At 52.4% G+C, this 70,402-nt stretch overlaps 1 protein-coding gene across 1 annotated transcript; it reads right to left on the bottom strand.

Annotated features, from left to right (window-relative positions):
• Positions 1–4,673: 4,673 nt before the first annotated feature.
• Positions 4,674–27,075, bottom strand: Wnt4 (Wnt family member 4). Its single transcript, XM_041652990.1, has 5 exons — positions 26,397–27,075; positions 14,594–14,829; positions 8,326–8,457; positions 8,096–8,238; positions 4,674–7,523 (listed from the first exon to the last, which is right to left on the bottom strand). The coding sequence occupies exons 1-5, from the start codon at positions 26,471–26,473 to the stop codon at positions 7,056–7,058; spliced, it is 1,056 nt and encodes a 351-aa protein (XP_041508924.1). The 5' UTR covers positions 26,474–27,075; the 3' UTR covers positions 4,674–7,055.
• Between the last annotated feature and the right edge of the window lie 43,327 nt (positions 27,076–70,402).

Consider the following 70,402-nt stretch of genomic DNA (forward strand, 5'->3'; position numbering starts at 1 on the left):
TTTCTTCTCATCCTTCTCCTTATGCTGGAACGCTACTTAAACTGGGGTATATTGAGTATATCTCAGATTCTCGGAGACTATTAGGAACTGTGTGTGAAGTGCCATCATTGTCTGGCTATGCCCACTGGCCTGGGTGGAGGGAAGAATGCATGGCTCGGGAAAAAGAGAACTACTTACTGGATACCGACCTCTGCCTTTAAATTCTCCCAGTGGGAAGACTGAGACTCAACAGGAGCTAACCTGTCTGAGGTCACTTGGCCAGGGTGGGGATAGGCTAGAAGGGGTGCACACCCACATCTCTGCAGCAGAGGCTCCTAGGCTTCTCCTACTACTCTGAGCCTGTAGTTTTTGTTTGTTTTTGATGAAGGGTGAGTCAGGTTCCCTCTTCTTTCCCTTTCTGATTTGAATGACTGAACTTCTATGCTCAGCCTCTTCTTGATCAGTCAACTTCATTGCATCACTTCTCTAGACCTACTGCAGCTCCACAGTGATCCGGGTAGCTACCCGCCCTGCCCCACTGTGATAACCATCAGCCATTCTTGAAGCATCACAGGTGGCTCTACCTCTGTCCAAGAAAGGGATGTGGGAAGGAGTACATGTTGCAAGAGGTGCTGGAAGATAGGAGGAGGGATGAGGGGGTTCAGAGAAGGAAGACCCAGTGGGTCCTAGTGTCTGCTGAGCCTATGGAAACAGGCCTTACAGTGCCACCCCTCCTGTCCTACCACACACTTCTGACTCCTGAGGAAAGGGTCAGGATACTTACTGGCTGATGACTGTCATCTGGACCCTTTAGGGCCCTTCCCAATCTGTGTGAAGACTCTACTGTAGCCTGACTTGGTCTTCCCATATTAGAAAAGTGGAGAGTGGGCATATAGATACAAACTTTGGAAGACCCAGTTCTGGCCCTGCCTCTGTGGTCTTCCCGTTTTCAGGAGGGAGCCAGAGGTTACTGAATTGCTTCAGGTTCTGCAGGCTGCTGGCTGAGGAGCTGTCGGACAGACAGCCTGTCTCCACAACTCTGGTTAGGTGCTAGCTGAAGCCAGTCCTGTTGAGGGATCTGCTTGTTTATATGTGCTTACATAGTTTTTCAGTTTCCCAGTGAAAGATCTGTTGTGGAAGTGACCTCCTTCTTCGCATGAACTATCGGGGAAAGGACTCATCTCTTAGACCTTATTCTATGTTCAATGTTGTAGAGCAGCGGTTCTCAACCTTCCTAATGCTGTGATCCTTTAATACAGTTTCTCATATTGTAGTGACCCTCAGCCATATTTTTGTTGCTACTTCATAACTGTAATTTTGCTACTATTGTGAATTGTAATGTAATTGTGTGCACTTTTCAATGGTTTCAGGTGACCCCCATGAGAGGGATTGTGACCCACAGGTTGAGCACTACTGTTTTGGATCCAGGTGTTGTGTAGCCCAAGAGGATGGCATGGTGGGTGTCAGTGCCTGCATCCTGCCGGCACGAACCTGGGAGTCCACCTGGCAGGGTTGGAGCAGGCCTTAGAGTCTGCCTTGTCATCTGGGCGGGGACTATGGAGGGCTGTGGTGGGCTGCTCCAGCTTCTTCCCTCTCTGCCTTGAGGAGAAAGCTGTTTGCAGGTTCCCTCGTGGAGACAATCAAGTTCCACATAGCCATAGACACTGCTGTGTTATGGGGAGGAGGTGGACTCCAGGCTTTGTGGCCCTCTGGCTAGGAAGTGACAGAAACAAGTGTAGGGCATTGGCTGTTACTGGAGAGACTGCTGGGACTGGGCAGGGCCCCTGCTGACACATTGGCATCTGACCAGAAAGCCAAAGCTATCCTTAAGCAAGTGTCTTCCTTTCTGGTGCCTCATTCCTCAGCTTTAACATGCACATAAATCATACATGCCTCCGAGCTGGCCTGTCTGACAGGAAATCCTTATGATCAGCCTGTGTCTGTGACAGATGCAGGTAGGTGGTTTTCAAATGGGCCTGATCCACAGTAGATGAGGTGCTCTGAAGATGGCAGTGTTGAGTACTTGGTGATTCACTCAGTGACCCCAGGGGACCTGAACCATTCAGGCATGGCTGTTATTATCCCAGGTGGAAGCTCCAAGGAGCTCTTGTCCTCCAGAGTTTATCTGTAGCCTCTGTCTCTCACAGGAGCCCTATGAAGACTCAGTGGGTGAGGGATGAGAGGGTAAGGAACCAAATTGAAAGTAGAGGGTTTGGCGTCAAGAAGACATCCCAGGCTTAGTAGAACTGATGAAGATGGAACTTGTGTGGAATCAACAAGTGGGTTCTGAGAGGACCTTGTCTGAGCTGTCTAAACTGACAGAATACCCCTTACCTTACCCCCACCCCTGGTCTAGGCCAGTTTGTGGCTGTCCTCCTTGGCACCATCTCCATTTGCCAGGTTTTGGGTCTCCGCTTGTTTTTTCTCATGTACCAGCATGCCCTTCCCTTTGTCTTGGGAAGTCACCTTTAAGCTTACCAGGTCATGAGGTTTTGGCTGTGCTTTGGGATCCAGTCTGTTCCTTCACTAGACTGGTGATGACTTTTTGAAGGCAAGGGCCTGGTCTGACTTGCCATTTGGCTCCCAAGTTCTTCAGGAGCCTGCATCCTTGGGCCAGACCAAAGTGTCCTGCTCCTGTTGGCCTCGGTTGTTGGGTTGGCCAAGATGGCACAGGCCTTCTCCCTCACAGGTGGCATGGGTGGAGGAGTGTACTGAATCAGAATGCATGGCTCCCTATGTCTAGCTTCCTCTTCCCTGCTGGCCCAAAACTTGGGAACAGTGGCTGTCTTTCTGGGGCAGCTAGGGCATCTGGCCAGAGCATGCTCTGTTGGGCACTGTCAACCCTTCAGCAAGGCCGGGTCCTGCTTTTAACCTAGAGAAGGCCCTGGGTTACTGATGTTGTTCTTGGCGGACCACCGGGCCCCTCAGCAAACAGGGAGGCGAGTATGCACCCGGCCTGGGCCTGTTTGTGTTGGCCCTGCCAGGCGGGGGATTAGCTCAGCTGGGCTGCTAATTGCCTCCGAAGTGCTGGCCGGGATGCTGACAAGGGCCGGGCCTTTAGTCCCCTCCTCCCTAAGCAGGCACTGTGCCAACCTTGGGGGTCTGGCTCAGAAGGGCCCCTTCTCTCCTCCCCTGTCAACGCCTGCTTGGCCTAGACCCTTGAGATATGGGTAGGGGGTCATCAGTATCGACTCAAGAAGAAATGGGGGTTGTCTATGAAATCATCGCCTGGACAAGGCCAGGCCACAGTCCTCACCCTTCTCTCCTGCGTTCTTAGACACCTCCACCCCACCATGATCAATGCTGAAGCTCAGTGCTTTCTGCTCTGACCTAAGAACCTGCTGGGCTTTAGCTCAGCCACCACCCATAGGGTCTCAGTACCATCTCATGCTTTTCTTCCTCCCTTGTGTATACACACACACACACACACACCCGCCATTTCCTCACCCAGTTTCTAGCCCAACTTAGTACCCTCAGCCATCCATTTCCCTCTCTTCCCTTCTGCTTTCACAAGTCCCTTCTCCTCAGCCTTGCATGACAGAATTGACCAGACCTGCCTCTGGTGTCTCCATACTTCTGGGGAGGACTTATTCTCAAGGCGTTTTCATGCTCTCCCCAGAGACCATTGAGCCCGAGTTCCTAGGATGCAACCCAGCCCAGGGCCGAGAGCTGTCCACCCTTCAGGGCCCATCACTTGTTCGTTCACTCTGCAGTGCTGATGCTCCCACTTCCACTTCTCACCACACTCTTTGGCCCTGCTTCTTGACCACTGTGGAGTGGGGTGACTCCTAGCAGTCCCTAAGCTGCTCAGTGCTCTCAGCTTGCTAGCTGCTGCCCAGGTGTCTGGGCTTCTCTGCTCCCCGAATGTCTCAACTCTGGGAGACGGGCATGTTTCTGAGCCTTGGAAGGATGCCGAGGCTAGAATGCTGCCTCAGCCCCTCACCTGTTCCACACCCCTGCCTCAGCCTTCTTCATCTGTCTACCTTAACTGCCTATCTTCCTGAGAAATAGATAATGGGCACACTCCTTAGGAGTTGCCCTTCATTTAACTTTAAGTTCTGTTACATAACCCATATGAAGTGTGTATTGTGGGAAGGTCCTATTACAGACGAGGAAATGAACCCCAAAGAGGACAGTGAATCGGCTAAGGATCTGGCCACACACAGTGAGTTCTAGGAAGTGACTCGCATCCTACTTCCTCACATCTCCAGTCCTACTTGCCTTAGAATCTGATTTGTCCTTTTCTCCCTGTCCCTGACGTCATCTTGCCTGTTGGTCACAAATGCATGTTGTCCCTGCCACCCAGAAAGCACACTCCTTCAGCCTCTACTGTCAACAGGTATTTAGAAAGGCAGACACACAGCCTAACTGTTCCCAGGCTTCTTCACCTTCGTTTCATGTGAGTGGGGACAGGCTGTGAAAGGTGAGAAATTTACCAGACCTGGGGGGTTCCTCAGCTGAGGATTGTATGTGTGTCTGCCGTTGATGACTGGTTTCAGATAGCATATAGATGGCTCCTGGTGTAGGCCTCAGACCACTTCTTCCAAAGCAAAAAGGCAAGGGTGGGATGTTCCCATACCTAGAATTCACTTTATAAATACTTACTTAGCAACAGTACTGCTTTATCCATGTCCTTCTCAAAGTCTCTCTCTTCTCCCTATTCTATTAAAAAAAAGTCACAGCTACAATTGCCAGATAAAGAAATAACCATTTTATCGTGCATCTCAGACTACGCCATGGGGATGTCACAATGCCAAGGAGCCTCATATAAAAACTGGAGGATGGGGGTGGGGCAGCAGAGTCGGGTAGCAGCATCCAGAGCTGGTTTACCCAGCCCTGGCCTTGGAGGAATACCACTTTTGCCTTGTGACAAGAACAGTGGAGAGTGGTTCAGGTAGGATGCGGACCTTCTGGCCAGTTTCCTGGGTCCTTTGTGGCCCAAGTGTGTTGAGCTATGTCAGCCCTCTGCCAGCTCTTTGTATTTGAGACAGTTTGGAGCTGGACAAGTCCAACGAAGCTCTTTTTCTGTGGCTGTGGAATCCTTTGGCCTTGGCAGTGGTTCGAGCCTGTGGTCTGATTCACCTGGTAACAGCCTGCAGAACCCTGGGAGGATCATCTTAGGGGAGCTAGATACCCTCCTTCTTGGGATAGTGTCCATCAAACGAGTAAGCAGTCTGGACCCAACTGCCCCTGGATGGAGTTCCTGGCTCAGCATTCTCTGAAGGGACAGCTCCCCTCCTTTCTTTGTCTGGGGCGGGCCTTGGAGGGGGCCATATCTTCCCTGGTTCTGAACTAAGTCTACCAGAGGATCAGTGGGCCCAGCTGGGCAGCTGTGGGGACCCTTGGTCAGCTCAGCTTTCGTCCACATCAGAGACAGCCTGCCCAAGATTATCCCTGCATTTGAATGTGGTTCCAGCATCTCACTTGGTTTTGGCTGCCTCTTCAGATGGACAGTGAGCAGAGACCTTGGATGGGGGCCAAGGGTGTTGACCCTCTTCGTGAGGGAGCCAGCGCTAGGAGGCACAAACCACAGGGCCAGAGGAGAGTTTGTGCAGGCCCGAGCCCATATTCGGAAGCCTGGATTTTGCATTCATACCACCCAATAGCAAAGGGCTTGGGATTTCAGAGTCCCCAAGGGGATCTCAGAGCTGAAGACATCAAACCTGGAGTCCTGGACATGGGAGCAGCTTGGAGACCATGCTGGGAAGTTCCTCTGAGTATTGGTCACCCAACTGAGAAGCAGTTGGGTCTGTGTGTGTCCTGTGTACTAAACACTTGGTAGGTTCTTAACAGTTTGACTAGTGCATTGGGCCAGGCACCAGCTATTGATGTCCCTTGGGAATCTTTTGTCCTTATTCAAGGCCTCTGAGACCTTAGGTCTTAGATGTGGGGGTGCCTTAGATTCTGAGAACTCATTAATCAGCCTTTAACTGTTCCCCTTCTTGCCTCAGCCACTTAGCCCTCTGCAACCATATGGGTTCCAGCCTAGCCTGTGGTCTCTGGCTCCTACTGCCTCCCTGTACCCATTGCTCAGGCGCAAGGAGACCTGTCATATCTCTGTCTTTGGATACAGGGGCTAAGGACTAGCTCTGCCTCTGCTAAGGTCTTGTGAGGCTGAGGCTGACAGGCATGACTACCTGCTGCAAAGAGGGTGTGTGCCTCTGTATTTGTTCCCAGGATAGCTGTGGTCACCAAGGGAGATAGATATCCCAGGACAGGGCCTGGTGCATAGTGTTTGCTCAATAAATTTTGTTAAGTGAGTGAGATACCGCAGGGTGGGATCTCTGCACAGCCCTTCCCTGTCTCTGTGTGACATTTCCATTCTCAGCATCACAGAGGATAGCACTGTGAGGGTGACTCACATGGGGATGTGACTTGCTAGGCCCAAGCTAGGATCTGATCCAGGATGACAGCCCTATCCTGCCTAGGAGGGCCTAGGAGGAGCAGTTTCCCTTTCCAAGGAGGAGACTGAGGAGGAGGGCCTCAGGTGGGCTTCTTTTCCCACTTCACGTGTGTGCCTACCTGGAATCTAGCTGCTCATGGGAGGGCTGAGAGGAGCCCTTAGCCTTGGACCTGGTACCTGTCCATTCCCTTTCCAGGCTCAGATTACCAGTGGTCCCCATGTATGTGTGGGGTGCAGAGGTGCAAGTTCCTTTATTGCCGGTGATAGAAATTCCACCAAGATGGAACCTGCTGTCCCTGCCATAGGGCCACCTGTTTCCCTGGATGGTGGGTCCACAGTCACTCCTTGTTACCCACTTTTTAGTCTACATGTAGAAAAATAGACACAACAGCTGAGTAGTCAGCAGTGGTCATTGTGGACAGCCCGAGGCATAAACAAAGTCCCTTTGGTCAGTGGCAGCCACGTGTAAAGGCTCAGGCTTGGGGAGCCCCTTGGTGGTGCCCTTGGGGTTGCCTGCCTATTTTTGGCAATAAATAACTTGAGGACCCGAAAACCAAACCAAACAAAAAAAATAAAAATACAACCAGTATCTCTTGGGGTAGGTGGTGGGAGACTGTTTAAATTATTGGCCTTCCCCGGGCCACGCAGGTGGTGCTGGGCACTGCTGGGCACATCACCGGCATGTGTGCATCTCCACGAGCCGCTGGCACTGTCGGCACTTGACGAAGCAGCACCAGTGGAACCTGCAGCCGCAGCGCTCGGCCAACTCCACCTGTGCTGTATGGAAGCCACGGCCGCAACACAGCAGCTCGCAGCCATCAATGGCCTTGGATGTCTTGTTGCATGTGCGGCCTCTCGTGCCCAGCACACCACTGCGTATGTCCTGCTCACAGAAGTCTGGACTGGGCTCCAGGTACACCAGGTCCTCATCCGTATGTGGCTTGAACTGTGCATTTCGTGGCACCAGTGCCCGGGAGGAGCCCACACGACGTGGCTCCACCTCTGTGGCACCATCAAACTTCTCCTTTAGTGCGTGGCCCACCTGGCGGAAGGGCGGCACAGCTCGCCAGCACGTCTTTACCTCACAGGAGCCCGACACCCCGTGGCACTTGCACTCCACCCGCATGTGTGTCAAGATGGCCTGTCAGGGAGGAGGCAAGAGGGATGGTCAGGGACAGTAGGGGTAGGGGAGGGACCTCTGGGGACCAATACACGGACATACTGCATAACAGGACCCCAAGGCTGATGCAGAATCGAGGGGTTCACTGTCGTGCCTCCTTTGTATAAACACTAGCTGGGTGCTGCACTGAGCTGGCAAGCAGTGCTGAGGACAGACCAAGGTGTCCCTGTACTTGAGGCACCTGGAGTTGCTGGAGTCACAGTGAAGGGCAGTGTTCTCGGAAGCATTTGAGTGACAGGTGACATGATGGGAGCACAGTGCTGTGCTAGGTCTCCAGAGCCTTTGGGAAGTAAGATGGTGTCAGATGTGTGGGTGGACGAGAGGGTTCAGTCCTGAGGCAGGACTGGGTCCATTCAGATAGGTATGAACAAGGCCACTTACACTGCTGTATGACACCTACTCCCCCCACTCCCAGCCCTTGGCCTACAGAGGTGCCTGGTGACGTGAGCCTTCCCAGAGTAGCTGTAGGGCTATTTTAGGGACTCTGCCTATGCAGTCCTACCCCAGTGCCAATGGGATGGGTGCCACTCTACCTTCCTGCCGGCCTCGTTGTTGTGAAGGTTCATGAGCGCCCTGCTGGAAGAGGCCCCCTTGCTTCTCTCCCGTACGTCCACAAAGGACTGTGAGAAGGCTACGCCATAGGCGATGTTGTCCGAGCATCCTGACCACTGGAAGCCTGGTGTACGGAGGGCATAGAGAGTGCTGGGGTGAGTTTGGGCCTGGGCTTAGGCCCCTGCTCTCCCCTTGGAACATCTGTGCTTACCCTGTGGACTGACCCCATGCACTGTCCGGTCACAGCCGCACTTTTCCAGCTCTCCACTGCTGCACGCCCTTGTTACCGCAAAGGCCACACCTGCTGAAGAGATGGCGTACACAAAGGCCGCCTCCCGAGTCCCTGTGCAAGGCAGAGGGAGAGAAAGGCTAGGCCCTAGGGCACCACATCTGCACTTTCTTTGCATAAAGAAAGAGGTATAAGACGGCTGCCGAATGCTGGATGCCAAGGAGGGGCAAGGCAGGTGGAAAGCCTACATGCCAAGCACACAGTAGGTTCTTGTCACTGAACCCCCTTCACACGTGAGGACCAGTGAGGCAGGAGCTATGGTCATCCTCATTTTACAGAGGCTTGCCAGCTTGTCACACAGCACGTGGCAGAACCAGCAGACAGCCTGGCTTCAGGGCCCGATCGTTCATCTGTTCTCACAAGCTCCTCCAGAAGGCAAACGATAGTCGTGTAATTCTGTGACAGTCTGGGGAAGTGATGACTACAGTTCCGTGAAGGGGCACAGCCACACTGCGGTGGTTGAATTATTCACCAGGCTTTAAGTTTCCCCACTTGTGACCCTGACTGAGCTCTTTCTCTGAGGTGGGGCCTGCAGCTCACAATGTCTCCTGCTTCTTTGAGACTTGAAGAACAAACTATGGTATTGGCAGCTCCTAGCACTCAGCCCCTCTTGCTGACTGGGAGTGGGGGTTACAGTGGGTTGTACACAAGTCCTCTGCCCCTGCCAGCTTGATCTGTCCCCAGTGTCTAGAGACTAGCCAGCAGGTTCCTGGAGGGGAAGTTTCTCGTCCCCGTCCCACAGCCAGGAGGTGATGGGAGCAAGCCTCTGCAACACAGGTCTGCCGGCCTCTGCAGTGGTTGTATCTCCTGCCCACAGCTGCTCAGCAATTCTATTTTGGTGCCGGCCCTCCTCCCTTGCCTGAATGGATGTTTTTATCCTCCTAGGAACTGTGCCTGGGGGTGTAGCTTCTGTAGAGTCTCTTTCTCAGGGTGAGCTGGGGCAGTGTGTGAGCAGAGCGCGCATGCTGGCTGGGTGTGTGACCAGACAGTGGGTCTTACTCCTGTCCGAGACCCTGTGAAGGCCTCTGTGTGCTGTGACTGTCCTTCTGTCTCTTGATGTAGGGTCTGTGTCCACAAGAGTGGTGGGGCAGGCTTTGGCCCCTTGGTTGGCAATTACCTCTGCGACACCCAGGCTTGTGCTCCCAGCTGCCCTGGGGAGCAGTCACCATGGTCAGATGAGAACAGTCCCCTCCACTGTGCTCGTCTGTGGACAGAGGCAGCCCAGCCTGGGCTCTGGAGTAGGAGGCAGCTCAGCCCCCAACACTCGGGACACCCTGTTCTCCGTGCAGTCCTGAAACAGGGAGTACCACCCACCATTCCTTTCCACTGCCCACTCTCTGCTTGGCCATTTTGGGCCTGCACAGAGGGGCTTGGCTGGAGCAATGGAGCCTCGACAGTCTGGGATGGAACCTTCTCCAAGCTAATTGAGGTTAATAGCAGGCTCATGTTGGTTGGTTTTATGCTGTGGCCGCCCAAAGAGAGACAACTTCAGTTTCTGGTATTTCTGGTATTTCCAGGCCTGAACCAGCACAAATCTTTGCCCCAAAGACCAAGGGGGAAGGGAAGTCCCAGGAGGTAAGGCTGATGGGACTGGTGGGTGGCTTTAACTCTCTGCCCTTGGAGGTCCTATGCTCCTTTAGCTGCTTGGGAAGTCCTTGCCCATTTCTGGCTCCCACTCACCTCTGCCCCCTAGTGCCAGTGGTCTTGGGGTTACTAATCTCCCTGTGGGGTTGCTCAGGAGACCACTGCCTCGGTCTCTAAACATCTGTCTTCTTGGACTGAGGTCACCATAATGTCTTCATTTTCCGAGTGACTGAGGAAGAGGCTCTCCGAGACCATAATAACCAAAGCTCTAGCTCACAGACAGCCTACTGTGTGCAGGCCTCGTCTGAGCACTCAGCTCATTAGTTGAGGTGTTTCCCCCCCAATTCGATAGGAATGGATACGCGTCCTCACCTTACACAGAGAAGCGAGGCACTGAGCCACCAGTGTTACCCAGCTAGGATGTGGAGTAGCCAGAACTCATCCTTTTCTTACTGACCCTGGGTTCCAGCCATTTGACTCTAGTAGTGTGTATAGCTTTCCAGGTACCCAGGCTGGAGCCTCTGTTTCTGGAGGAAGACATTGCAGGGCCCAATTTCCTCAAAAGTGCATTGAGGTGGGTCTGGGAGTGTTGTGGTGGGGTGTCCTGGGGAGGTGGTGGATACTTCACCCTGATCATGCTGTAGCTGCAGGAGGGAGACATCTTTGCCTGCTCCCGTCCTGGGCCAGAGGAGAGCATAACTCTATAGTGCCCACCCTGCTGTCTTCTTCCCTCTCTACCCTGCCGTCTGCCCTTCCCACACCCACGACTTCCTTCTGCTTCTTTTCTTCCCAGACTACCCCAAGTTTTGGCTCCACGGATCTGGCCTCAATGCTATCTTCTCTGAGGGGCAAATGCTGCCTGGGGTTGGTGGTTTAAAGCAATCATATAGGTCCAATAGCCATTATTTCTGAGGACCCCTGTATAAAGGGGACTTTCCGGGTACTGACCAGGACTCAGCAATCTTAGATTGATCCCTTGGAAACATAAGGCTTGTCAGGGTTCTGCAGCAGCAATGGCAGAATGGGAGCTGGAGAGGAGCCTGCCTGACTCAAGGCCCGAGAGCACGTCACAGTGACATCTCTCCAGATGGTGGGAGGGAAGCCAATCCAGCAGAAAGGAGCTGGAACTGAGGAAGAACTGGCTGAGGTTGAGCTGGGTTGGCGGGGAGGCCCTGGGTGTGGTGACCTTTGGGCACGAGGTAGATGTCCCGATGGAGGCCAGGGAATGGGCACAGCTCCATCGTTGCCCTATGTACACTCCAGATATCTCAGCAGGTGGGCCCTCGGTTTGTCCCCACTTTCTAGGAAGGACATTGAGTTATAGAGAGGGCACGGACCTTGCCCAAGTTCTCATAGCTGGCAGGACTTGGATCTGGGTCATCACCACCCTTGGCTCCCTCAGACTTCTCAGCTGTGACTTGGGAATGACATAAACTCAGAGCTGTGTGAGGATGATCTGGGCTGGATAGCACAGGATAGGCCAACACACAACACTCCTTTCTTCACTGGCCACCGTCTGGACCCAAAGGGGGATCTTTTCTGTCCCCTTATATTCCTGAGGTCACTTCCCTAACCAGGTAACTCATGAATGTGGACACCTGCTGAGTTCCCCTCCTGAGACTGGGGCAAGAGGCCTTCCAGACTGGTTGTCACTGCTGAAGTGACTGAGGTCCCTGTGAGGCTCGCAGGTCAGGGACTGTATAGTTACTGCATAAGCCACTGAATGTCAACAACAGCCCTGAGAGTTAAGCATGAGACAGGTAAGGACCCGGAGGAATGAAGTCACCTGCCCTAAGTTTGCCTGTCTCTGCTGTCCTTCAATTCATGGGCCTCTAAAGCCAGTCCTGTGTTCCCAGCAGTGAGTCCCTTTCCCCCGGCTCCGCGGAGACTGACCAGGTAAGTGCGTTCCAAGAGTTTCACTAGCGAAGAAAACCAGATACAAAGTGGAGGAAGGTGGGTGTGTGCGATGAGCTCAGACTTATCCCCCAGACATGGCTGGTGCCTGCCTGTTGTGATTGGCCTGGTCTTAGGATGCCTTGATTTAGCCCCAAGGGGACAGGATGCTTGTCCAGGCCACTTGGACTTTAGAGCTCCAGAACAGCTTCCATTTGGCCTGGCAGGGTTCTTGTGTCCCCATAACTTGCTGATAGGGCTAGTCCCTTCCTTGGCTCCTGCCCCCAGACGGGAAAGGCAGACTATTCCACAGGGTCCTGAGGTCCCCTCCTAGCTTCAGGCTGGCACTCACCGATCATGTCCTCCCTTTCCTTGTCTTGATGAGCTGCCCATCACTAGCTGACACTACTGACTGTCCTCCATGCCAGGTTTCGGGGTATGCTAGGAGGCAGGCACTTGAGCCAACCCTGTTGCTTGGGGATGCAGTGATGATGAAGGGGGCGTGGGCAGGGAGTTGTTAGGCTTCAGTGTGAAGGTATAAAGACGCAGGGTGAGCACACTTGATTTCCATAAAAAAGGATATCTAGATACATAGTAGAGAATCAGCTATATTAAAGGATCCAGTGACTCTAATAATGAATATCTAGGAATTGCATCCTGCAACATGGAATCATATCAAAACAAAAAAATGCAAAATATACCCCCTTTAAAAAATATAGAGCCTGGGCCGGGCAGTGGTGGCGCACGCCTTTAATCCCAGCACTCGGGAGGCAGAGGCAGGTGGATCTCTGTGAGTTCGAGACCAGCCTGGTCTACAAGAGCTAGTTCCAGGACAGGCTCCAAAACCACAGAGAAACCCTGTCTCGAAAAACCAAAAAAAGAAAAAAAAAAAGAAAAAAAATATAGAGCCTGGTTTAGGCCTGTAAGTCATCCCAGCCCTTGGGAGGCAGTGGCAGAAGTTCAAGTTCAAGGCCAGCCTGGGCTACCTAGCAAGTTCAAGGCTAGCCTGCCTGTGTTACCTAACAACATCTTCAAAGAAACAACACTAGAGAGGCATAAATCCCAGAGGGACAGACTGGGGCAGAAGGAAGGCGGGGCTAGGTGGGGGCTGCTTAGCTGGTAGAGAAATGGTTGAGCATTTTGGGGGGGACACAGCATATGTGACTCCATCATAAGAAGCACACTGATTTATCTGTCAGTCTCTCTAGAGCAGTAGTTCTCACCCTATGGGTTGTGACCCTTTTGGGGTCACCTATCAAATATCTTGCATATCAGATATTTACATTACAATTCATAACAGTAGCAAAATTATAGTTATGAAGTAGCAATGAAATCATTTTATGGGTGGGGTCACTACAACACGAGGAACTGTGTTAAAGGGTCGCAGCGTTGGGAAGGATGAGGACTGCTGCTCTAGAGGATACATCCACAGTGTGAGAGGGGTTTCCGGAGAGCAGCACTATAGGAAAGCTGGCTCTGGGGCCTCCCTAGTGCAGCTCTGGGCCCTGGGCAGCAGTGCCATCCCCGCCGTGAGGCTTCACCACTGGACTGCTCATTGGGCATCTGTCTCTTTCTCAGAACAGCACAGTTCAGCAATGCCAAGTGTGCTCATGCCTGCCAGCCCCTGCCAGCTCTCAGGAGAATGGCTTCCAAATTTCAATCACAGTTGGTTTCCAACAGCATCCAAATGCTTTGCCACGAGCCTAGCAGCCGGGACTGGCCAGGCCCACAGGTGCCAAGACAAAGGTTGGCCCAGGCAGCCTCTTCCTGCAGCTCGAGCGACTCAAAGAGCCCCGTTGACTTGCTGTCAGCGTTGTCAGCTCTGCGCTCAGGAGGTGGAGAGGCAGCTGGCTTTGAGCATTCCCACTGAGGACAGGGGTTTGACCTCAGTGCCTCAAGGAACCCTCCAGTTCCACAGAACCTCTCTGCTGGGCCCTCGCTCACCTGCATTTAGCCTAATGCCCTCTCATGTTACCCGTCTCAGCTGGTCCCTGATCTTGGGAAAACCTTTCCGAGCACCCAGTATTGGCCAGGGGAGACCTCCAGTTTCCTTTCCCATTGTTGTGTTTATTGGCTGTGACGGTGCAGAGCCCGCCTGGGCACACATTCAGACCCTGCCATTCTCTGCTTCTGTGACCCCGGGCAAATCACTTAACTGCCTTGTGCCTCCAGTTCTGTACTTGCTACACGGACACCCGACTCAGAGGCAAATGAGTTAGATATAGTGTGTCCTACAGTCCTTAAAACAGTGCCTGGCCCATGGTCAGTGCTGCAGGTGTGGGAGCTGCCTCTGTTGTGCAGCTGCGGACAATCTGGTCCCTGCTGGACTGTGAGCCCTAGGACAGGAGCCTGTCACACGCGGAAGCTCACAGATGGGTTCCAGGACCCGAGGCTAGACGCAAAAGTGAAGTCTGATTCTGTTCCTGTCCTTTGAAGAGCCTGGGCAGGTCAGTCCCGTCCCTTTGCTGAGCCTCAGTTTCTCCCTCTGGAAATAAGGGCCAGCTTACTGGACCAACTGCACTTTCGAGTGCTTTGTGGACCACAGAACACTGCCTCGCCTCCCCTGGGTCATCCCCTATCTAGTGCCCTCAGTTGCATTCTTTATTTCCTTGCTCAGGCCCTGGGCTGCTTCTGCCCCTGAACCCTTTAGATGTGCCTGGCCCTAGAAGTGTCATTCCCCAGACCACCTAGGCCCCCAGAATGCCCTCCTCACCTTGCGTCACCACCTTCCCGAAGACAGGCAGGGAGTCCAGCGTGGAGCAGTTCCAGCGCCGATTCCGGAATTGGTATTGGCACTCCTCGATGGCCAGCTGGGCGCCACGGCGCACTGAGTCCATCACCTCTAGGTTCCGCTTGCACATCTGCACCTGCCTTTGGATCAGACCTTTGAGCTTCTCGCACGTCTCCTCTTCGGAGATGCTTCCCACCGATGACAGCTTGGCCAGGTACCTGGGGGCAGGGGTTGGATGTGATGCACAGCTATCCTGATGTCCGCTCTTCTCTCTCTGTACTCAGGGCTCTTGGGGGCCGCCTCATCTCCTGGTCTGGGGACCAGCCTGCCTCCCCCAGCTCTCGGAAAAGTGGTCAGTATGTGAAGCCTGACGTGGGGCTTGAAGCAAAAAGCAGGAACTTGTCCTGTTTACTGAATGAGGGAGCAACCGAATAGGAAAGCACACAGAAAGTCTTATATGGGGAGGTTATACCGTCAGGATGAGAGTTAAGTTTTATGGAACCTAGTTAGACCTGGGCAAAGCACTTTACATTATTTCATTTAGTCCTCTCGGCGAGTCAGAGTCTTCATTTTGTAAAACATTGGTTGATTGTGTGTGTGTGTGAGTGTGTATATGAGTGTATGTGTGTTTAAGTGTGTGTATATTTGTGTTGTGCATGTGCACACTTGTATGCACATCCCTGTAAGGTTAGAAGTTGGCTTTGGGTGTTCCTAAGGAGCTAGCCACCCTTTCAACTTTTCCAGCTTTTTTTTACATAGCCAAGGAGAACCTGGAACACCTGATCCTCCTGCGCCCACCTCTCCCATTACAGGCATGCAGCATCACACCTGGCTGGCATGCTGCTGGAGCCTTTTATGCATGCCAGGCAGATCCTCCACCAATTGAGTCACATCCCCAGCCTGAGCCCCCATTTAAAAGTGAAGAAAGTTGAGGCAAAGGGAAGTTGTTGCCTTGTGTCCAAGGTCCACAGCTGCTGAGGGGTAGAGCTTGGTTCTGTGTGACTTTAGAGACTGAGAGCTTGGGCAGCAGCTGCTGGGAATGAGGTTCGCTCAAACAAAGCCTGCTGGGGGAGGTGTAATCTGGGCCTCTCTGTCCCTAGTAGCATCCGAGTTTTGCTGGAGTCCCAGAAGACCCAGCCCAGGACGTCTCTGTCTGCACCGCGCTCTGGGCTCCCAGAGGACCCCTCGCCCCCGACCCGCTATGGCTGTATGGTTGAGTCTAACTTTCCTTATCCATACTGGAGTCATGGCTTCTATTCCAGGCAAGGTCTGCTAATGCACCTCGCTCAGCTGGGTGCATCTCAGGAGTGGGCCAAAGGAGATGGGCAGTCTCAAAGCCAAACTGACCACCCTCCCTTGGCATTCACTCCTGGTCTCCCAGGGCCCCTTTCAGCTGTCACAGCGTCTCTAACAGGCCTGGCTTTTTACACATGTGTTCTGGAACTCAAACTCAGGTTCTCATGCTCGCTCAGCCTGCTCTTTGCTGACTGAGCTATCTCCCTAGGTCCTGGGTGTGCACGGACTAGCAGCCCTCTGGCCAATCGTGCAGGAACCTGAGTCTCTTGGAAAGAAGAGAGGGTGGGAGAAAGGAAAGAAAAGGAGTAAGGGTCAGGAGAAGGGAACATCTGGAAGTGGCAAACCTGGCTTCAGCCCCGCCTGGGTGTTCCTTGCTTCCGTTGCCATGTGAAGGGGGGGGGTCTCCTACGGAACCACACCCTTAAGTCACTCTTGGCCTGCAGGGGGCGCCAAGAGCTCAGCTACTGGCGGTGGGCCAGGACTGTTCGGGAGGCCACTGTGTCTTTCCTTGAAGGGTCAAGAAGTTGAACCTACCACTGGATATTTTCCTGTCCTCATTCAAGCTAGGACTCTCAGAGAAGGGTGGAGACCCCATTCCCTCCAAGATTTGGGGGCACATATCTTTTTGGGGGCACATATCTTATCTAACCTTATCTAGACCTCTTTTCTCCCTCGCTTTAGCTAAGCAGGTCAGGTCTGGCTGGATTGGGCCCTGCCTCATCGCTGGTGAAGGGAGGCATTCAGGGGCTGATGTCTCCAGCCACAAGGAATAGGCAGGGAGGTCTGGCTATGGGCACAGCGAGCTAGCTGGAAATCTGTGTGAGCCTTCCCACTATCAGAGTTTGAGTTCTCCTTCTGTTGGCAGAAGAGGGCCTGCTGGTCCCATGCCACCGAACGGGAGCGATGGACTCGAGGAACTGAGCATTCCTCCCTTGGGCTCTGAATGTAATAGGGAGACAGGCCGAAATGACAGTGGCAGGGACACTGCCCGGCTGCCATAGCTGTGAGTCACTGGGACAGCGTCCAGGAAGATGATGAGAAACTGCCTCCAGCGGCACCAGTGCCCACCTCCCAGTCCTGCCTTTACTTGACACAACAGCTGCCCCTCCCATGTTTGGGAGGCCTTGCCATCTCTGCTCCTGCTTTCTGAGACCCCAGGGGTTTGTTTGGCAAGTGCCCGAGCTGGCATAGGCCAAAGAGGGTTGGCACCCCAGTCCTCGGTAGCCTTGGTCTGTCCTCATTCTGCTCGCTTGTCCTGGAGCCTGGCCGGTACCTGACCTCACTTCACAGATGAACCAAGCAAACTGAGGTGGAGTGTCTAGCAGCAAACAGCTCTGGGCTCTCAGCTCTCCCCTGTCTCTGGCTGTGGATTTGCCCCACTGGACGGCAGGAGAGCTGACTCCTCAGGCTGCAGCTCTTTGGGCACGGCACACAGAAGGTATTCAGTAATGTTTGCAGCTTGGCTAGGGGACTTTGTCCTGATGCCCTCCTACCCCCGTGGCAGAGTATATAAGGGAAGGAAGAACAGGGGTGAAGAGAGGAAGATGGGGGCAGCCTTGTGGTCCTGCCTAGTGCCCTACAGTGGCTCAACCTTTCCCCCAGAGACACGTGTGCCATTCACTGACCCGGGAGCTGGGTCGGGCTCAAATATCGACTGCACAAGCATTTCTGGGAGAGGCAGAGCCAGGGCCTGATGGCTGTCGGCTGCCCCTGGGCCGGCTGTCTAAGGCTGATCATCCCTGCTTTTCCCGGCCTGTTACGCTGCCCCTGTTTAGGCTTCTTCCTGCTGTTGCCGAGCACAGGTTTAGCAATTTGCCACCTGCTGCCCTGGCCACCCAGGACTCCAGCCACGGCCGTGCCATCGATCAGGTTACCCCACCAGTCCAGGGTGCAGGCTGCAGCCGCTGGCCAGTTTGTGCCCAGTTTCTCGAATGGGGCCTGTAGGTCTTGCAGGCTCCTCCCAGGAGGCCCTCCCCTCCGTGCCTGCAGCCTGCGAGGAGGAGGCCGGAGGGCCCTGGCCCTGCCAGGGAGATCAGATCCTCTCGGCCACCTGCTGTTTTCATTAGAAACTAAAATTAGCTGGGCTTGTCCCAAGCTTTTCCAGGTTTGCTTGCCTTTTTAAACAAAATATACAAAATCAGAGAGGCTAATCCACACCTCTGTGGCTCTTCCCCGGGGGCACTCCCTGGACTCTAGAGGAGAGGGGCCGGGAAGGAGCGACCATGGTGGGGAGCCAAGCAGGTCAGTGGCACTGGTCCGGGCCCTACGGTGTCCAGGTGGGGGCTGGGACACCAGCCCAGGCCTCTCTGCCCCCTCCCTTTGGCCTCCCTGTCTGCCCAGGCCACATTTAGAGCCTCCTCAGGAGTAGTTGTGCCCTCCATACCAGAGAGGAAGGAAGCCAAGTTGGCAGGAGGGGGTACCCGAAGAGAACAGTGTATAAGCAGGAGCGACTCTCAGCTAGTGGATATAGCTAGGTGGAAGCAGGGGCCACAGCCTCCATCTGGGGCCGTGCTTTTAGGGAATGGAAGGAGTGTGCAGCCCCCAGGACCCTTGCTACACAACCAACCACTCAAACCACCCACTGCTTCTTTAACCAGTTTGAGTGCCTGCGGTACTGACCACCACTGTGACCCTGTCCCAAGACCCCTGTCTCTTCTCTGGGCAAGCAGTGTGTTTGGGGGCTGGGTAAACAATTCAGGTCAGACTCGTATCTCTGTGTCACTCAAGGCAAGTTAGTGAACATCCAGGAGCCTTGGCCTCAATGTGCTCCTCTGTAAAATGGGGAGATCAGTTGTTCTTACCGTAGAAGATAGAAATGAACTAAACACACCCCAGGCGGAAGTACCGGGAAGCTTCTAACCTCCTCTGTGGCCCTTCCCACCCTCCTCACACTGCACCCTCTGCTGCATCCAGCTGGGCCTGTGGTACTCTGTGCTGGGCTGTCTTTGTTGGGGCCTTCTCCACTCTCATGAAGCCAGGCTCTGGCCTCATTTCGGGCATGCGCCCACAGGGGAATGAATGACGGATCACTTTGGTACGATTCGAACAGTAGATTTTGGAATCTCCAAGTGCATTTGCAGAGACAGAGAACAGGTCCCCAGTGCTTCCAGCTCATCTGTGGGGCACTCCCAGGACCAGGGGTGAAGTGTGGTGTGGAGGAAATGTCTCCACAGGGAGATTAAGAGCTGGGGACTCTCTTGTCCAGTGTAAACTCACGTGTGCCAAGGGAGCGAGGAGACTGTCTGGGGAGGGACATCTGTCACCTGTGTCATCACTTAGGTCCATGCTTCTGCATAACCATGCCACTACAGAGCAGAGCATCCCTGCCCCTGACCCCTGCTCTCCAGAAGGCACTAAGGCTTCAAGGCTTGGACTCAAGCTGGTCACTGGGGCTCAGGACTTGAAACGAGCTATTCTGGTCCCCAAGCCTGGGAGCTGGCTGCTTGGGCTCCAAAGATGGCCTGGGGCTCCAAGGGTAGGACCACCCAGTGTCATCAGACACTGACCTAAGCAAGGTGGTCTGATTCTTCCCTGGACGGCTCCTTCCAGAGACCTGTACCTACCGCAGGAGACTTGGAGTATTGTTAGGAGTGAAGGATGCCGAGGTAGTGGCTGTCCCTATGGTTACACAGTGTTATCTGTGGTCTCTGTAGCTACTGAAGTCACCAGATGGAGGTACCACCACTGGCTGAATCCTGGAGGGCAGTCAGTGTGGACTGGCCAGCACCGGAGACACTCCTGGTGTTCTGTCTTGCCTCCCTCCCACCTGACAGGACTCTGAATGCCAAGGCCAACTGGAGTAGGCCCCGTGTTTGTTTTCTAAGTTGGAGAGAAATGCTGACCTTCTCTGGGGTCCACACTTCCTGATTTCTAGGATCCCTAACTCCTCTTACCCACGACCCTCAGAAGACTCAGCATGCTAGGCAAGCATTCTACCACTGTGCTATACCCCCTCCCCCTTTAAAGACAGTGCCGTGTAGCCCAGGCTGGCCCTGAGCTCCTGATCCTGCCACTTCTATCTCTTGAGTGAGCATTTTGCTCCGGAGGGCCCCAAGTCCGTCCTTCTAACTGAGGAGATTGGTTTCCGCTCCCAATTGCCATACTTCATCTTCCAGAGGAGCAAGGAGCTGACTTGGGGGCCAACAGGGAGCCACTAAGATGTGAACCTGGATGGCCCCCTACTCTACAAGGATGTAAATGTGTTTTTTTTCTTCTCTCCCTGAGTCAGGTGTCTTCCTGGAGTGAGTGGATGTTATGTTTAATGTGCCCCATGACCCTACCTTACCTCTAATTTGGCAGCAGAGACTCCCCTCCCCGCAATTCTTCTCCCTATATCCCTAGAGCTCCCCATGGTCCCCTGGCCACTGACAACATTGAAATATGGTTCCCAGATGGCTGGGGGATCCTGAAGATGGGGAGTGAGGAGAGATGAGTAAATCCCCAAGGAGAATTTCAGCACAGCCCGGCCGCAGCCAGGGTCCTCCAACCCAATCTTCCTCCCCTGCCCCAGTTCTCCTTCATCAGCTATGGGACAAGCTTTGGCTGGAGTTCCAGCTTTCCTATGAAAATACTGTAGGCTCTGAGTTTAGCATAGACAGTACTGATGACAATAGGTGCCCGACATGTTTTTAAGGGGCGAGCCCATCGCTCCCTTTTATGGTAGCTCAGGGTCCCTGAGGTCTTCCCCAACAGTGATGTCTATGATTCCTCCTTAAAGCCGGGGTTGCCAGGGCAGTGAGGCACCCATGACTCAGGAGGGAGTGCTCTGCTATCTCCTGCTTTGGGAAAGAAACTCCTGGGAACTCATCCGAGGATTGTAGGACTGCTGGGGGAGGATGGGGGGGGGGTGGAGGGGTAGGGGTGAGGGGTATGGGGGGTGGAATAGAGTCCCCGCAGGTCAGAGGCTCCTCTGGGCATCAGCAATCCCCTGCAGAGAGCAGGTCCCTGCATGGTTCCCCATGAGTTACTGGGGTGGGAGAAACCTCCCTATGACAAGGGCAGGATGTGTCTTTCCCCCTTCCCTCCCCCTCTCTCCTACTCTCTGTGAGGACCAAGTCCCTTCCAGGAGCTGTAGGGGTTCTGACTTGGAGGGGAACCTTTAAAACATAGCTCAACTTCCAGTTTGCCAGAAAATGGGGGAGGCAGAGAGGGGCTACGGGAGAAGGGGGACTGGTGGGGTCACAGCAGGGAGTGAGCTTCCCCTCGGGCTGGCTGAATCACCACCGAAGATGTAGCTCCGAACTCAGAGATAAAACCTGGCAGCTCTTGTGGAAATCTGGGAAGCAACTGTGGGTCCTGGCTCAGCTCCGCCTCCCAGCTGCTCGCAGAGCAAACCAGGAGCACCTCTTGCAGGCTAGATGGGAGCAGAGGGGTGACCGGTGGGGCCAGAGAAGGGTGCTGTCACCCTTGCCAGCAGCTCCCTGATCAATCTGTGCCTGGTTGGCTCAGCCCAGAGCCCTTCCTCCCCCAGGAAGGAATGGGGAGGCAGAGGCTTGGTGCAAAGGCTCAGCTTCCCTGAGCGAGCGAGTGCACCCACAGGGCCCTAGTTGGGCGAGTTTCAACAGGTTTGGGGAGCACTGTCTTGTCAGATGCTTGCTGAGTTGCTCAATGGCTAATCCAGGGTGGAGGGAAGAAAAGTCAAACCGTAGCAGACAGCTGGGTCCCGGCTGCCGCCTGAGCAAACCCCTCAGGCAGAGCCTGGTCCTGCCTCCCCCTGTGTGGAGGGGTGGGAAAGATCGAGGCTGGCAGGCTGGCCCGGGAGGCTTCGCTCTAGCCCTAGGAAGAGCACAGCCTGCAGATCTGCCCCACTGCGGGCCTTTCAGCATCACCTGAGTCCGAGGAAAGTGCAACTGAGCCCTCCCTTTACTGATCCACTGATGACTGAGCACTCATAGCCTGGCAGGTATGTGCCAGGCACTAGGGGGACACTCAGAGGTCTGTGTGCCATTGCCTTGACCTCGCAAGCATCAGAAGACATATAATCATGCCACGTGGAGTAGATAGGGGTTGCAGTTACATATATCAGAACATATATATATATATCAGAATATGTGGTCTTGGTTCAGGCCCTACTTCCTCCAGATCTCTAAGGGGGAGCTGGAGCCCACCCACACACCTCTGCTCTGGGAGGGGAGGGAAGAAGTTAGGATAGTGTGTGTAAGGTGCCTGGAACATCCGTTCACCAGGTTGTGCAGGGGGGAGCCCTACCCCACTTGTGGGACTCATTTGATGATGTCTGTAGATACTGGTCACCAGCTGGCACAGGGTGAAGTGTTGTTACCGATTTCTAGGACAGAGGCTTCATATACTGCTAAAGGCCCCAGGGGGTCAAGGACAGACCTATCAAAAAAAAAATATCCACAATACCATGGCGGGGAGGGTCTGAGTATATAAACTGTAAAGTCTTAGTGTGTGTTAGTGACTGTGACTCACAGTCATGGGAGAGGTTCCAAGGACATGGGCTTTTACTATTTCAGGGGGGAAGGAGGGGGCCAATGAGACATTCCTGGGGGCTCTACCCATGCCTGGACTGGCGAGTCACACCTCACTTCGCCTGTAGCCTGGGAAGTCATACATCCCTGCTGGGCAAACAGGCATGTGTGAGCTTGGAGCTTGGCTCGGGGAGGCGCACCTGTGAGGACTTGGAGCTGGTAAGGTACTTGACGCCTCCCTTCTATTCCCCCCGGTGGCACTGGAGTGTGTTTCCGGTAACACCCCTCTGGCCAGCAGGATGCCCACAAGCCGGGCTAGATCTCCTGGCTCTGGGAGGCTACCGATGAGCAGGCAGGGGGCAGCCTGGCTCCCATCTAACGTTCTAGGACCCAGACAACACTGTTCGGGACAGATGGAGCTTGGGAGCGCCGTAAGTACCCAGTCTTTGCATCATCCTATAGACAAAGACACAGTTCTGAGGCTCAGTGACAGCAGTACCCTGCCTCTGGCAGCTGCCAGGGCCCCCATTTCTATCAGCATGCCTGGCTTTGTGCCTTGCATGTCGCACGCATGGGCTTACTCCTCCTGAACTCCACTGAGAGCCATATGCACCCATGGACACTACTTTACAGATGAGGGGCAAGGCACTAGTCCAGGGCCCTTCAGCGGGGTAGTGGCAGAGCTGGGGTAGAAACCCTGGGCTCTGAGCCACTCTGTGGACCTGACTTGGACTACAGTGGGGGGTCCTTATTTTACTCACTGGGGTTCTGCTAACGTCCCTGCTCAACACATCACTTTGCTCTTCCCAGAGAACACACACTAGTACCTCAGTCTTTCTGTCTTCAACTCTGCCTAGTTCTTCCACTTGGGGTTCAGAACAAGCCCAGAGGGAGGAAATAGCCCCCTCAAGGCCACCCAACATGTAGTGTAGAGCTGTGACCGGAACCCCTGGTGTAGCCTTGGTACTGGGGCATGACTCAGACGTAGCAGGGCAGTTCCTTGAGGGTCAAGTACAAGTCTTCTACCTTGAACTGTGTACCCCCCATTCCTTCTTCATTGGTGGGAGCTGCACACATTGCCACCTACTCTAGATACCAGACATCAGCCTCATAAACAGCATCCAGCTCCTCTGGGCTTGCCCAGCCTCTGGCTTCGCAGCTTTTCCAGCTCTAGTGTCTGCAGGCAGAGGGCTTCTCCATAAGGTTGATGCCCAGAGACATCAGATAGCATGGACTCTGCAATCAGCTATCAACCCACCCTGGATGGAAGCCTGCCTCTAGGTGAGGGAACACCCAGGCCTAGTCCCCGGAGCACATGCTGCCAGCTATTTCTTTTGGGGCCAAGCCTGCAGCTTGACTCATCCCCTTTTCCTATTTATATTTATTTGTGCATATGTGCACGTGTTTGGAAGTCAGAGGACAACTTATAGGAGTTGATCCTCTCCTACCATGTGGATTATAGGGATGGAACTCAGATTGGCAGGCTTGGCAGCAAGTGTCTTTACCCACTGAGCCATCTCAATGGCCCTTGGTTCACCCTTGAATAGACAGTGTCACCGCCATGCCTGAATGGACAGCTGCTAACCCCAAACTGCTGCTTCTGGAGGCTGACTTGGGCTGGACAGCTCTGCCATTTACTAGATAAGTAGCTCTGGGGGGGCCTCTGTGACCCTCAGTCTTCTCATCTGTAAAATGGGGTTTCAATGCAGTGAGGATTCAGATGGCACAGTGGGTGATGAAGGTTAATAAGTCATTCTCCAGTCTCCAGGCCGAGTCTGGCTCTGTGATAGCCACAGCTGCAGCTCCACTCTGCACTGGAGCATGCCCACTGTCCTGCCCATTCCAGCTGTGGCTTCTCCTGTGTTCTTTGACCCAGACCCAAGCTGCTGGGAGGCTAGACTGGGGCACCTGTTTCCCTAGAGGCTGGTGCAGTTTCTGGCTGAGGATGGAGGTGTTTAGATACAAGGCACTGATCCCAGTTTTGGGGGCGTGTGCCTGGGGTCCTCTCCAGTTTGGTAGGATCCTGGGAAGCCCCTTCTTCTTCTCCGAGTTGTGTAAAAAGACCCCTGGCTTGAAGCCCCGATGGAACAGGAGTGAACTGGGTTGTCTAGAGCCAGGCTGCATGGCAACTGGAGCCATCACAGTTACAGAGAACAGGTTTGCCAACCTCTCCAACCCCAGGCCTCCCCTCTTCACCCACCCCCCACAGTGCAGGCAGGCTCAAGGCTCAAGAACGGAGCTCTGGAATTCCCCATGCTTTGCAAGACCTGAAGCTGAGGCTGCCTCCCCGGCTGGGACCAGGGCGTGGTGGACATGGCTGGAGGCGGGTGGCAATTCTACCTGGGTCAACTTCGGGACAGCCTCAGGCAAGGAGTAGGTGATCATAGTCTGGGGAAACTAAAGCATCTGGGTTCAGTCTTCAGCTCCGAGTCTGGTAAGTAGCTCCCTTCCCTGGGCCTCAGTTTCCTCACCTATAAAGGGAGCTAAAAAGCCAGGAGCTCCCGACGGCCTTTCTCTGGCAGCTGTCTGTGTTTGCTGCAGGCCTGGCTCACACACTCCAGTTCCCACTTGCTTCTTCAGCTTGTTTGGTAGTGCTTGGTGCTGGGCAGCTCAGACCCCCTTCTATTTCCCGCTGATGTTCACGCTGTTTTACAGCCACCCATCTCTAAGAGGCAGCTTCTTCAAGTCCAAAGTAGTTCCTTTCCTGCAATCCAGATCTGCAACCCAGGCCCCACTTGGGGGGTGTGTGTGGAGCACAGTCTGTAAGAAGTGGAGGGGGTGGTGGCTGTGCCCTGGTTTCTGTCCACTCTGCCACTGCCCCTCAAGTGTTAATCAAATTAAGACTCCAAGAAAAACAAAGGCTCTGCAGCCACTTTGGGCCTCGGAGTCGCTAGCTCTCTGAACAGCTGGGAGAATTCCACATCACCTCAGTCTCCCAAGCTCTGGGTGGCTCTGACCCCAACGAACACACTCCTTTCCAGTCTACAGGGCCCTGGCTGGCCACAATGACCTCATAGCAACAGCCATTGGACACTCAGGGCGATTTCATGGGAGATATTTGTTCTTTGGTCTTGATGCAGAGAGAATTTTTCCTTTCCCACTGTCTCCATGGAAACCCCAGCTACACTGTTGGCTATCCCCCCCTTCCCACCTCATGCTTTTCAGATCAATACTGGAGCTTGGCTCCCCACTGGCTGCCCACAGTGGAAGGCGGCAGCGCTCTGAGCAGGAGAACTTGGGGCCAGGGTTAAGCCAGGGCCATGGGGAAGTGTCACTGAGGAGGGATGAAGGAGCCTAAGGTCTAGTTCCTTATTCTCTTAATCACTAGCTCATCTCTTTAGCTATCCTCTTCTTTCCCAGGGATCCTCCGGAGCACCCAGTAAAGGAAAAACACACAGGTCACCAGCGGTTACCACCCCCTTCCTTCTTAGGCAAGACCCTTAGAGGTGGATGGGGGCTGTTGCCTTCTTTATTAAAGGTTGGAAGAAGTTTCTTCTTGCCTAAGGGAACAGTGAGGTCCTGTCAGAGCCAGCCTGCGGGCTCTCAGAGGCTCGGCGCCCGGTCCTCGCCTTCTACGCCTGGCTCCCGCCCCCCAAGCAGAAACAGGTCCCTGCACGCCTCCAGCCCAATCCGCAGCGCGGCGCGGCTCAGCGCGGGGAGCTCGCGACTAGACTCCTTGGTATTAACCTGCTATTATGCCCGGGACTCCTTCCCTGCAGTGGGCTTCCTCGCGACTTGTCTGCGTGCCGGATTGCGTCCCACACCGGTCCGGGGACACCGCCCCGCGCTCGCAACCTCTTGCGCCCTCGAGCACTCAGGGCCGCCTCCGGGTGCAGACACGCTGCCAGCCTTGCTGCCCCGGGTCAGGAAGGAATTCTGACCCGGGGCAGCAGGGGTCCCGGGACCTCCAGAGGGTAGCCCAGATAGTGGTGGTGGCCAGCAGAACAAACCGGCGGGAGCGCGAGCCTTGGGTCCCGCGGCCGAGACACCTGCCGGGAGCCCCCTGTGCCCGCTGCCCCAGGGTCCGCCCCACCCGCCCGGTCCCCGGCCGGACTTACAGCCAGTTGCTCGCGGCGGCAGAGAACACGGCGAAGACGAGGAGTCGCAGCGACCGCAGGCACGAGCGGGGGCTCATGGTGTCTCGGGCGCCCGGCCCCGGGCAGCGTCAGTGAGGTTCCCGTCGGGGCGGCAGGTGGGCGCCGCGCGGACGGGCTGGGGCGCCGGGCCGGGGCGCGCGGCGGGGCTCAGCCTCCCAGCAGCCGGCCGCGCCGCCCGCTGCTGCGCCCGCTGCCCGGCGGACCCGACTGTCAGCGCCGCCCCAGAGCCGGGATGCGGCGGCAGCGGCGGAGGCGGGCGGGCGGCCGGCGGGGCGGGCCGGGGGCGGGCCGAGGATGGGGTTACCTGGGCGGGTCCAGCAGCGCGGGACACCCCCCCTAACGGGGGCGGGCCTGAGCCCGCGGGACTGGGCTTCTCCTGGGGGGCCTCCCCGGCCCAGCGCCCGGGCGCCCTCGGAGCCCCAGCCCGCTGCAGGCACGCCTGGCCGCACGCCGCCCAGTTGGGCCGAGCTAGAGGCGCGGCGACCCAGCTGCTGGGTCCCCGCCCGGGGCCTTAGGGACGGGCGGGCACAGCTCCCCCAGCCCGCCGCTGCGGGCACTGCAGCGCCGCCCTAGCCGCGCCCCGCGGCCCCCCGCCGGCGCCTGGGAGCCGGGATCCCCGGTCGACCCCGGCGGAGCCACCCGAGCGCGGCTGCCACTCGCGCGCACCCAGGCGCTAGCGCTCTGGGCGCACCAGGCTGCGGTGCCGCCCGGCTGTCCCCGGCGCACCCCTCCCGGCCCTCAGGCCCCCGCGTTCTGCGGTCCGGCCCCTCCCTAGCGCTCACCTCCCTCTAGCCTTCCCGGAGCTGGACAGGGGCCTCCCTGCTTCGGGCAGCTTGGGACAGTGGCCTGAGACTCCGGGAATCCGAAACCTCGCTTCTGGATCGCCCTGGGTTCTGGCGCGCTCAAGGCAGCAAGGTCTTGAGTGAACCCCTCGCCTTTCTGAGTGGACCTTCCACTTAGGGACGGGAAGGCTGCGGAGGTCTCCTTTTAGAACAGGAACCAATCCCAGCTTTGTGCTTGGGTTTCTGTGCGCTTCTTTTATTTCTTCTCCCACACCAGGCAGATTCAGCTTGGTGTCCTGGCACAGAGTGAGTGGGTGCCACGTTTGTGGAATGAATGGATCGAGTGGAGTTATTGCTTAAAAACCTATGCCTGGCTGAAATAGAAGTTCAATTCTGTATTAATAGTTACCTGCCATGACTGGGCCACACCCTCTCCAGGTCACTGATAAAGTCCAGGCTCCTCTGGCCCTGCCAGGGGCTATATCCCAAGAGCTAAAGGAACCCCCTGTCTAAACAAGGATCCAAATGCCCAGAGACCCTGCTCCACTTCACTAAAAATGTGAAGGGTAGAGAAAGGGACCAGGCCTCCGTCCTTGCAGAACCAGCTGTTTTCTCTGTGTGAGTTTGACTGCCCACCCCCACCATGGCCACGTTTGACTCAAGGAGTTGTCTGGGTTAACACAGGAGGGGCTTGATAAGCTTTTGGCACGGAGACTGGGCAGAAGGTGGTAGGGATTCGCGGAGCCCGGCAAAAGTGCAGATGCGAGTTCATGTACCACATGTCTAAATATTTGCAGGTTATAAATCAAGCTAACAAAATGAGGAATAAAATATGTTCTAGTCTGCTCTCACAAACACGCTTTCATAATAACATGCAAAGCCTCTCTGAATGTAGGCTGCTTACACTACGTGAATCCCGAGTGGTGCAGCAGCCCTGGTGCCTGGCCCTGAGTCTCACCTTTTCCCGCCTCTGCCTCTCCTGCCCTCCAGGGACTCTCGTGCACACAGGCAAACATCTCAGCGTGCACAGACAAACTCTGTCTCCCTGCCCGCTCCACTCCAGCCCTCCACCCACCCGAAAGCTGACCCTTGGCCATCCCTCAGCCTCAGGGCTAGACACACTAGTGTGCTGCCTGTCCTCTCAGGCTGGATCTGCAAGAGAGATTCACCTATCCTGGAAGCTGGCTAGAGCCACCTGTGCAAGGAAGCCCGGGAGCCTGGATATCCAGAGTGAGACCCAAGAGGGGGGTCCAGGCTCCAGGTGAGCACATCCGCTTGGCCCCATGATCTTCTGTCCCTGGGTTAAGAATCGGTGAGCTAGAGAAGGGCCAGACTGTGGGATGTTCAGGGCAGGGCCACTCTTAGGCTTAAGGGTGGTGCAGAATTCCTAAGTTATTTTGAGCCAATCTGGAGATTCAGTATAGCGATAGAAATTAATAATCATTTAAACGGCAGTAGGCAATTAGTTCAGGGTGCCTATTATAATTCCCTTCCAAATTGGGACATTCATGTTATAGGTTTTTCTCCTGGCATTCTACAATTCACCTTTAAAAATATTTATTTTAAAATTATGTACATTGGTGTGGGCATGTACAAATAAGGTAGGTGCCCAAAGAGGCCAGAGGCAGCCAGTGTCCCTGGGACTGGGATTACAGGTGGTTGCAACCTGCCCACTATTGATGCTTGAAACTGAACTCAGGTCCTCTGCTAGAGCAATGTACAATCTTAACTGCTGAGCCATTTCTCTCACCCATTATTTATTTATCTGTGTGTGTGTGTGTGTGCGCGCACGTACACGCACGGTCAGTGGGCACACGCTTGCATGCCATGGTGCACTCCTGTAGGTCAGAGGATGACTTGTAACAGTCAGTTCTCTCCTTCCACCATTAGGTTCCAGGATCTAACTCAGGTTGTCAGGCTTGGCAGCAAGTGCCTTTACCAATGATCCATCTTGCTGAGTACAATTCATGACATTTAAAAATGGTGATAGGGGATCTTAACCAGAAGGTTTGTTGGGAGATCAGGCATAAACCAGGACCGTGCCAGGCAGCCTTGGATGTATTGTTCTGAGATCCCGAGCTCTTGGTGCCAGAGTTTTCCGGCAAAGCCTTGTGACACACAGATACCAAAGTGACTGTGGTTATCTCTTCCACTTTATAGAGAAGGAAGGAAGAGAAAGTGGTGGTCCTGGCCATCAGGGAATTGGACCTGAGCCCACTGTGAACTTCCAGTGACATTCCCTGGCCCCTTCTGGGCTAGGCACCCCACCCATAGCAGTGGGTTGAATGAGCCTTGTGAGCTGGAAAGAGCTACCCCAGGAGAGGAGGGTGCTGGGGCCAAGGCCAGGGAGACTCGCCCTGATCTCTGATAAGGGAGGGAGGGCCTCCTCTGAGTCAGTGGAAAGCTTACTGGGAAAATTTCTTTGAGGAAGTGTGCTCTCCTAACTTTTGAGACCCGTTCAACCATGAAGATATAAACACAAGCTCGTTCAGAAGTTCAGTTGCCCGCTGCCCTTCAGTATCAGTGGCGGCCATTGTCACAAGGGCTTTGCCCTCAGCAACTTTTGTTTGTTTAGTGGGACTGGGGATGGAACTCAGGGCCTCACACATTCGGACAAGTGTTCTACCCCTGAGCTGTATAGCCCAAGGCTCCAATAGTTCTTTGTGTGTGCGCACGCACATATAGGCGTGTGCACACATGTATGTGTGTGTATATGGAGACCAGAGGACTTCAAATGCTCTTCCTCAGGAACACCATCTACTTTACTTTTGAGACAGGGCCTCTTATTGTCTTCAAGTTTGCCAGTTAGACTAGATTGCCAGGCTAATGGGCCCCCGGGATCCACCTGACTCTGCCTTCCCAGTGCTGGGATGTCAAGTGTGGGCCACTCTGCTTGGCTTGCTTTCTTTCAGAGTTCTGGGGATGGAACTCAGGTCCATGACTGCTTTGCTGACTTTATTGACTGAGAGCAGCCCCTGCCCTCGCAACAATCCTTTAATATCAGAGCCAAAGCCTGTCAAGGATCCTACCCCTATTAATCTTCTGTTTGCTTGGTGGAACTGGTCGAGATTGGACCCAGGTCCTTGCACACACTGAAAAGTACCTTACCACTGAGCTGTAGTCCCTGCCCCCCACTGACTCTTTCATTCTGGGCCTAGCCCTGAAAATAGATACTGTTAGCTGTGTGAATGGGAACGGCGGCCTGTTCTAAAGCACTTTAATATAGGCCAACAGCCCAGGGCCTATTCCTGACATTTCTGTTGGGATGTAAAGATTGGTTTGTCACTTCTCATGGCCAGCAAGTATGCAGATAGAGTTCAGAGCAACTTTGACTTCCTGGTCCATATGTGAGGGTTAGTGTTGCAGTCTAGAGAGGGAAGGTAGTGCATATGTGTGGGATGGTTTTAAGAGCCTTCTGGAAGTTACCTGTGATGTTGCTAGTCGACTCTAGCGTCTCCCTATGACCAGAGCTTTGAGTGTCCTACACATAACAGGACATGAGCATCCCGGACTTCCCACATGGCCCATTTAAATGTACTTATTTGCTTTCTTTCCTTTCTTCTTCTTCTTCTTCTTCTTCTTCTTCTTCTTCTTCTTCTTCTTCTTCTCTTTTCTTCTTCTCCTTCTTTCTCCTTCTCCTTTTTCTGAGACAGGTTTTCTCTGAGTAGCTCTAGCTGTCCTAGAACTCGCTATGTAGACTAGGCTGGCCTCAAACTCACAGAGATCCTCCTGTCTCTCTCTCTGCCAAGTGCCACGGGTTTAAAGCCATGCACCACCACCTCCTGGGGTTATTTACTTATTTTTAGTAAGACTGAACATAGAGTTTAGCGCATGCCAAGCCAAGTATTCTGTCTCGGAGTGATAGCTCTGACCCCTTTGTACTTTTGAGTTTTCATTTTACTTTTAATTATGAATATGTGTGTTTCTGTGTGGGGGTGTGGCGAATGCATGCTGGTGCCTGCGGTTGTCAGAGGTGTCAGATTCCCGGGAGCTGGAGTTATAAGCAGTTGTAGGTGCTGATGTAGGTGCTGGGTGTAGGCGGTGTAATAACCAGGCTAGCTTAATATGAAACAGCAAATTTTAATGAAGGAATAGCTTACAACACCAGGGATCCAGTGATGAGCAGGAGATACAAAAAAGAGAGACCGGTGCAGCTCAGGCTGTCAGATTTATATGTAAACATTAGCCCGAGGCGAACACGCCCCCCATTGGGCGGAGTTTCCCCTACAGCTGGGAACCAAACTTGGGTCCTCTCGAAGAGCAATACACTCTCAACACTTTCTTTTTCTCCAGTCTGCCCTTTCGTATTTAATTTTTGAAACAGGGTCTCATTAAGTTGCCCAGGTTGGCACTGAACTTGCCATCCTCTTGTCTCCTGAGATTGCAGACCCGTGCACAAGACCAAGCTGAGTGACGCGTTTTCAGAGTGAGTTCTTTTTACCCTATTAGGTTCACTGGGGAAGAGAGGCTGGATTTTGTTTTAATTTTATTATTGTTTTCTGTACTGGGGGTGAAAACGGGGTCCCTAAAAATGCTACACTAGTACTTTATTCCTGAGGCCAGCCCTTGGCGTGTGTGAGTGGTGAGTGTGTGTGTGTATGCACACACGTGAGTTCCTGTGCAGGTCAGAGGTCAGGTATCTTCTTCAGTCACCCTCCACCATGTGAGAGTCTCTCACTGAGCTAGGAGCTCATAGATTTGGCTAGGTGGGCTGGCCAATGAACTTCACCTGTTTCTACCTCCCCAGTGCTCAGATAACATGTCTGGCTTTTATGTTGGCACTGGTGTGTGTGTGTGTGTCCAAACTCAGTCCCGCATGCTTTTGAGGCAGGTACTTTACCTACCGGTCAGTCAGCCAGATTTTAGAAAGAATCACACACACAAGTGTGTGTGTTATCTCCAGCTCCCGGGGAAGGGCTCCAAACCGTGTGGTTGGATCTGTCTTTAGCCCAGCCCTGAAGGCACCTGATAATGGATCAAGTGTCTGTAAGGCTGGTACTTGGGGTTTTTAGCCTAATTTCAAGTATTTTTGAAGTGGAGAAATTGAAGGCCTCAGTTTGGGGCAAGAACACTCTCGTGTCTGTGAACGCATTTTGAGGTGGCGAGAGGAGCAAAGTCTTTCTGTTTCTGTGGCCACACTGCCCAGGGTGGAGCTGTATGGATCTGTACCACAGCACCACCCAACGTTACCCAGTCTGGGTCCCCAACCAGGAAAGGGATGGGAGACCTGGCCAGTCCAGCTAATCATTCACACTGTTCAACCTCGGGCAAGTCCCTGCTCCTCTCCCTGCCTGGCATTTGCTCCCCAAAGGCCCTTGATGAGCCTGGAGGCACCACACACCGGAGGGACGGGTTGTTGGGAAGACAGACATTTGATCTTGGCCTGGCCTTTCTGAACCTCAGTTTCCTCATCTGTCCTAAGCACTGTGGTGGGGGTTCGGTGAGGTGGTCTGGATGAAGCCTCTGGAGCACTGGGCCAGGCTTTGTGGGGCAGTGGAAAAAACCTCCAGGGATGTCAGCTCCTTGTCATGTTCCGTGGTGACATGTAGGTCACCCCCATCTGCTCTGCAGAGGGGTTTGGCTCAGTTTTCTCAGGACCTTTAGACACTCACTTGGGATGCTAGTAGATGCTGGTTGCATCTCTAGATGGAGAGGTTTTGCAAAGGTTTGCTAGAACCTCAATTTCTCTTAAAAAAATGGGAACACTTGCCAACTTGAGACCCATTGTTTTGGGAGAAGTGGAGAGTTCCTACACAGGGACCACTTTTTTTTTTTTTTTTTTGAGTGTTGGGAGGTCAAACCCAAGACCCTGCACATGTTGGCTCTACAACAGAGTTCCAACCCTGGTCTGAGAATCCTGCTTTAGAGGGCTCATTGCCTTCCCTGCAGCCCCTGACAGGGCCCTCAGTATCATTATTCCCTTGTCTGTCAGTGCCCAGGGTAGAAGATGGGCCAACTCTGCCTTCAACCTTCAGAAGAAACTGTCAAGAACCCCTCTTCACTAACCAGGAAGCCAAGGCTCAGAGTTGGGGAGAGTTGCCCAAGATCAGGTTTTTGGCAGGTGGCATCCCAAGGATGTCCCGTCAGGCCCCAGATGATGTTTCTTTTGGAGGTTATGTTTCCATTCTCCATCTGGTACGGGGTCATATAGCCAGGAAGAATCTAGGGTTATGAACCCCTGAGGACCGGAAGATGGATTTAGGCCTGTGATTGCAGTCTCCATGGCTCCCTTCCTTCCTTCTCAGACCATAGGAGGAAGTGAGGTTCCAAACGGCCCAGGGGTCAATGGGCACAACTAGAATTCTTGGAATAAAAGTTTCCCTCTTAGGTATAAATATGATGGCTATGGATTTGATTTCTTACTATGAAAATATTTAAATGTGCACAGCAGAAGAGATGTTGCTGGTAAAGAAAGCTCGCCTGTGAACCACTCAGATTCAACAGTGATCAGTACTTTGTTCTGTTTGAGTCCTCTTTTTTTTTTTTTTTTTATGAGACAGGGTTTCTCTGTGTAGCCTTGGCCGTCCTGGAACTCACTCTACAGACCAGGCTGGCCTTGAACTCAGAGATCTGTCTGCCTCTCCCTTTTGAGTGCTGGGACCAAAGGCATGCACCCCCCCCCCAGGCTGATCCTTCTATTTTTTTAATCTTTTATTTTGAAACAAGGTCTACCTATATAGCCTATATTGTCCTAGAACTCACCATGTATCCCAGGCTAGCCTCCAGCTCGTAGAGATCCATCTGCCTCAGTCTCCTCTCAAGTGTTGGGATTATAGGCATGTGGCTGCCTCCTCTAGTTTTTAATTTTTTAAATCTCTCTCTCTCTCTCTCTCTCTCTCTCTCTCTCTCTCATGTGTGTGTGTGTTTGCACATGAGTGCAGCTGTCTATGGAGGCCAGAAGCACTGGCTCCTGCTGGAATGGAGTTACAGATGGCTTGAGCCACCCTGCATGAGTGCTGAGAGCTGGACTTGTGTTCTCTGAGAAAGCAGTGCATCTTTGTCTGGCAAGCCAACTCCTGAGCCTCTCCTCTAGCTTGTAAAACCTTGGCTGGGACCCCCTCCCCAACACACACTTTAAAATGCTAAAGGTAGCCTTGGATAGGTTGTTTGACAACACCTGCGGAACCTCTAGCTGCCTCTCTCGTGCATCTTCAGAACCAGAGGCAGCTTCGACCTGACAATGCTGGGATTCTCTCAGCTCCCAGTTCAGGAACATCATGGTGATGGCTTGAAATTGCGATGGGAATATTTATGCCACAAAATGGGTAGATACCAACATTCCAGAAGCCTGTACGTGCCAATGGAACCATAGGCTAATCAAACACCCTAAATAATTAGAGGAACACCACCTTAATCAAGCACCCTAAATAGCCGTGAAAACATCTTTTTACAGGAGACTGTTATCAGGACTCAGAAGAGATGCACGGATGATATTGACATTTGCTTGGTGTGTGCCCCACCCCCGGACATGCTCTCACTTGGTAACGCAGCCTGGCTTTGAATTTGGTTTCTCTGCATCCCAGCTGAACTTACGATGAGTCTTAGTTTTTTCTAATCAGGAGTAGGGTCTGTGTGTCCACCCGTCAAGGGCTGTTTTATGCCCTTAGTGACTCAAGAGCGCTAGCTGATCTGAGGTCCCTGTTCCAGATGCCCATTGTGATGTTGGCTAGCATCTCCCTCTTCCTTCTGTCCCCTGTGTATACAGGCTTCAGCTTCACCTTCTGTCGTGAGATGGTTTTGCTCCTTTGGCTTTTTTGGGGGTCTGCCACCCAACTCCCAAATAAATCACCCACAGAGGCTTATTCTTAGTTATAATTGCCCAGCCTTAGCTTGGCTTGTTTCTTGCCAACTTTTCCTTTTTTTTTCGAGACAGGGTTTCTCTGTGGCTTTGGAGCCTGTCCTGGAACTAGCTCTTGTAGACCAGGCTGGCCTCGAACTCACAGAGATCCGCCTGCCTCTGCCTCTAGAGTGCTGGGATTAAAGGCGTGCGCCACTATCACCCGGCGTTGCCAGCTTTTCTTAAATTATCCCGACTACCTTTGGCCTCTGGGCTTTTGTCTTTCCTTACTTCTGCATGTCTTCCTTTCACTCTTGCTCTGTGGCTGGGTGAACTGGGAGGCTGACCCTGATGTCCTCCTCCCCTTGTTCTCTTGCTCCTCATTCTCCTTTCTCTCAGAGTTCTCCTTCTATTTATCTTCTCTGCCTGCCAGCCCCTCCTATCCTTGCTTCTGCCTCACTATTGGCCATTCCTCTCATTATTAGGACTATCAGGTGTTTTAGGCAGGCATCATAACACACTTCACAGAGTCAAACAAATGCAGCTGAAGCAAGGGTAACACACCTGAAAATAGTGTTCCCCAACACTCTTCTTCAGATTTGTAGATAGATCTGGGTTTAGCAACTACTATTTATTTAGAGACAGGGTCTTATGTAGCCCAGGTTGACCTTTATCTCTCCACGTAGCCAAAGATAACCTTGAACTTCTGATCCTCCTGCCTTTACCTCTTGAGTCCTGGGATTAGAAGTGTGTGCCACCGTCCCCACTTCATGTGGTGCTGGCAGCTGACCCAGAGTTTTGTGTGTACCAGGCAAGAAAACCACTAGCTCACTGGCTCCCTAAGTTGGATTTTCCAAGTTCATAGATGATTTTTGGGATAAATCAAACATAAACTCATGAGAAAGTATTTTTGAATTTCAAGTTTTTGTCCCATTTATACAGTGCAAGTGCATGCATTATGAAATTGTTTGCTGTTTGGGAAAGGTGGTTACATTTCCCTGGACATTTCTGATTGGCTCTCATCAGCCAGGATGTTCCATATTTGCCATCCAGAGTTCGTACCAGGGCACTGCCACTTAGATGACCATGTATCCCTGCCCTGTGAAAAAACTGAGCCAGCTAACCCAGGACCACAGGATTACTAGTCCTGCAGGCTAAGTGACAGTCATGGTTACAAAGCTCATAACCATAATAGAGTCAACAACATAATCCCAGTAGCCAATCATGCTTATAATAAGAAAAGAGAATTTTTTTGATACTTCTCCTGGGCACCTGTTCCCAATGAGAAGCTGGGCACACCTCCACTGGCCAAGGCCAGAGGCCTTCAGAGGTCAGGGCAGAGGGCATTCACCTTAGCCTATGGTCTCCCTGTGTTCCTCAGCTGGCACATGAGGGGTCTCGTCCACTGACTCAGCCTCGGGTCATGATTGTGAGCCTCTAAGAGGGTGCAGTGCCATCCTTTCTTGTCGGGCAGACTGGACTGAATCCTGGGTGCCGTGCCCCGTGGGCTCCACCCCCTTGCTGGGCAGCGGCTCATTCTTGCCTTCTAGAAGCCAGGCTGTGTAAAGTGGGTACACTGTCCCTTGGGGCAGTAGAGGGGCATCAGGGGAGCACAGTCTCCTCCAGGGCTGACTGTGTGTAAGGTGCTGTTAGCACATGCGTATTCAGTGAGACCCCACCTAGGAAGGAGTGACTCAAGGGGACCAGTGTGACCTGTCACACTCACCCTTCCAAAACATGGCAGAATATGAAGGCTGCTCACGGCCTGCATGGCCAATGTGAACTTGATTCACTTCTCTTCAGAGAAAGAAATCAGGAAATGCCAGCCAGTTGTGACTACCAAGAGGGCCCCAGACAACCTTGGGAGCCTCCAAGGAAGGTCCAATGTGTAGAGGATCCGTTCTGCCAAACTCACGTTGTGAGTGACAGCTAAGGATTGTCGTAGATGTGCCAGGCTGCTCTTAGCTGACTTTCCATTCCCTCTGCACTGTTATTTTGAGACAGGAGCTCACCGAACCTGGGTGGAGCTCATTGATTCCACAAGGCTGACCGACCGATGAACTCTGGGGATCCTCCTGTCTTTGCCTCTCGGTGTTGAGGTTCGGGTAGGAGCAGCTTTTATGTGGGTGCTAGAGATGACGCTATGGTCCTCAGTCTAGCATGTGGTCACATGACTAAACGAGTCACCTCCCCAGTCCCAAATTTCTCGGCTTGCTTTCCTTATGCTCTTAAAGAAAGCAGGCTGCTGAGGCGTTCCGTGGAGGACTCAGTTTTCTCAGTCGTTCCCGAGTGGAATGCGTGGTGCTGTCTTCTGTCACACTTCTGGCTGCAAGCCAGCTTTCCAGACAAGCAAGGCAGTCATGATGGAAGCAGCTTCTGGGAGCACCCTGCTATGTAGAGACACGTGTAAAGGCCCTGTGGTCAGTCCAGCCTGTTCCTCGAGGGCTGGGTGGTTGGCAGTTAAGGATCCTGTCTGCTGTCTCCCTCCAGCCTTTGGCCTGTGTTCTCTCTGTTACTGTGAGGGATGCTTAACTTGCCCCCCACTGTCTGGGTTTTCCTTTTTGGCTTTTTGACACGAGTGTGTAACATTCCTGCATCAGCTTCTTTATGGCTGGGGTTAACATTTTATTTATTTATTTCTTTGTTTGTTTGTTTAGTGTGTACATGCACTATCGTGCAAATGGAGAGGTCAGCCGGGGTCAGTTCTCTCCATCGAGGATCAAAGTCAGGAGAGCAGGTTCGGCGGCAAGCGCCTTTACCCGCTGAACCATTTCGCTAGCCTAGGATCTCCCTTTTAAACAGGAATAGAGACATACCCCGGGAGCAATGGTTTCTCTTTATTCCTTGCCTTTTGAAAAGATCTCAGAAGAAATAAATGGTCCTTTGAATTGCTGGTTTGAAAATCCAGCAGGCAGCTCACAAGATCAAATGCTGAGCTGGAGTTTCAATTCTTGAATTAAATTCTTTAATTCATGGCTGAATTAAATGTCCTTAACCCCTGCATCAGGAGATGGACTAAATGGCCCTCTCTAGCCCTGGGTGAGGGAGCACTTCCTACGGGTATGAGAAGCTGTTCTATGTCTGTAGGACCCCAGGCAGGGCTGAGGGGTTTGTGGAATAATAGTTTTTCCATTTCTGGCTGTGACCTCTGAGTTCTGTGAGTCCCTTGACTTTTGAGGTGGAAGGTGGATTGGCTTAGAGCTCTTGTTTCCCAATGCTAGTCTGGAGGACTTCCTGGAGGAGGTAACACTTGCATCTAGGACTAGGTTAGCTTGGAGAATGTTGAGAGCACATGTCTAGGCTGAGGGAACAGCACCATACTGACTAGTTTTAGGTGTCATCTTGACATAAGCTAGAGTCATCAGAGAGGAAGGAACCTCAGTCAAGGAAATGTCTCCATGAGATCCAGCTGTAAGGCATCTTCTCAATTAGTGATCCATGGGGGAGGGCCCAGCCCATGGTGGGTGGTGCCATCCTTGAGCTGCTGGTCCTGGGTTCTACAAGAGATGAGGCTGAATAAGCCATGGGGAGCAAGCCAGTAAGCAACCCCTCTCCATGGCCTCTGCATCAGCTCCTGCCTCCAGGTTCCTGCCCTGTTTGAGTTTCTGTCCTGAATTCCCTCATTTATGGAAGTGTAAGCCAAATAAACCCTTTCCTTCCCAACTTGCTTTTTGGTCGTGGTGTTTCCTTGCAGCAATAGAAACCCCGACTAAGACAAGTACTCACCTGACCTGTTGACGAAGTGGAGGGTGGGGTCTGGGGATAGAAGGGACTGAGGGTGGTGGTGAGAAAATGAGGGGGGGCGGTCACATGATGGAGCCGGAGAAGGGGATCAGGGGCGACGATGGGAGCCAAGAGAAGAAGGAAGTCCTATACCACCAACACAAGGAAAACGCTGGAGGAGGCCTGTACGCCTGTGCCTGTGCCTGTGTGTGTGTGCACGTGCGTCGTGCACGCACATGTGTGCATTCATGTGTGATTGCATGTATGGTCAGATGGAGGGAGGGCCAGCATCCTCAGCCTCCAGCCAGGACCCGTGTGCACAGATGCCCAGCTGGGTGGGTCCCCGCAGATGTAGACACACCGGCACTGGGGTGACAGAATCGAGTCGGGGCATGAGCAGCTGCTTCTAAATCAAGGCCAGAGGCAGCCGAGGGGCCAGGCTGGGTTTGGTGGCTCTGCCTGGACCTAAAGTGGGGGCAGGGGCCGAAGGGGGCTCTCACAGAGGGATCCCAGGCCAGAAGGAGCTCCGCCGGTTTGGGGGAAGTTTATTTTGGAAACGAGGATGATGCCAATCAAGTGGGGAGGAAAAAATAGCTGTGGCGGCTGTGAGGGTCTGTCTGTGGCTGGCGGGCCTGCGCTGGTGGAGCTGCCTAGATGGGGGCATTGGGGGGCAGGGCAACCTTTCTGCAGGGGCACAGCTCACTGCCTGTGATGGGCTTTCCTAGAACTGTGGGCCTGGAGGTCAAGGTGCAGGCTCCAGGGACTTTTGAGGTGTGGAGAGCAACCAGGTTGTGGCTGCCCCTTCTAGACCTTTGGGTGGAATAGATGCTTGGGAGAGCCTCCCTGTGCTGCTCTGGGGCCATCGGTCTTAGGCCAAGTCGGTTTCCTCCAGGAGCCTTAGTTCCCACACCTGTGAGATGGGCCAGGAAAGTGTCACATGAGCCGGGTGCTGGTGGACACTTAGGACATGAGATCAGGTCTCTGAGGTGATATATGACCTGGGACATTCTCTCATCTAGAATGCGGAGAGGCTGAATTGGAACTGGGGGCACAGCCAAAGTCTGCAAGGGGGATGTGATGTTGGGGAGGCACAGTAGGTCTCGCTGACGCTCTCCCCCTCCCGTGACCCACAGGTCCTGTCATCATGACTGGCCTGTAGACATGAGACAGCCTCACTCTGGAGATAGTGCCATGTCTTTCCTGAGAGAGTAGAGCATCATGGGAGCTTGTGACCAGTGGCCCTGGGAAGTAAATTGCCCAGAATGCCCCCAAGTCCATTTTTCTGGGTACCCTCATCGTTAGCAGGCTTCAAGTGTTCAATTTCTGGCTGGATTAGCCTAGAGATGTGCCCCAGTACTGGGGAACCAACCTTGGCACCCCTGGAGCTCAGAGTGGCTTTGGCCTGTTGAGGAATTGTCTAGATTGGCCTGTGAGCATGTGTGTAACTTGACAGTTATTTGAGGTGGAGAGACTCACTCCGAATGTGGTCAGCACCATTGCATAGATTGGACCTTGGGCTGTTTGAGAGTGAAGGCAGCTAGCTGTTCATCTGTTCATCCAGATGCTATACACATCTGGAGTAGCAAGCCACCAGCATGGCTGCATTTGTCTCTGCTCCTGACTGCGGTTAGGATACTTCAAGCTCCTGCCTCGACTTCCCGGTAATAATTTGCTGTAAGCCAAATAAGTCTTTCTTCCCATGTTGACTTTTGGTCCCAGCAACAGGATGAAATTAGGATAGAGACCAAGAGCATAGCCTTTCTCAGAGATGAGGAGGCCACGTGACGGCTTCCTCTCTACCCTGTTCTCCTGGTGATCCCTTGGGTATGGTGGCTCATGGCAGAGATAGGGCAAGCTTTGCGATTATATGGACTTGTGCTAGGATGGCATCTGGGGTTCTTGCCGGTGCCTTGTGCCAGGTCGGCGGCCCCAGAGACTGTCACTGTGCCTTCCTGTTGTGGTTTGACCTTGCAGAAATACTCTTGACTTTGAACTCATCGCCGGCCGGCCCCGTGTGAAGCCTGAAGTTTGTTCAGCCGTTTTGGGCTCCTGGTGGCTGGGAGCTTGGCCTTCAGCAAAGCTGCAGCTGACCGCAGGTTTCCAGAGCGACTCTGGGGTGGACAGGCCTATTTACATGTGGCTGTCCCGTTACCACTTCCTCTATGCTTCGCTGGTGAAGGGTTTTCTGATGGAAGAGGCTGGGCCTCTCTGTCCTTGTCCCTACTTGTCCTGGCTCGTCAGAGCCCGGTCCCTATGAGACAGAGGGAGGCAGTGCCACCAAATGGTTAGTTCTGCAACTGACTCCTTCAGCTCTCGGCCCAGACATCACTTCTCCAGATACTTTTCTTGATGACTCTGTACCGTCTTGTCCCATTGTTCATTGGTGAACTCTGTCCCGCCATGGTGGATGACCCTACAGTTTGGTCAGGGGCTGCATGCTCTCATATGAATTCTCAGTGCCCAGAGCAAGTCAGACACACAGTAGGTACTCAATAAAAAAGTCCCTGAATTAGAGCAGGAAGCGGGTATGTTCCCTTTCACAGTTATTTCCGAACTTTGAGGTGTCCCAGAATGCCCTGAGACACTAGTTAGGGGTTCTTCCGGGCACTTGGACATCTCAGACTCTGAACCACTGGCCAGAGACCCACAGACAGATTGGGCTGTCTTCTAGGAAGCAGGGCTGTCTATGGGGATCCCACCTCATGGGGGTCCAAACCATGGTAGGACCAGGGAAGGGCTGTCAGACTGACTTGGTGACCATCACTTGTGGCAGGAGTGGTCTAAGAAGGCTTTACACGGGGCACGAGAGGGTGGACCCTCTGTTCCCTACCTAGCCAGGCAAAGCTGTCTCCCTTCCATGTGCATTTGGACCAGGGCCACCTTCTAGCAATTCTCTGTTTAAGGCCTGCTCTCTCTGCCTGTGCTCTGAGAATGGGGACCAGCTGATTTGCCACTGCTGGGCAGGTCAGTCCTTCAGCTTGGGCCTGGATCTCCTCTGGGGATATGCTCACCAGCACCCCTGATAAATACCACTCCAGTCCCTGCCAGCCTCATCCTAGACCTATCCTCCCAGGTGGGCTCTGAACGGCAGCCTTGGAACAGTGCTGGGGATGAGGGTAGAGTTTCACCATGCAGGATGCGGGAAAGGCACACCCTAACCTCTCTTGAGTGGGGTAGAAGAGGAAAGGCCATAACTGGGGCCCTCATGGTGCTCTTGGCTTGATTCTGGAAGTCTTGCCTCGGCTCTGCCTCTCCTTGCTCCCTCCCTGGGATTGCAGACAGCTCCTTAGAAAGCAACCGGCCAGGGCTGGGAGAAGACAGGAGTGTTATTTTCTTGGTGCCAAGACTGTGATAAAATTGCTGAGGCCGACTTGTGTCGAAGGAACACAAGTTCAGGGGTCTGACTGTGGCCTGGGATGAGACCCTCTCGTTGCATCTTCACAAGGTGAGGTGTGCAGCACCAGGGAGCTAAGACTCATCCTCCTGCGGTAGACAGAGCAAGCCCACTCTTTGGGCCCTCGAAGAGCACCCAGGTCCATCTGTAAGTATGGATGGGGCTGTCTGAATAAAGCCCTTCCAAAGGCTCCTTCTTCTAACATGTGCCTGGGAGTGGAGTTTCTGGTGTGGCCCATCTTGGGGTGGGGGAACCTTCCACGAAAGCATGATGTGAGCTCCTTTTCATGGAGGCCTGCTCCTGAGGCCAGGCCTTCCTCAGTTTCCACACTTGGTCTTCCTGCGTCCAGGGCTTAGGTCACGTTTTCCTATCCTGGGACTCTCAGGGTGGGGATGTGACATATCTTAGGCCACTATACTCCGTTCCCAGAAGACAGCAAGTAAGGGCACATGTAGTTGGAGGCCAGATCCAGAGGAACAGATACAGATAAGGAGGAAGAAACTTGTCCCCGAGAGAGTGGGGATGGTCACACAGGAGGACTGTGGCCACCAGAACATTACCAGTATCGGGGGACTTGGACTATGTTAAAAGTCAGCTGCCCTTGGGTATCCCAGAGTCTCATCACACAAACAGGGCAGTTAGCAAAGGGCCGCTGGCTGTGCCAGCGCAGCCTCAGCAGGAACCCTCGGCTCTTGTCCACACAGGTGGCTCTTCCCTAGAGAGGGATACAATCCTGCAAGATCTTCCAGCCCAGTGGGGTACAGGATTTCAGGAAAGGGGTGAGGTGCTCAGGGTCCCCTTAGGATGGGTGAGTCCTCCCATCAGTGAGGCCTAGGATCAGGCCTAGGCATGACATTACTTTCCTTAGAACAACAACAGCCCAGGGTAGAGAAGGCCCTTATCTTAATACTATCTATGGAACACTGAGGCCCAGAGAGGTGAAGCAAATTGCCTGAGGTCACACAGCTGCCAGAGAAGGTAGGATTTAGTTGTCTGTTTCTCTGAGTCCAGAGCCCACGACTTTGTCTTAGGCCTGGATGTCTGTTGGTGTCTAAGCCAACGTGTGGCTGAGGATCTGGATAGATGAGTTTTTACTGTGACTATCTGTACTTGGCTCCCAGCCAAAGGCAAAAGTGCAGCCATGGGGATCTGGGTAGACAGAAGTGGCTGGAAAGGTTGGAAACCCAGCCTGGCAGATGCCAACCGCTGCAGGAAGCACCTTTGCTTGTGTGGCTAAGCTGCGGGCAGAGGGCGGCTGTGTGCGGCAGCTGTGCCACCGCCGGAGATGGTTTCTAAGGGCAGAGGGTAAACAGTCACCTTGGTGACTCGGGCGTGCCCCAGGGGTGATGGGTCTTTTCTGGAATATTCCAGGAAACAAGGAAGGAAACGGGAGGCCTCAGGTTCCAAGAGTGGGGAGAGCCAGGAGCTGCGGACTGGGGCGGGGACTGTTGTTCTAGAAGCTGCCTCCCTTTGGGAGAGCTGGGGTTGTCTCCTCCCAGGAAGATGGCTCAGGAGGTTTGCTGTCCTCCGTCTAAATCATGGCATCCTGAAAGAGAGAACCAACCCGTGTGTGTGTGTGGTCTGTGTGTGCGTATGTGTCTGTGTGCATGTGTGTGTGCATATGTGTCTGTGTGCGCGCACGTGCGTGTGTGTGTCTGTGTGTGTCTGTCTCTGTGGGTGTGTCTGTGTGTATGTGTCTGTGTGTGTGTGTCTGTAGGCCAGAGGACAACCCCTTATGCCATTCTTCCAGAGGCATCCACCTTTATTTATCTATCTGTTCATCTGTTTATTTACTTATTTATATGAGGTAGTCTCTCCCTGGCCTGGAATTTGCTAGGCAGGCTGGCCAGTGAGCTCCAGGGATCTCCCTGCTCCATCTCCTCAGCTCTGAGACTTCAACCGTGCGTCACTACACCTGCCTTATTATCATCATCATCATCATCACCATCATTGTGATTCTTATTATTTTGGACAAGGCCTTGACCTCATGCAGCCCAGCCTGACCTTGAACTTTCCATGGCCAAGGATGACTTGGAATTCTTGATTCTCCTGCCTCTACTCCCTGAGTGCTGGAATTACAGGCTTGTGCCATGGTTGCTATGGTGTGGGGGCACTGAGCCTAGGGACTTGTGTGTGCTAGGCAAACACTCTACCAACCGAGTTACAGCCTCAGCCCACATCTGGCTTTTTAATGTGGGTTCTGGGGATTGAATTCAAATCTTCATGCTTGCAAAGCAAGGACTTTACTCCCTCCCCCCCCCTCCCCGCCCCCAGCCATCTTCCTATCCCTGGCACTGAACGTCTAAGCAATCCTTGTGCCTGCCTGGCCACACAGGTGAACTTCCAGCCTTCCATGTCAACTGTGGGTCTAACACTCCCCCTCCCCTGCTTAGCTAATCACTGCTGTTTCCCCCAAGACCTCATGGCGCTCTGAGGAGTACTTGTAGTTGCTGCCTTCACTGGTTTGGGTCCCTAGAGGTGGTTAGGTGGTTCCCGTCTGTGTTTTGTCTGAGCTTAGTCACACGGAAGCAGAATAACACGCATCAAGGGCAGGGCGTGAGTCGTGAGGGCTTTCAGGTGTGGCTGACTCCAGGTGAAAGACCAAGGAACGGTCTCAGGCTGAGCTGTCCGCTGGTTCTTTTCTCTCTTGCTTCTTTCTCATCTTGGCATGGTCCATGTGGCGGAGACAAATGGCTTCCTGAGCCCATGTCCCTTTCCTACTGACATGTGTGTGTCCTGTCTTCGTCTAGGCCCATCTCTAGGACCAAAGGGCGGTCACTCTCCTGGGGAAGAACAAAAAATGTTTTCCTGGGGCTGAAGAAATGGCTCTGTGGTTAAGAACACTCATTGCTTTTGTAGAGAACGTGGGTTTAGTTCCCAGCGTCCACATAATGACTCACAACTGTCTGTAACTCCAGTTCTAGGGGATCCAACACCCTCATCTGGCCTCCATAATACTGCACACACATGGTACACAGATACACAGTCAGGCAAAATGCTCATATGCATAAAGTAAAAATAGGTACTTTTTTTTTAAAAAAAAGAAAGTTTTTATGACTGGGAAGATAGTTTCTCTAAGGCAGGCTTGTAGAAGGGCAGAGTAGAGTGAGATCAGCAAATGGGAGATCTGATCTGATGTTTGAGGTAAGAAAGGGTTCACATGGCTTCTGAACAGAGACTGGAAGCCTCAGTGGGAGACACTGGCTTAGGATGGGAGGAGAGCCTCAATCAGGGGCAGCCTAGCCTCACCAGGCTGGGCACAGGGGCCAGGAGAGAGGACAAGAGCTGAAGGATGAGGCGGCTGGCAGTTCAGCCCATGTGGACCTCTATGGGGTGTTGGTGTTTCTCTAATGGCAACAGGGAGTCCCTGAGGACTTTTAACTGAGGGGCAGTATCGTCAAATACATGTGCTTTCCAGTTCTCTGGCTGAGCTACTCAGGACGGAGCGAGGGGCCAGGCAGAAACCAGGGGCCACAGGTGATGGCCATGGCAGTAGCCAGGTTAAGTGGGGGAGATGGCTGAAGAGACAGAGACAGGTGGGCGAATCTGACGTATTCTTTGAGCATAAAATTAATAGGACCTAGTGACGGTTGGTGGTGGGGAGAAAGCAATGCTTTAAGGGAGCTTCTAGATTTCCGATTTGCAGGTAATGCAATTGAGTAGGGAAGATTGGCCTCTCCCCATTCTTTTTTTGTCCAGGATTAGTGTTGAATTTGCACACATGCATTGAGCGGCCATTCTCTTCCTCAAGTGGTTGCATTCACAGGGGAAAACAGTGGAAGCCAATCCTCAGGGAGTGATCCCAAATGCCACGGCAGAGGAAGGAGGGGACACCCACTTGCTTCTGAGGCTGAGGGCTTTCTAGAGGAGGGTGTTCTGTCTAAGCTGTGGCTAAAGGATGAGCAATTGGTGGGCAATGAAGGGGGTGGCCTCTGCTCCAGGACCTGGTGGTGGCAGAGGGCAGAATGTCAAAGAGGAACACAGATCATGTAGAGGTACACATGTGTGCCAGGATGTCTTGGAGACTAGGTTCAAGAAAAAGGCAGATGAGGCGGCTGAAGATGGGCAGAAGGGAGAATTTGTGGTGGAAACTTCCATGCCACGTGAAAGGATTGCTTCCTAAGTAACGTGACATGAGCACAGTAGTCATCTGAGCACGGATGTTCAGTAAATGAACGTGTGTGCAGTTTTGAAAGGCCTTGACTAGAAATAACTGTGATCGTCAAGTGTTCTGCGGGTCTGGAAACAGCGCTTGCTATTGGGTGTGTTAGATTCATCATGAAACTCTATCTAGAGTTACGTAAGAGGCAAGCGCATTCACTGTCGATGGGATACATAGCTAAGCGGTAGGATGTGCAGCGTGAGTGTGGCCTGAATCACCAGCAGCTTGTGGTGGAACAAATCTCCCCGCGGAGGGACCTTAGTGCTGAGTTAGAAAAGTCTCTGGCCCTGCACAGCGAGTGGTAAAGGGTGCACGGAAACAGACGACATGTAAGCTAGAAACACGGTGGGCCGAGCGGCTTTCCCGGGCTGTTTCCTAGGCAGCGGGAACACGAGTTAAGCTACGAGGCTGCCTTGAGCATGCTCTGCAAGTATTGTCCAGTTGGATTATGGTTTATTTACTTTCTCGTGTGTGTGTGTGTGCGTGTGTGTGTGTGTGTGTGTGAACTGAGCCACGGCACACATGTGGAGGTTAGAGGACTTTCAGGCGTAGTGGGTTCTGGGATACAACTCAAGTGATCGGGTTTGTTGGTCCCCTCCCTCGCCCACTGCTGGTCTCCTATGACATTTTTTTTAAAGGAATATTTTTATGTTGAGAAAGGGTGGGTCCAAGTTTCCCAGCTTGGCCTTGACCGTATGCTATAGGTTTGTCCCCTGTATCCAGGGTCTGAGACACAGGCACCTTGCCTCAGTTCACACAACACCCGAGTGTCTTTTTTTTCTGGTTCCACCCTCCAGTCCACCTGTGTCTAAAACATGCAATTTGTCTCTGCAGCTCTCGGTGCCTTTTTCTCCTTCCTGAAGCCTCTGAGAAATGAGTGGCAGGTTTAGAGAGGCCCGGGGAGCCGGTTCCCTGCTCTTAGGCAATTGAGCTGTGAGAGTCCCTGAAATCCACAGCCAGGGACCAGGTGAGAGAGAAGCTGGGGGGGTGGGTGGCTGAGGAAGCCAACCGGGTGAGCCACCCTGAGGGAAGAGTATGTGGGATTGGGTGTATATATGTTCATATATGTGCATGTGTGCAGTGCATGCATCTACATGTGTGTATGTGTATATGCCAAACATGCATGTATGTGTGTGTGTGTGTGTGTGTGTGCACCTGTGTGCATGTGTGTTCAAGGCCAGGAACAGTGTCTCAGGACAAACCAAGACTCTGTAGTGAGGCCTGCAGGAGGGGTCCTGACTCCTTGGCCCCTAGGCAGTGGTGCTTTCTCAGACACCTTGATGTTGGGCACCTGCAGAGCTCACTGATAGGGTGACCATCAGGCTGAGCTGCCAACCTGGGGTTGGAGTGACTGCCAGAGAGTCACACAAGTTTCCCTGCTGGGGACTCTGGGCCAGGAATTCCTGGGTGTGGCGACCTCAGAGGTGAATCTCTGAGCACCCACGCGCAGTGGTCGACAGTGACTTGCGTTCTGAGCCTGCGTTTCCCACAACCCAGTTCTTCTCCAGCTGCCCCTCCCTGCTTGCTGTACCCCACTGCTGGCCTCCTTCTTCTGGGCAGGGGGTCCCAGCACTCCTAGGCTGATTCTGGGTAATCAAACCTTCCTGAATACCTCGCTAGTCCCCAGAAGGCGAGGCTGGGTGGAGCTGCCCAACTAGCTTAGTTTCCTGGAGTTAGTCAACCTTGCCACTCCACTGATCACCTGGGGATCCCACAGAGATAAAAGAGCTGGGCTCCATCTCCCTGGAACTTATTAGGGAGGCAGTGCCCACAACACAGGGCACACTTCCCAGTGATAAGTCGACTCAACCTCAGCCTGACAGAGATAGCATGATTCCTAATGACTCCTGGCTTTTTGGAGCACAACAGGATAGTTGGCACAGACCGGATGTTCAGCTAGAGCTGTGGCAAAAGAGGAAAAGAAGAAGAAGAAGAAGAAGAAGAAGAAGAAGAAGAAGAAGAAGAAGAAGAAACAGCTTCTCCGAATCCTTGTAGGGCCTTGCATTGGCTGCAGAGGCAGGCAGGTTGTGAGGTCAGAATAGCTAGGTGGATAAATATTGATTGGCAGCTTGACAGGACCAGTCACCTTGGGGACAAGCCTCTGGGTGTTTTTAGATTGGGGTAACAGAGGTGGGAAGAACCACCGTTAATATGAGTGGCATGTTCCATGGATTAGGATCCCAGATTCAATAAAAAGAAGGCAAGCTGAGCACCAGCATGTATCTTTCTCTTTGCTTCCTGACTGGATGCAATGTGACCTTGCAATCCTGTTGCCATTATGGACTGTGTACTCTCAAACTGTGAGCCAAAATAAATCTTTTTTTTTCTCCATTAAGTTGCTTTGTCAGGCAATTTGTTACAGTGATGAGAAAAGCAATGGATGCAACATCTTGGTGATCACATGGGCCTGACTTCAGTCTTGCCTCTGCTTCACCCCCTTCTGATGCCGCAAATCAGTTCTCTTAACTTGCGCCCTTATCTACAAGATAGGATTAGCCAGCTGCCTCTGAGAATCTGCAAGAATTCACAACATCACACAACTTGGGCATTCACCGTCCCCAGAACAGAACCGTGATGAGGGGCACAGAGGAGGCAGGAGCTCAAATGACTCCAGCTCCTGGCTTAGTGAGTGGCTTAAGGAGAGGGCATGGGCTTTGTAGGATTGAGCCCAGACCCTTGTTCACGAGAGAGGAATGTTCTGCTATTGCGCCACCCATGACCAGAAACCCGGGACCTCTTCTGGGAATTCTAGGGCAAAGATGCTTCTCTGAAGTTGCTAACATTGTCTCGAGAACTACTGGCAGATGTCTTGGTACGATAGTCTTGGTACGATAAGGACAGCCAGTCTTGAAAATGGCAATCCAAAGGAAAGAAAACAACTTCCCATCCCCCATACTGTTAAGCTAAGCTGCCGGATCAAGCTTATCCTGAAGGGCTTTTTAATCACGCAAACCAGTAAATCATGCTTATTGTTTAAGGCTGTCTAACTAGGCTTTCGTATTCCCTGTAACCAAAATCACCGTGACGGGTATAGCCCATAGATTTCTCCACAGTGGGTTAGCTGTCACTTCCTTTCTGTGGGTGGGGTGACATCGGCTCAGGCCACATTTCCTCCATGAGCACACGGACTGTGAGAACCAGATGACGCTGCTGCCTGTCGGAAACCAGACCACCCAGAAGCCTCGAGATTATGGAAACATAAAGAAAACCAGAGCAGGGAAAACCCAAGTGAATGCTTCCAGAATAACCAGAAGAAAAAAAAAAGCCAACATGGTGGCATTTCTCATCATAAAAATAACTAACTGGGAACTCATGGAGAGGAGCTTTGGCCGGAGTGGGGTGTGCCCCATGGGAGCCACCTGAGTGTCCTTCAAGGATTGCATTGGCCTTACCTCCGACACCCACTCCAGCAGGCAGCCTTCTCATTTCCTACAAGTATCTCAGGGTCTATCTATTCAAGGTGGGCTCAGGCGGGACCCACACTTCCCTGTCCTGGTTGTGAACAGGTTGTGTCTGCCGGGTCTCACGGCATGCCTTTGGCTCAATGCTCCAGCCGCCGTGGGTTCCAAGATTTTCCAGCAGCCCTCCCCATGTAGCTGAACTTAGCAAAGGCTGCTTCTGTTGCTTCTACCCCGAGCCCACAGTGAAACACCTGCTGGAGACGCTGGGACAAGGGGGCAGGCTGTCATTCAGGGGAGCCTTGTCAAGTGTAGATTAGCCCTTTCCCCCCCGAGGCTCTGGCTGTGTGCCCAAAAAGTGAATTTGTGTGAAAGGCAACTGGAGGGATGATGAGGCCCCCCCCCCACTTCTCATAGTGCCTCAGGCTCTGCAGACTGGACCTCCCCTGCCACCTCACACCAAACACACACTCTAAAATGATGAATAAAACATGACACAATTTCAGGCAATTCCTGCATTCACGTTAATTAATATATAATCATATAGATTCACATATAATCAGGCAGTTTCTCATGCCACCTGCAGTGAACCAACTTTCTAGGCAGATGTTCACAGAGAAGCAATAAGCCATGGGGGTAAGATGGGCAGAGGTATGTCTTACAGGACCAGGGGTTATCTGACCTTAAAAGGAAGCTGGGGAGAAAGGGTTTATTTGGCTTACACTTCCACATCATAGTGAAGGAAGTCAGGACAGGAACTTAAGCAGGAACCTGGAGGCAGGAGCTAATGCAGAGGCCATGAAGGGGAGCTGCTTACTGGCTTACAGCCCCTGGCTTGCTCACCCTGCTTTCTCATAGCACCCAGGCCCACCAGCCCAGGGATGGCACCACCTACTATGAGCTGGGTCCTCCCCCATTCATCACTAATTGAGAAAATGCCCTACAGCTGGATCTTTGGAGGTATTTTTCTAAATTGAGGTTGTCTCCTTTCAGATAACTCCAGTTGGTGCCAAGCTGACATAAAACTAGCCAGGACACTCTCCCTCTAGGATCTACCCTGATAGCATGTGTGTGCATGCATGCATGTGTGCATGCTTGTGTGTGTGGTTATGAGTGTGTGCACACACGTGTGCTAACCCCATCCCACTGGAGGCAGTGACTCCCATCTTCCAATCAGAGCGCTGGATCTCTCTGGGCTCTGTGTTTGGCTTAGGGCTGAAGAAATAGCCCATCAGAGCCTGGCTGTCTTGGCCAGGCCTCGCTTCATGGGCCTTTCAGGCAGCACCATTCGTTGCATGGTGCAGAGATTGACTCAAGGAAGCTTCTAGTGTGGTTTCCTTCCACGTTGACCTTGGACCCTGTGGAAATCCAACCATGCTTACGGAGCTGCCCATGGTCAAGTCCCAAGATAGGCCTTGAGAGGACCATGAGGTGACCCCGTTCTTGAGAGGTTCTCATGGTGGAGGGTAAAGCCTCTGAGAGAAAGAGCTGTGTCTTGGTGTGCAGGGAAAATGAGGGGGAGGGTTCTCCAGGGGCAAGGAGGAAGACACTAGCTCTGTCTGATGGATTGAGGAGGGATTTCTGGAGGAGGTGATTCTGAGGGGGGCCCTGAAGGCTGTGTAGAGGTCTGCCTGGAGGAGGAGACTCTGAGGAGGGCCCTAAGGCTGTGCAGAGATCTCCCTGGAGGAGGAGACTCTGAGGGGGGGGGACCCTGAAGGCTGTGCAGAGGTCTGCCTGGAGAGGGGCAGCAGATGTGGCGTGTGAAGTGAGTCCAGTACCTCAGGAACGAAATGAAGCTGGGTAACAGGTTGGGATTTGGGACTTGGTCTGTTTGGAGGTGACAGGTGGATGAGGTTTGGCTAAGGAGGGGTAGAGACCAGGACCACAGCCTGCTTATTGGAGGAGCTCCTGTGGTCAGATGGAAGCAGAATCCTTCTGGATCTCGCTCCTATTTCTACTTCTTAGAAGGGCAAGCATCTACTCAGGTCTCTCTAAAAGGTTCAGTGACCTTTGCCCTTGCACGGGTCAGGGGCAGAAGGATTTGAGGCAGCGATGGCCAGCAAACCCACTGCACCAGGCAGGGAGCACTGTTACTGAGCTGAACATAAGAAAAATCTAGGTGTTGTGCTGAAATCCTACAAAGAGATGGAGATACAAGGGTCTTGAGTTTGGAGCTAGTCTGGGCTACATAGGGAGATCTTGTCTCAAAATAAAACAAAATAAAAAAGAAACTGAGCTATGGCTAGAGATGTAGTTAAGTGGTAGCGTTGTTACAGAGATGGAGCCCTGGGTTTGGCCCCAGCAATGTCAAGAAAAACCAACAATCATGTGTAATTTTCTCTAAAGTGTAGGGATCATTTTGCCCCCTCTCACTATCAACTCAACAAAACCAGCCTCCAGTCAACACCCTTGTCTCTCTTTGTCTCTGCTCAGCATTCCCCTTCCTCTCATTGGCAGTTTGGCCAGGTGACACAGGTGTTAGTATTCAGGCATCTGCACTGGCCTGCCCTTGGGGTCCTGACAGGATGCATCCTCAGCTGCAGGCACTAAGAGCAGCTCCTGTGCCATTCCTTTTTAACCATGTGTCTCTGTCCCCCATTTCTCTCTCTCTCTCTCTCTCTCTCTCTCTCTCTCTTTCTCTTTCTCTCTAAATCACAGTAACCGGGGCCTGGGCTCTTGTGGCCTAATGCTGGTATGTCTAGCCTTCCAGGGATGGCCCATGGCTGTGCCCAGATGAAGGTTCTGTCCAAAGGAGACTGAACTCCAGCACCAGGCAGTTAGCTGAGGAGCTGGGGGAGCCCGAGCACAGCATTGTTGGGGAGACCCCAGTTTGTGGGGGTAGCCAGGGATGAATCATGGACTCTAGAAGGAGCCAAGTGGCTAAGACACTTTAGAGTACGCTCAGCCCTTGGTTTAGCTTCCCAGGCTGTCTTAATTAGGGTTTCTATTGCTGTGAAGAGACACCATGGCCGTGACGTTCCCCCCTATCTTTATTGACTCTTTGTGGATTTCACATCATGCATTCCAATCCCATTGATCTCCCCCCCCCGCATCTGCCCTCCACCCTTGCAACTCCCTCCCCCCAAATTTAAAAGAAAAACTAAAAACCAACCAAGCCAAGAAAAACAGAACAAAAACAAAATACAAAACAAGAAACAAACAAAAAAAGAAAAAAGGGGAAGAATTGCATCGTGGAAGCTGTAGTGTGGCCCACTGAGTTACGCTGTTAACCCTTTAGTCTTTCCGTCTTCCCTTGTGAGTCTTCATTGCCATGAGTCATGGGTCTGGCTCAAGACTTCTGGCGTCAGCTACCCTCATGGTTAATGGGCTCCCCCTGGGGTTCCTCTCCGATGTCCTGTTGTTGTCCTGGGTGGTGGGGATCCTGCTGTTTGGATCTATGGCTTCATCCCCTTCACATGCTCCAACAGTTCATAGATGAGGGGGATGTTGGGGTGGGCCAACTCACAGCCCTGGTTTGGGCCTGGGTGGTAGCTGGGCTGGTCAGCTTGCCAGCTTTCCCCCACTGTCTCCACCTGGGTGAGCTCTCCAGCCCTGCCTCAGCCGCCCACCCAACACAGTCTGCAGCCAGAAGTGGGGCCAGTTCTCTGAATCTCAGGCCCTTGGGTCCAGCTCACCCTCACTCACACCACCAGGGCGAGTCAACTCTTCCGCTCTCAGGCCCTCACGTGGCTCACCTGGGTCCTGGACAACGGGGTTTGCTGAAGTGTGCCACAGCTGGTGAGGAGCAGGGCTAGTTCTCCCGCCTTTGTGACCCAGTGCCAGCCGTCCCCCCACTGCATAGCTACTCTTGTAAGGGAAAACATTTACCTGGGGCTGGTTTACAGTTCAGAGATTCAGTCCCTTATCCTCATGGTGGAACATGGTGGCGTGCAGGCAGACGCGGTGCTGGAGGGGTAGCCGAGAGTTCTATATCTCACCCTGCAGGCAGCCGAAGGAGACTGCTGGGCAGAGTTTGAGCACATATGAGACCCAAAGCCTGTCCCTGCGGTGCTACACTTCCTCCACCAAGGCCGTATCTACTCCAGCAAGAACACACCTCCTAATGCTGCCACTCCCCGTGGGCCAAACATTCAACATATGAGTCTATGGGGGCCATACCTGTAGTACTAGGGGCGCGGTGCTGCGTCCCCAACACCCCAGCCGCCTGCCCAGCTAGCTTATGCCCCGAAATAATTACACGGACACTGTATTCTTTTAAACACCGTTTGGCCCATTCTCTTCTAGGCTAATTCTCACATATTAATTTAGCCCATTCCTAATCATCTGTGTGTAGCACCCCAAGGTGCGCTTACCGGGGAGATTCTAGCCTAGTCCATCCTGGGTCGGAGCTTCATCCTGGGAGTGGGGCATGGCATCTCTCTCAGGCGTCTGCTCCCGAGAGGAAAGCGGTCGAGTCTCTGACCTCACTTCCTCTTCCTCCCAGCGTTCTGTCCTGTTTTTCTCCTCCCACCTATCCTCTAACCAATAAAATGGGCCAGGGCAGTTCCTTTATTAGCCAATGACCTTCCTCCATCATTTCCCCTTTTTCGGTTTAAAAAAAAAAAGCTTTAACTTTAACATAGCAAAATTACATATAACAAAAACAGTTATCAAGTAAAAGTTACAATAATCTTTATCATAACTAAGGAAAACTATAACTATAACTAACTATTCTTAACTCCATCAAAGACTCCAGAAAGATATAATATTACCTAAGTAAATAAGAACTAAGAAACTTCAAACTCTAGAAATGACAAAGACATCTCGCTGCCTGGACAGTCACCCAAAGTTCTTTTGTACCGTTGGGGCATCCATCTTCAGCCTTCAGGCCCTTGGTATCCAGCAGACATTTCCATAAAGCAGGAAAATTCAAAGTCAGTTCAGTCACTATCTGTTGTGTCCTACAGAATGTCTCGCAGACTCTTTCATGAATCAGGAACCCCGAAAGATCATCTCACCTTAGGCAAGTTCAGTAGTCCTCTCTCTGCGGGTTCTCTGTGTCCAGTTTATGCAATAGTCCAGGCAAGAGCAGTTTCTTGCCCAAATGGCTATCAAACTCCATAAGGATCCTCTTCGATGCCCATCTTCCTCTTGAAGTACATTGTTGCTGCCAGGAGCAGAGTGTCTCATTGCCATGAAAAGTCCTCAGTTATTAAAACATTAAATGTCCTATTCTGTAATCTTTGAAAGATATGAAGAATGTCTATCTAAAATATATCTCTATATATCTAGAAAATCTAACTAACATGACTACAAGCTTTACTATTATCGATGATTATCCATTAACAACCTATATTTCTTAATTATACAGTACATATTTAAATGAACTACACAATCACAATACCTTAATCAAAATCAGAAACACTTATACATATAACAAAATTGACCGTAAATCTCTTATCAATAAAGCAAAATCTATACTAATGCAAATTATTCATATCTATATCATATCCCCCTTTAAATGTAAAAGAACATTTATAAACATTTTTTGGGAATTTGGGCGCAGGTATTTCTCTCCAAACTGCTTCCTGCTGAATGGGGGCGTCGTTAATTTGTTCTTTCATGGTATAACCTGTGTGCTAGTTTCATCTCAGTTGGCAGTTGAGCGAAGCAATTTTTTGAAGGCGTTCACACCAACCCTTCAGGAGGGCGTGGTCCATCATACCAAATCGGAATAGAAGAAATGAACAGCGTCTCATCCTCTGTGAAAACAAAATAAGAAACTCCTTTCCAAAGTATCATATCCTTAGATCCAAATTCATAATATCTATGTTGGATTAGTTCAGCAGTATTTATAAATAAATATCTTTTAGCATCTGTTTCTCCTTCCTCAGCATTTAAACAATTCAAAGAGAGCATAATAGCATACAGTATCAAAAGTCTCTGTGTATTTTCCATCTTTGTACGCTTTGTTTTAACCTCTATTTTGTTTATTTTTACTTTTAACTCTTTGCTTTTTGAGACAGGTTCTCTGTATCTTTGACCTGAAGTAACTCTGTAGACCAGGCTGTCTTTGAACTCTCAGAGATCCACCTGTCTCTGCCTCCCAGGCATTGGGATTAAAGGTGTATGCTACTACACCTTGAACTCACAGAGATCTGTTTGCCTCTGCCTTCTAGGCACTGGGATTAAAGGCGTGTGCTACCACACACAACAACTCTCTTCCTTTTTTTGTTTTTTACTTTAAGAACTTCAACTTTTAGTCTGCATATATTTTTAACACGCTTTAAACCTTTTAGAAATTTTCTTTGTCTTTGAATCTCTCTTTACTGTATATCTCTCTTTTTCTGACCACACAAGTCTTTAATTTACCAAGCAATATCAGTAGGACTAAAGGCGTGGCTTTGCCAGCTAGATCCAGTCCATTCCTTAGCTTTCCAGCCTCATGGCGGAGGTACTGGCTGTAGCCAGCAAGCGAGCTTCAACAGCCTGTGCTTGCAAGCCGCCTGCGTAAAAGAGTCAGAGTTTGTCCTGGCAGGACAGCCCAGAAAGCCGGCATTTTTAAACGGCGCAGCTTTTTTCCTGCTATGGCTGAAAACCGAAAAGCATGTGTTCAGCTTTTCGTCAACACCGTTTAAGTGTTTCGTGGCAGGACCTCTTAATGAGCTGCAGGCTTTGCAGCTAAAGCTGAGTCAGGAAGCCTCTCTTAGATGAGGCGCTTGCTTGCCTCGAGCAAGCAGAGTAGAACCGAGAAATTGCTGCTACCAAGAAACCAGGCACAATGCTTTCATTTTGTTCTAGAATTACTTCCCAAGCTGTCTCAGGCTTTATGTGAAAGCAGTTGTCCACGTGGGCGCCATATGTAGTACTAGGGGCGCGGTGCTGCGTCCCCAACACCCCAGCCGCCTGCCCGGCTAGCTTATGCCCCGAAATAATTACACGGACACTGTATTCTTTTAAACACCGTTTGGCCCATTCTCTTCTAGGCTAATTCTCACATATTAATTTAGCCCATTCCTAATCATCTGTGTGTAGCACCCCAAGGTGCGCTTACCGGGGAGATTCTAGCCTAGTCCATCCTGGGTCGGAGCTTCATCCTGGGAGTGGGGCATGGCATCTCTCTCAGGCGTCTGCTCCCGAGAGGAAAGCGGTCGAGTCTCTGACCTCACTTCCTCTTCCTCCCAGCGTTCTGTCCTGTTTTTCTCCTCCCACCTATCCTCTAACCAATAAAATGGGCCAGGGCAGTTCCTTTATTAGCCAATGACCTTCCTCCATCACATACCCTTTCAAACCGCCACACAGGCTTTTCCAATCAAGACCCAGTCTCTCCCACTTCTTCCCTGTCCTGCTGCATCCCCTCTTAGCCCCCAGCCATGAGCCACCAAGTAGCTGTGTCACCCCCACAGTCTACTGCTGCCTGTAGGGTAACCTTTCCTGAGTGACAGGCTGACCGGCGAGAGAGTGTCCAGTGTGGGACCAACCCCAGCCCACTCTAAAGAGCTCCATGCCTACTGCCCTCCCCCTGGGAGAGTGCAGTTCCTTTCCCAACCCAGAGGGCTCTGGAAGGAAGCAGCAGGGGCCTCTGGGAGAAGCCTCAGTCTAGATGGGTGCCAAGGATACCTAGAGCCCACTGCAAAGGCCAAGGGTTGGTTGTGGACTGTCCAATGTCCCAGCCAATGGGCTGTGATAAGCCACTACGAAGCTAAAAGAGTGTGGGTTCTTCTCCTCCTGCCAGCACGTTGGCTCTGCCCCCACTTGCTCACTACTCCATGACTTCTGCAGCCCCCCCCCAAAAAAAAAACATGTCCTGCCCACAGAGGATTCTGGGAGCACATACCTCCAGCCAGGCACTGGGCAGAGGTCCCAGCTGTCACTGAGAGCCAGACCCGATGGAGAAGGGTGCAGGTGTGTGGCTGGGGAAGCCCCATCCTGGCCCCAGTGACCCTGAGATCAACTGGTTCTGTCTCTGGGAACTGCCTAGTAAACAGCTGGCCTGTCTAGGAATGCTGCCCAGAGAGGCTTCAGTCCTGAGAGGACAGACAGACTGCCCCCTGGGTTGGACACCATGGGTAGACACAGCTCCACTAAATGGAGTCACGCAGGATGATGGAAGAGTGAGCGGGAGAGGCAGGCTGATGCTATGTTTGTCTATTCCTTACATAAAGGGGGACAAGACCCTGGGGAGGAGACACAAGTGAGCATTGGCTTTGACCTTGAGGCTCTGCCGTGGCCAGACAGGACCCCTCTAGTTCCCCACTCCTTACTCTACTGTCCTTGTGTGTGGACGGAGAGACCTCTGAGACTGCTGTGAGATTAAATAAAAGCAGAGGGAGCCCAAACGTCTGCCTTTATTGTCATAAAGAACAAGAGCCCTGCTACAGAGCCTGGCAGGTTCGTCGTTAGCCAGGCTCAGTGGTGCGAGTCTGCAGGTTACACTGCAGCGGAGGGAGGGGGAGTCTAAAATCAGGAGTTCAAGGCCAGGCACTATGGTAACATATGGACAGCCCATCTCAAAAGAACAGAAATAAAACAGGACATCTGGTCTTTGCAGCAGCCCTGAGCCCAGAGTGTCTGGACTGGACATGGACTGGCTTCCTCCTTGGGTGTCATTTGCTCCTCTGTGGGGAAAAAAAAAAAAAGACAGCAGAGGTGTTGGCACGACAACCACCTGTCTCAGGGCACAGACTTGGTATCCAGCAGGTGCCTAATAAATTTCCTTCTCTTGGCTGGCTTCAGAGCTGGGTGTGGATAATCGGGTCTTCTAGGAGCCGAGAAGCCCAAGCCCCAGTTTGGGGGTCTGAGCTCTGCCCCATGCATGCCCTGAATGGCCAGGCTGTCTTCTGTGAGATGCTGACCTCTGGGTTGCCGGGAGCCTCCTATCTGTCAAGTGACTGATGGTCCCATCGCTAACTGGAAGGTCCCACACTTTGAAGGGAAACCCCCTGAAGAACCCCTGTGGCAGCTGTTGTTCATCCACGGGAGGCTATGATCGGAGGACACTGTGCCTGGCTTGGGGGAAAACCCTTCCAAACACCTTTTGGCTATGGGAGGCCAGATACTGCCCCAAACATAGGGTATCCAGAGGGAAAGGTCACAAAATGAAGGTCAGGCTATGGCTTGGCTTATGGAGAAGCAGGTGTGTGGTGGTGACGTTGGGCAGCTGGGTGAGGAGGCCTGAGAGAACACAGAGGATGAGCAGGGCTCTTACAAGGCTCTGGAGTGAGTATGGGAAGAGCCGGGAGCATCTTGGAGGGTAAGTGACACACAGGGAAGCAGAAGGGAGTGGTGGGCACTAGGTGAACATTGACACACTCAGAGTCCTCAGGGCAGATAGCAGCTGCCTTTTTATAAAGGGAGCACCAGTGTGGGGTCCTATGTCACCTGGTCACCTTCCTCCCACACCCAACTTCCCCACAACTCAGACTTCTCTGTCCCCAGGACCCAAAACTGGCTTTGGAGAATTTGGAAATTCTGCATTTTCTGAGATGACTTGGAAGGGCAGGGTGAGGAGGGGGCTTCACAGCCAGAGAGCATTTGTGTGAAGTCCCCGAGTCTTCTAGATACTGTATTAGCTTGCTCTTCTTACAGATGGGGAAACTGAGGCCTAGGGAGGGAGCAACTGTGCAGGCTGTGTGGCCAGGATGAAGTACTGAATCTGTGGACCCCAGAGGAACTTCTAGGTTAGCCGAACCAGCCTCCAGGTTTCCTCTCTCTCTTTCCTGCCCTTCCTCCCTATGCTTTCTGTCCCACTTGGGCCCTGGTGTCTTCACAGCCCTACAAGGGTGGACTCATAGCTGCCCACCCCTCCTATGTCCCTGCTCTCTCTGGGGCTGCTCACTTCCGTTCCTGTCAGGCTGGGCCTTCCTCTCTCTTGCCTTCACGGCCACCCTGCTACTCATGATATCCTGTGAAGATGTAGCGTCTCTCCCTGGCCTCATGGTTGCACATCTGTGATCTGGCTGTCCGTTCTCCCTAGATCTTTGTCTCTAACCACATCATAGTCCTCACTGTTTGTGGCCACCCTGGGCTTGGTGACCTAGGGCTTCCTGTTCAGAGTCCTAGTGCCCCCAAATGGCTCCCGAATCGCCCTCCCCTCTATCTCTATGTGCCCTATAGATCCCACAGACTCCAGCCCCATTACCTCAGGGACCCTGTCTGGTGGCTCCTTCTCTGCCCCATGGGCCACAGGTACGCAATTTCCTAGCTGTAGACAACTGTACTTCGATCAGGCGCTTTCCTAACTGTAGGCTCTCCCCTCCCAGGCCACTGTCATCCTCACCATGGCCACTCTCAGGCCCCAGGGGTTTCCCTGACACTAGAGAAGTGACTGCTAAGACTCCAGGCCCCTGAGATCACATTCCAACCTTCCATCTTCATCTTCCCGTGTTAATGACTCCCATATTCTGGAGCCTGGAGGAGCTCATCCGTCTCAGGCACATGGACCGAGGCCCTTCCTGGGGTCCTTTCTGGAGTCTTGGTCCTATAGAGACCCCTTCTCTCACCCATCTCCTCCCTCGCTGGCTTGTCACTACCATCAGTGCTATGATTTTTGAAGCAGAGCTGGTATTTCCTAAGAGATCTCAATGCAGATTCTAAACACTAGGATGGAAAGAGAGAAATGTTCTTGACAAGAAAGGAATACATACTCAAGGAGGACGTGGGCATGGGCTTCTCAAAGGACAGTCACCACCCCCTTGGTTTATTAAGAAAGCTGTCATTGTTTATACCTCCACCAAAGGAACCACTGTCACTGTGTATTGTGTCAAGGTTTCCCTGACTAATGTCACCCTGCATGTCCCGTCTCCTTAGCCTCTACCGTACAGCAGGATAATGGAAGCCTTATCACCAGCTCCAGTGGTTACTATCTTTTGCCTTCTGGAAACTTCTTCCTTTGTTAGAAGAGCTGCAGTGGTCTACCCAACTCCAACCCCAGCTCATCCCTAACCCACACGATCCCCACAACCCCACAACCTCAACCCTAACTCCCACACTCTCTACCCTAATCCAATCTCAACCACAACCACAACCTGAACCCAACCCAACTCAAACACAGCTTAACAATAACCTGAACCTACCCCCAACCACAATGAAATCCCAACACAGTCCAACCCCAATCCCAGCCTCAACCTCAAGCCACTCCCACTCAACCCACCCTTAAGTCTGTTCCCAGTGCTTTCCAGAGAATACTCCATGATACCCTGTGTCCTGAGGGACTAATTCTGAATCCTTTAGCATGGCTCTCAAATCCCCCCTCCCCGCTTCTGTCCAGCTACTAATTCTGTGTGCTTGGTTCTTCACCTCCAGCACCCTCTGGGTGTCCAGGCCAACTCGTCTAGCTGTGGCTCTCCCTGCCTTCCTCTCTAAGACCTGCTTGCCCTTCAGTCCTGTTGTGGAGGTTTGAATGTAAATGCCCTCGACTCCCATAGATTTGACTGCTTGGTCTCCAGTTGGAGGAACTGTTTGGGAGGGATTAGGAGGTAGGGAGGAGGTGTGTCCCTGAAAGTAGAAACCCATACCACTCTCGGTGTCTCTCTCTGCTTCATGGTTGTGCCTCAGGGAGTAAGCTCTCAGCAACAGCTCCAATACGGTGTTTGCCTGCTACCATGCTCCTTGCCCCGAAGCTCACGAATGCACCCTCTGGAACTGTAAGCCTCCAGTAAATTCGTTCTCCTATAAATTGCTTTGGTCATGGTGCCTTACTGCAGTGAAGGAAAAGTAACTAAGAAGAAATTTGGTACCAGGGAGTGGGTCATTGCTGTGGCAGACCTGACCATGCTGTTGTTTGGAGGAAGGTGGCAGACTTTGGGACTTTGGACCAGGACACCAGTTGAATGCTGTAAGGAGACCTTAATGGGCAATCCTAGTAGGAGCTTGGAAATCAATTAGCACTGGGAGCAATGTGGGCTATGGCAGTCCCAGAGAGGAACAATAGTAGCAACTGGGATAGATCATTTTTATGATATTTTGGCAAAGAATATGGTCTTTTCCCCCTTGTCATAAGAAGCTGCCTGTCTGAGTCTAGACTGAAGTGCCGTGGGCTAATTTCATTGGCAGAGGAGATTTCAAGGCAGCCCACTATTGACCATGTCCTGTGGTCACTAGTGATCATTCTTGTGTGGATCCACAATGAAAAAGGACAAAGTGAGAAAAAAAAAGAAACACAAAATAAATGGTTTAAGGAGAAAAAAGAACATCAGGAGACTGTGAAGAAAGAGATGAGGAGAAATAGAGTGGGGGAGTGGTGGGAACCTCCCAGGTAACCCCGTGACTCAGGAAACCAAAAGGCCTGAGGGATTTTCTCAATCTTAAAAGCACCAACACATTAAATCTGACACAAATGTAATTCAAGAAGGGGGCCAGGCTTCACCCCAAGCTGGCAGCAGAACCTGTCAGCATCATTTGCCATGTGATTCTGGCTCGAGAGTCATGAGGGAAAGGGGTGTGGAATCCTCCTCCACAGTTAAGGGATGTTGCGGAGCCCAAGCGTGTGCCAGGGGAGTCCCTGCTTGGAGGCCTGCAGAGATAATTGCATGAGATGAGGAAGGTGAAGCCCGGATTGTGATGGAGGCCCAGAGAAGTTGGAGATGCCAGAGCTGTGGGATGCGAGCCAGGGAGAGCTGCAGAAATGATGCGGAGCCAGCCGAAGGAGAAAAGCTTATCATCCTCAGCAAAGCTGTAAGGGCAGAGGCTTCTAAGCCCTTGGACATCAGACATGGAGCTGTAGGATTTGGAGTTTGTCCTGCTGGGTCTCAGTCCTGCTTTGGTTCAGTGTTTCCTCATTGTGACTTGACTCCTCCCTTTTGGCATGGTGATCTACAGTGTTTCTCTGTGTGTAGGATGCAGGTAGTTTGCTTTTTGATTTTACAAGGGATTACAATCAGGAGATTGCCTTGAGCCTGACTTTGGACTTTGAAACCGTGTTGAGACTAAAAGACTATGGGGGACTATGGAAGTTGTGCTAAATGAATTTTGCATTATGATATAGCCAGGAGCCTATGGGGTCAGGGAGTGGAATGTGGAGGTTTGAATAAGAATGGCCCCCATAGGCTCATATCGTCCTCAGTTGGTGGAACTGTTTGGGAAGGATCATGGGGTGTGGCCTTGTTGGAGGGAGTGTGTCACTGGTGGTGGGCTTTGAGGTTTCAAAAGCTCACACCGTTCTTAGTGTCTCTCTGTCTCTGCCTTGTAGTTGTGTCTCTCAATGTAAGCTCCCAGCGAATGCTCCAGACTTCTTGCCTGCAGCCATGATGGTCATGGACCCACCCTCTGAAACTGTAAGCCCCCAACACACTCCTTCTTCTATTAGTTGCTTTGGCCATGGTGTCTTATCACAGCAACAGAACAGTAACTCAGATGCCTGCTCAAAGCCCCTTCTGGGTGCTGTGCTGAGCTGCCCTCTGTCCTTCATGCTGTTTCTATTCTAGGTCTTTTGGTCTCTGTGCATGGATAGCCGATGCATGGCCATTTGCTGTCATCTGCAGGGACTCTTAGCTTCCTTCTGTACCCGCCTCCTTTGAGCACAGTTTCTCAGCACCCATGGGTGGCCCCGTTGCAGAATTTGACTGTGCCTCATTGTCTTCAGGAAGAAGGATCTCAGAGCTTCAACAGGGTTCTAAGGAAGCTACTGGGCTGCAGGAGCAGTGGCCTCCCTGACGTGTGTGGGACCCTAGAAGGGCACTAGTGGGCATCATGGAACAGCTCCATGCCAGCCCCTCCTCAGAATTTTCCTATCACCTGGCAGGGCACGCTAACTGCCCCTCACAGGACCCAGGGGCCAGGATCCTGGAGTGGAGCTGAGGGGGAAGGGGATTGGCGTCTAAACCAACTGGACTTTCATGCTTGTGTCCTATTCTGAGACAAGGGTGGTCCCCAAGTGACCTATGGAGCTGACTGTGTGTGTGTATGTGTGCATGTGTGCACACACACACGTGTGTTTCAAGAGGATTACAGTTTCTATTCACAGTCACTACAAACTTTGGAAATGCTTATCACCCCTGGTTCTCACCTTTGTCGTTCCCGGAGTCTGGGGACAGATCCTTTACAGGGCTAGGTGTGACTGAACCTTGATGGTGACCACAGTTTTGTGACCTCTTGCGGCATCAAGGCAGAGAAAGGATGTCCAGTCCCCATCTAGAGCTGCAGGGGCGATACTCATGCACCTACCAACTTTGTCATGCGGCAGGGGACTGCTCAGCGCCTTCCACTTCACTCCATGGTCGATGATAAGGATCAAGGCAAGGAGAAACTAGCTATGAAAAAGTGGGCTTGAGAGAAGAATCCTTACTAGTGTAGAGGACCAGAAAGGGAAGGTCAGCTGCCCAATGCCACACAGCAAGAACTTACAGCAACAAGGAAATAGGAAGAAAGGAGGGAAAGTAGGAAAAAGGAAGTGGTGGAGAAAACAAAGGAAGCAAGGAAAGAAACGAACTGACAGCTTCTTTTTTATTGCATCCTTTCTGTAACGTGCACTTCATGTGCACTGGCTCAACCCTGCAAGCCTGAAGAGGGTATTGACTCTCTTAAGACCAACTTGCTTCCCCGTCTATAGAAGCTCAGTGGGCAGCTTGATTGTTCAGACCACACACTTGGTGAGTGGGAAGCCGGCATTTGAACCCAGGCCCAATGCCAAAGCAGTGTTCTCAGCCACACGGCTGTCTCCACATCAGCCTGTGTGTGTGGTTTGCATGAAGTAGCATCAGTGTGGATGCCACTTAGGAGCAGCCACCTGGGAGCCCCCAAGAGCTGGCCAGGACAGATGGCCAAGTTGGTTGCTGGGGGCCTGGTGTCAGGTCTCTCCACTCCTGTCAAGTAGGTGTGAAAGTCTCCTTTAGCTGGAGGTGAAGTATAAGGGTCAGATGTGTGCCCCCTGAGCCTCGGTTTCCCCAAATGTAGATGCCGTTAGATTTGTGAGGGGCTATGCCACACCGCTTTCCTCACTCCTCAAGGGGGTGCTGAGTAGAGATTTGCTGGGGGAACCGTTTGGGCCCCTCCTCTCCCCCCACAAGGTGTGAGCCACCCGGGGACATGGGGCTCGCTGTCATGGCAACCCTGTGTTGCGAAATGACGTAATTGGAGTTCCAAACTTGTGAAATCAAATACAACATCCGCAAACACAGCCTCGGGGTCGGCATGGCAACCGTGGGGCACAGGGACAGGCAGGCGCTTGGCTTGCAGCAGCCAGTCTAGCTGAGGCACCAGGGTGGGCACCCTGCAAGACCCTCTGCGGCAGGTCGGCCCCTCCTCTCAGTCATTCCCTTTCCTCTTCTTGCATCTTGGAGGACCATGCGGCCTGAGCCGCACCAGCTGTGCCCTCGCCTTGTGAACCTGCCTACCCTCACCTGTCCAGTGGACTTGGCCAGCAGCCCAGTTGAGCAAGCACAGGGAAGGATGGCTGGGGGATTGTCTGCCCCTGAGTCTGCTGTCTTTTCCACCGTCCCTTTCCCTGTCCTCTACAAACAGGCCCAGGAATCTGCACAGTAGATGATACTCAGGCCCCGATGGCTTTTCTCTGTGACCTCTTGGGACAAGGAGGTCTTCTCCCTCAAACAGCCCATGACTTCCTGCTTCACTGCCACCTGGAAGCCAGGCTGAAAATGCATGGCTCACCTCCACCACCTCAGTAGAATCCTAGGGACAGCCTGTAAGCAACCCTGGACTAGATGGTAGCCACCTGAGAGTCATTTGCCTGGCCCTAATGGCTGGTCGAGACCCATGTGTCTTACTCTAATTGGTTGGCCTGACTTAAGGGCCTGGCTTTGATTGGCTGCTTTCTGGGCCTTTGGTTTTGTAGCAGAATACCTTCCAGACCAGTTGAGCCTTCTCTGCCTTCCCTCAGTCAGCAGAGGCTTTGCTTCTCTGAGCAAGATCCTTACGTGCCTCAGGGAAGACCTAAGTGTTGGGGGCGGGTCTTATCAGCAGAGACCACACCCCATAGGCACTCAGCTGTGTCACTCAGTTGCTCCCATGTAGTAATGTAAGTGTTGAATATCCTGAACTGCTTTGGGGTCAGGCAAGGGTGGCAAGGGCACACCTTGGGGACATGTAAACCCTAGACACGGGCCTGGGCTGGAGGCCACGCACAGTGACTTATTGCTGCTTTGGCTGTAGTGTTTGATGCAGGGTCCCTCCAGCACCGAGGCCAGGCACTGCCAAGGTGCCCTGGAAAAGGCCCCTTCTGCAAATGTCTAGCCCCAACCTCTGTCCTCAGCCAGGAAACATGAGGACTGGGGTCTCACTTGAGGCCCCTAATGAGGTGAGGGCCATTCTTCTCTCCTGCAAGTTGAGGGAACGGACTCAGGTGAGGATTCAGCAATGGAATCGGAACCTCCCAGGCTACAGCCAGCGACACCCAGCTCTCGATCCGGTGCGTTTCACAATGAGTTCCAGCCTGAGAATCATACCGACTATCTGCATGCTACCGTCTGTCTCTGAATGTTCTCTGGACCCCAGGCACCCATCTTGTCCTAGCTTGTTTGGAGTTGCCAAGGCACTGCCGGGGGTCACCTCTTCTCTGGGACTACTCGTTTCTGTAGGATATTCACCTGCCCAACTCTGCATCCTGGGAGACACAGCCTAGCCCCACCCCTCTCCAGCAAGCTCTCCAGCACTGACTGGCCCAGTGATTCTGCTTCATGTATTGATGGGACCCCTGTAGCACAAATCCTAACTGATCTTAATAATAAAAACCTGGAGTCAGATAGAGGGTGAAAGCTGGAAGCTCAGAGAATTAAAGCAGTCGGTCACTAATGTTCTTACCTCCACGAATCCTCAGGCTGAATGGGGGTATTGTGTGTCTCTGCAAGTCCTCACACTGAATACTCAAACAGAATGCAATGAGCTCCTGTCTCCTCCTGCCTTATATTCCTCTCTCTACCCAGCCATATCCCTTCCTGTCTCCACTTCCCTAGTGTTGGGATTAAAGGTGTGAGCCACCACTGCCTGGCTCTCTTTCTCTTTGAGACTGAGTCAATCCAGTGCAGCCCAGGGCGACCTTGAACTCACAGAGGTCCGTCTGCCGCTGCCTCTGAGTGCTGGGATTAAAGGTGTGTGCCACCACTGCCTGGCCTCTATGGCTAACTAGTGGCTAGCTCCACACTCTGATCCTCAGACAAGGTTTATTTGTTATAGCATAAACAAAATATCACCACAGGCTCCCCCATAGTGTGTGGGGCAGAGCTTAGGTCCTGGCATGGAGCGACCCCGTGAGTGGGCCTTGAGTGAAGTCTGTGCACTTGTGAGCACTCAGACTCTGCCCATGGAGGCCCAAAGTCTCAAAGCGAATTAGCAGCCAGGGTTCAGTTCCAAGCACCCTATCTAAGCACAGGGCTGTCAGGGCCGAGAGGCACTGGGGCAAGGCTCTGGCTGGGCTAGCATTGGGAGTGCAGGATTCTTCTGAGGCACCCCCTTTTCTGAGACGTTCTCCTCTGGGTGGTCTGTACTCTGTGTTTGTCCCTGACATTTCTTGCCTGAGACCGATGAGTTCCCACAGTCCCTACTGTGTACCCTGCATGCCCTGAAACTTGCGAACACTTTGTATTGGTGGATTCTGGGGACTTCCTCTCTAACAGGTGGCATCATGGTGTGGCTCTTGGGCCCCTCCTAGGCCTGGGGGGGGGGGGGAAGCACAGCAGGTGGTGGCTGAGGCTCCCAAGCTCAGGTGTGCCGGTGTGGCCCACAGGCTTCAGAATCAGACTTGAGTGGAGACCAGACCACTGCTTCCTCTGTCACTGGGGCTGACTGGGCGTTAGCTTTCCAGAGAGCTTGGGTCTTCTCCTAAGTCCTGCCTGAGAGAGGGTGTGGTACTCCATGCTATGATGCCCAGCGTAAGTCCTGCACCCAGAAGCCCCTTGCATATGGCTATTATGAAACAATTACCTGTGTCACCTTGGAAGTGATCACATCATTTGGGCCTCAGAATCTCTCTCTCTCCTATAGTTCCCTAGGGTGAGTGTTCATTGAGCTCTTACTGTATGCAGGCTCCATTCAGACATCCCCGTGTGCCAGCTGGATAGTCCTCACAACCACTCTTTGTGATTGATGACATCTCAAGCACCATTTGACAGCTAAGGAAAATTGAGGCCCAGAGAAGTTCAGCGGTTCATGCAAAGTCACACAGCGGGGTGGATAGCATGTCAGGATTTGAACCCAGACATCTGGCTGCGTGGTCCATGTTCCTAACTGCTAGGGTCTGGAGACTTTTCTTTGGCTTTTTTGAGGCGGTCTCACTGTGTAGCTTAGGTTGGTCTCTAATGCACAACGAGCCTGTTGCCTCAGCCCACCACAGTCTGAGCCAGGCCTGCTGTCTTCTCTGCTAAGAGAGACTGTGTCCTTTCAAACTATGGGCAAAATAAATTCTATTTTCACCACTTCTTAAGTTTTTTTTTCTATCAGACATTATGTCACAGCAATGAGAAAATTCACTAATACAAAAAAAAAAAAAAAGAAAAAAGAAAAAAAAAAGAAATGGCCCCAAGAGTTGGATCGTTGCTGGGATAAACCTAACCATGTCACCCTGAAGCTCTTGGAGCTGGCTAGCAGGAGGCCAGCGGAAGAGTTTGGAGATGTGGACTAAGGAAGCCTATATAAGCGCTGATCTTGATCGTCAGGGGCACAGACTTTAGAGTCACCATGGAAACATACCTCTGGTTGCACCTGTAAAGGTGTTTCCACAGGGGTTTGCCTGAGGAGGGAAGATACCCTGGATGCTGGTGGCACCATCCTATGGGTTGGGGTCCCAGGCTGAAGAGAAAGGAGTAGGTCACCGAACCCAGCTGCCTGGCTGTGCTGGCTAGTTTTAGGTCAACTTGACACAAGCTGGAGTCACTTTCTCAACAGAGAAATGTTCCCACCATAATAGCCTGCGGGCAAGCCTGGGTGTGTTTTCTTTTTTCTTTAATTGATTCTTGGGAATTTCACATCATGTACTCCAGTTCCATTCATTTCCCAGTCCTTCCATACTCACCCTCCATTCTTGTAACCCCCACAAAAGAAAATAAAACATTAAAAAAAAAAAAACCAAACTTTCTGACTCCTCTGGGCAGTGTCTAGATCTTGAAAACCCCAGGGAGGCTGAATTTAAAAGTAAAGGGACAATTGTTGGAGGAAATTTCAAAATCGTGTTAATACTCAAGCCGTGGCATGGTTATTGCTCACTGCCTTTAGCTGGGTTTCCAGCTAGAATTCTGAGCAGAAAGTTGTAGAAAAGGGCAGTTTGTTCAAGGAGAAAGAGGGAATTTAAAGCTATGGATGAAGCAGGAAAACACGTCAGGAATGCTCGACCGTGAAGGTACACAGAACCCACTGTGCTGTGGTTCAAGGGAGCCAGGGAGAGCTGCACCTTGAACTTGGTGTCAGCCACATTGTACCCATCGTTGAGGTAAGCAGAGGTAGGCAGGATGAGGGCGAGGAGGTCATGGAGGCTCGCTCCAAGGTTTTGAAAAGGGCCAGGTAGGGCTGGGGTTATCTGTCAGGAGGCTCTGAGACGTAGATGGCAAAACTGTGACGATGGAGAGCTTAGACTGCTGTAGATGCAGGGATCACTAGGTGTCTGCCGAGGAAGGCTGAAACAGGGAGGGGCAAGAGCCCAGGGAGAGGGCACATTTGCCAGAAGCCGAGGACTGGAGGGGCAGCAGGGTTAGCCAAGCCATCGGAGCCCAGATACTACCACCATGAGTGAGCCCCAGATGCTAGACACAGAAGTCCCTGGTTTGGTGTTTTTCCCTACTGGGTTTTGGCTCTGTTTTTGTCTGAGTTTCCCTTGCTGTGTCACCGTCCCTTACTTTTGAAGCGGGAAAGCTTGATGTGTGTTACCATCTGCTGGGCAAGGGTAACTTGGTGGTTTTCTTCTTTAGGTGCTCAGCACTCATGGATGTCACATCTTCGGATTCTGGCTACTCTAAGGGCCTAAGGGTTGAGTGAGAGAGAGCATCTCTTATATGTTTATTTACTATGTGTGTCTGTGGATTCTGCCCTGCAACCACCCCATCTCTCTCTGTCCTTCCTGTACCCCATCTCCTGTCCCTTCCACACTCCATCTCTCTCTGTCCCTCCTGCACCCCATTTCTGTCCCTCCTGTACCCCATCTCTCTGTGTCCCTCCTGCACCTCATCTCTCTGTGTCCCTCCTGCACCCCATCTCTCTCTGTCTCTTCCTGGTTTTGAGACAGGGGCTGGCTCTATAGGCCAGGCTGGTCTTGAACTTTGGACAGTTCTCCTGCCTGTGCCTTCCCAGTGCTGGGGTTACAGGCATACACTACCACATGTGGTTTTTCTTTCCATTCTCTGTAACACTGCCACACAGCAGAAGTGTTAAAAAATTATTATTATTGGCTTTTTGAGACAGGGCCTCATGCTGCCTAGACTAAGCTTAAGCTCAGTATGTGGCCAAAGAGGACTCTGGTCTTCTGCTCCCCCTGCCCCTGCCTCCCAGGTATTACAACCACAGGCATGAACAGCCACACCTGGCTAGCAGGGGTCAATTTTAATGATGGATTGTAAGTTTCCTCATTAAAAGATTTCAAGATGCAGGGTCTAAAAACTCACTGAGTCCTAGATAATTTAGTCTTCTCTGACAACACCCATTTCGCAGTCTTGTGTTTTGCATTTAGGTCCACGAGCTAATGTTTGTGAAAGACAACATAAGGCCTATGTGTAGATTCATTTTTTTCTTTTATAATATGGGTGTCCAGTCATCCCCAGCACCGTTTGAGAAAGCTGCCCTTCCTCCATCAAATGGCCTCTGATCCTCTGTCAAAAACCAGCTAATAGTGTTTGTGGATTAAGTTTTGAGGTGT

The sequence above is a fragment of the Microtus oregoni genome, unplaced genomic scaffold, assembly GCF_018167655.1.
Source record: "Microtus oregoni isolate MIOR12 unplaced genomic scaffold, Mior012 000005F_ref0000423, whole genome shotgun sequence".
NCBI classification, from domain to species: domain Eukaryota; kingdom Metazoa; phylum Chordata; class Mammalia; order Rodentia; family Cricetidae; genus Microtus; species Microtus oregoni.

Bases quoted from the DNA above. Each gene is read 5' to 3' on its own strand.
- Wnt4 (XM_041652990.1), bottom strand. From the start codon at position 26,473: ATGAGCCCCCGCTCGTGCCTGCGGTCGCTGCGACTCCTCGTCTTCGCC. The intron at 8,458-14,593 runs GTGAGGAGGGCA...TGCCTTGCACAG, and splicing joins CGGGAAGGTGGTGACGCAAG to GGACTCGGGAGGCGGCCTTT. The intron at 7,524-8,095 runs GTAGAGTGGCAC...CCTCCCTGACAG, and splicing joins ACAACGAGGCCGGCAGGAAG to GCCATCTTGACACACATGCG.